Here is a 72,089-nt window from a genome sequence, read left to right on the forward strand (position 1 = left end):
AACTGGCGATAAATCATTCCACATGGCCTCTACTCGCCGCATCTCAAAAAAGATATAGTTGCGATGGAGAAGGTACAGAGAAGGGCAACCAAAATGATAAAGGGGATGGAACAGCTCCCCTATGAAGAAAGGCTGAAGAGGTTAGGGCTGTTTAGCTTGGAGAAGAGACGGCTGAGGGGGGATATGTTAGAGGTCTTTAAGATCATGAGAGGTCTTGAACAAGTAGATGTGAATCGGTTATTTACACTTACAAATAATAGAAGGACTAGGGGGCATTCCATAAAGTTAGCAAGTAGCACATTTAAGACTAATCGGAGAAAATTCTTTTTCACTCAACGCACAATAAAGCTCTGGAATTTGTTGCCAGAGGATGTGTTTAATGCAGTTAGTGTAGCTGGGTTCAAAAAAGGTTTGGATAAGTTCTTGGAGGAGAAGTCCATTAATGGCTATTAATCAATTTTACTTAGGGAATAGCCACTGCTATTAATTGCATCAGTAGCATGGGATCTTCTTATTGTTTGGGTAATTGCCAGGTTCTTGTGGCCTGGTGTGGCCTCTGTTGGAAACAGGATGCTGGGCTTGATGGACCCTTGGTCTGACCCAGCATGGCAATTTCTTATGTTCTTATGCTCTTACTCAGAGGGGTTTACCCCTTTGGCGCAGCTTGCAAATCTGTAAGACAGGGTGAGGGGTGCATGCACTGCACCGCAGGGCTGTGATATGGAGGATTCCTGCTCTTCAATCAATACTTGCTTGAGAGAGGTTGGGGAGAATTTTATGGATGAACTCCCCCCACCCCCCTCCGCCAATTACTTGTGTGATCCCCGGCACAGCGGAAAATATGATCGCTGTGCCAGGAGCCTGACCCCACCCTGCCCCCGGACTGCCCCTCCCATGCCCCGCCCCCATACTGCCCCTTTAGTAAAGCCCTGGGACTTACACTCGTCCTGGGGATTTACGCTCGTCGCCGGGCCTTTCGAAAATAGGCCCGGCGTGCATAAGGCTGGATTTACGCGTATATCCTTTTTACAATCCGGCCCTTTATCTGGTGCCCAAGGTTTGTCCTGGTCACCCAGTTTAACCCTGAAGTATGCATGATAAGCTTTTCATACAAAGTCAGATATATTTGTCCTTTGGGTGTTGTAAAACAACCACAAATGTAATAGAATATATCAGGATCATTCCGGCACTGTCCACAAACTATTTGAGTGTTGGATGACATATTCAACAAAAACATATTTAACAGAGTTAAATTTGCTGCGACTTCTAAGCCTCTTGAACAACTGAATGCTGCCGTTGGTTTTCACGCTGCTTATATAGCCATAAAATGCCGACGTCAGCAGTTTTAAACTGTTTAATAAGCAGTCTTCCTATTGGTTATACCCATTGCATATTCAGCATGTCTTTCTGTGCATTAATTATCTTTTTGAGTATTCAGCATATCGAAATAATAATGTTACGTTATTGTTATAAGAGTTTATGAGCAGACAGCGATTTGAGGAAAAACCGGACGTGACTGGAAGAAACTGATGTGATTTTTTGATTCAGCACACTAAAATACATAAAGATCACATGTTGTCTTGTAGTCAGCAAACTTGATGAAGACCAGTGTAATGATCAGAAAAATATTGAATCAATTCAAATAATTAACATAAACCTGTCACAATTTTCTTAAATCAGAAAATAATTATTTTCTCAAAATATTCCCACTTTTATTTCTTTCATGTTTCAGTTCTTTCTCAGAAATCTCCCAGGTAAGTATAAATTATTTCAGTCCTCAATAGGTGAGAACACAATATTCTCTCAGTCTCACCATGTGCATCAGTTTCTCTATGTCTGAGTATGTCTGTGTATATTTCTGTGTAGTGCTTCTATGTTTCTCGCCAGAAATGTACTGTCTCTTTCTCAGATTTGTAAAATATAGCTCACAATTATGCAGTCTTTGCTCGTGATATTGGAGTGTGTAGGCGTGCTTTCTTCTTCTTACATTCTTTTGCTCTCTGATCTTCATCCGGCCATCACATAGCACCTACCATCTTAAACTTAACAAAATCAAAAAGAAAAACTATCCACACTTTTATAAGTTATCTTCCACAAGAAAGTCTAATAAAAGTGTATGCTTTGTTTACTGGAGCCATTGTACTGAGTTGTGTACAGTTAATAAAACTAAGCAAGCAATAATAAACATGAATCCTTATCTAGATTTGTCAGCTACTCAAATTTACTATTCTTTCTCTGATATGCAAGTCTTACTGGTGCACAGCTCTAGTAGAGAATGATTTTAGTTACTGGACATCTTCCTTAATTTTCTTTATCTCCTCAAATATTAATTTATAGATTTAGTTTCAATCAAAAACTGTAGAGATACCAAAACCCCTTTATAACAGCAGTTCACTCTGACAGGGTACTTGTGCAGAGCCAGTACTCCATTCTAGTCAGTAATTACATCTTCTGGTATTAACATCAGTTTCTGAGTGAACTGATTCTTTGATCTAGCGTTGAAATTCACAATCAAACAGATTCAATTCAAACTTTTATTCATTCACACTTTTAACTACAGCAGAAGTCTATCTATCTCTGCTATTAATTTTAACTATTCTATCACACAAATTTCTCCTTTTGCATACTCTAAGGCTTTTTCTTCTAATACAGCTGTACAAACTGAGTTAGACTGTACCCCATATCTGCCAAGATTAAGGGTATTCCTCTATAAAACAGTACATCTGTTGGAGCTTGCATCGGCCTTGAGCTCGGGAAGCTCAAGGCTTGGCAATTCAGGTGCACTGACGATGGGACGGAGCGCACCTGGGAACTCTCCCGCGTGGAACAAGAAGAAAGTGTGCCCGTGTGGTGAGGACAGTCCAAGTCTGGGAGTCAGGAGTGTGGATCATAGATGTGGAGCTTGGAATGTAGATGTGAACATGGAACTTGGAATGTAGATGTAGATATGGAGCTTGGAACATAGACGTGGGACTTGGAACGTAGACGTGGGGCTTGGAATGAGGACGTGGAGCTTGGGACGAAGACAGGAAACAAGGAGGGATGAGCAAGACCCTCAGGCACCCTACACAGTACATGGGGCTGGTCGCGGGCCGCACTGTCCCCTTCACGCCCTACACAATCGGACAGCTGGTCGCGGACCACGAGGAAGAGCAGAGCAGGCTCAGGAAGTCTCTTAGCACAGGATGCAGTAATCCCTTGGAAACTCCGGAATTGGGACTTGGAACTTGGAAGATAAAACTTGGAACTTGGAAGTTCAGATAAAAGCAGGGAATCTCCGAAGGCATGGGTCCTACAGAACCTGGAGCATTAGGGCCAGGATACATTACGGAACTTGGGACATCAGGACATCATGCAACATCAGGAACATCGGGAACATTGTTATTATTTGTGATAATTGTGGGTGGATCCTTGGGCTGGTGGCAGATGACCACGCCCATGGGGGAAGATTCCGAGAGGGGTCACCGGTCAGGCTCAGAGTTGGGAGACAGACACACACTAGATCTTTTATTAAACTGTATAGTGAACCACCAGAGGTGGCAATAGTGAACTGGAAGAGCCAGGCTGGGCTGTGGTCCCTCAGGTACTGGAACAGCGATCCCAGGATGGCTGAGCTGTAGAGAAACTGAATATAGTGAGTAGGCAGAGTATGCAGAGTTCAGGAACAGAACCTTGATGGTAACACTCACACAATAATCTCTTGAAGCAACCCAGGGGCTGGAATGAAGTAGGCCCTCAAGGAGCAAGTACCTGATTCCAGGGAAAGCGCTGAGAGAGAGATGGTAACTCACTGGTGTTGGTTCCAGGGAAAGCTCTGAGAGAGAGATGGTAATTCACTGGTGTTGTAGGCAGCGGTGACTTCCTGGCAGAAGTTGTATTCGGTAGCAGGCCGGGAACGTGGGCCCTCGAGGAGCGAGTACCGGTTCCAGACTATGACCTGAAAAGCAAGAGAGAGAGAGAGAGACCCCTGAGGAGCGGGTGCCCCTGGTAAAGTCAGAGGAGGCAGAGTAGTAAGGTATGCAGAGAGCGAATCCCATCCGCAGTGATACCTGGAGGAAGCTAGATAAACGTATGAAACTTAACCTTAACCTAAACCTTTGCTAACTCGAATAGCTAGCAAAATGAAAGACCTTAAATATCCGGTGAGGATGACTTCATCTCAGGGGGACGCCCATGAGGTTAGCGCCACAGCTGGTACTTGAGTCGGGGCCGAGCCATGCGCGCGCCCTTAGGCCTCAGGAGAACATGGCGGAAGGCAGCGTCTAGCCGGTGAGGGGACGCCGGAGGAGAACGGCAAGATGATGCCGCAGCAGCCAAACGTCCATCAACCAAAGAGGGAGTCGCAAAAGAGGTAAGGTGGGTGGAGTGGGGACGTCGGGCAGCAGTGGTCGCAACACTACTCCCCTTCAAAGGGCAATCTCCTCTTCAGGTACCAGGCTTGGGTTTGGAAGGATGCACGATGTGGAACTGATGATGAACCCCTTGCCGTTAATCTCGGAGCTGTTTGACAGGCTGCAAGGGGCCAAGATATTTTCAAAGCTTGACCTGAAGGGGGCCTACAACCTCATTCGCATTCAGAGTGGCGATGAATGGAAAACAGCCTTCAATACATGAGACGGCCACTTTGAGTATCTTGTAATGCCGTTCGGGTTGTGCAATGCACCCGCCATTTTCCAAAATATGATGAACGACATCTTCCGGGATCTGCTGTACAAGAACATTGTGGTCTACCTGGACAATATACTCATCTTCACCCAGGATTTGGACACCCACATTGCAGACGTTAAGCAAGTACTCCACCGTCTCCGCAAACACCGGCTGTACGTCAAACTCTCTAAGTGTGAATTTCACAAAGACTCAGTGCCTTTTCTAGGCTACATAGTGTTAAAGGAAGGCTTCCAAATGGACCCTCACAAACTTGAAAGTATCAAGAATTGGTCTCAACCTACTAGCCTGAAGGCTTTAGATTCCTGGGGTTCACCAATTACTATTGAAGCTTTATAAAGAATTCTTCTTCTTTAACATACCCTTGACTGTGATGACTCGCAAGGGTGCCAACGCTTCAAAATGGTCAGCGGAGGCCATTTCCGCGTTCAAGAAATTAAAGACTACCTTCTCCACAGAACTGTGCTTGTAGCATCCAGACCTCAAAAAGCCCTTCATAGTAGAAGTTGATGCTTCAGATGTGGGGGTAGGGGCTGTGTTGAGCCAACCTGGAGACTCGAAAGCCTTATGTCCCTGTTCCTTCTTCTATTCCTACGTGGCATCCTGCACCAATTGTGCTAAGAACAAACCTGCTTCTGGACAACCGTGGGGTCATATGCAACCATTGCCAGTTCCGGATCGGCCCTGGCCGCACATAGCTACTGACTTTGTAGTCGATTTACCTACTTCCAGAGGAATGAATACCATCTGGGTGACTGTGGATCGATTTAGCAAGATGGAACACCTCGTGGTGCTCCCTGGCATACCTTCAGCATTGGAGCTTGCAAAGCTCTTCATAACGCACATATTCTGCCTCCATGGCCTACCTTTACACATTCTATCCGACCGTGGGTCCCACTTCATGGCACGGTTTTGGAAGGCCTTGTGCAAGTTATTCGACATTACTCTGGAATACACTTCAGCCTACCATCTGCAGTCGAATGGCCAGACGGAACGGATGAATCGTACGATGAAGCAGTTTATTCGAGCCTATGTCACATCCTGACACAATAACTGGGTCGAATTGCTTCCATGGGCTGAATTCGCCATCATCTCTCATCCAGCCACATCTCCTGGACTGTCATCATTTGAAGTGGTTTATGTACGTTTCCCAATACCGCCACTTCCACTGAAGCTCTCAGTGACATCCCCAGCAGCTCAATCCACTGCTGATGATATCCATAAACTGTGGGTTCAGACTAAGGACATGCTAATTAAATCGAGTGACCATGCTAAAAAGTACCGCGCTTGTAAAGCTGAAAGGAGAGGAGAAGGGGATATCCCGAATAAACATGTGGAGACTTGATGTTCAGGGCTAAAGACGCAGTGGAAGTTTGCAGTAATTAAATCTATGAAGGATAAAGCTGAGTAGCATTGAATGGATGGGTAATGATGGAATGTAACCATGCTTACAAAGCAGCAAGAGAAGCAGAAGCAGGTATTTGAAATAAACATTTGGAGACTTGATACCTGAGGCTACGGATGCAATGGAAGTCTGAAGCAATCAAATCTATGAAGGGCAAAAGCTGAGGATTATTGAGATTGAGTAGGTTGATGACTCTTTCAGCATGGCTGTGTTGAATCAAAGACAAGGAATACAAGTTACAGTCTGAGCGATGATTAATGGGAGAAGTTAAGACAGCGGTTCATAGATGTATATACAGATGCAAAAATTGGTTGTGCACTACAAGCAGTTGGAAATCTAAGGAAGATCATTGGTGTCTCTATTAGATTGGCAAGGATCCATGTGGTTGATGTGATAAACAGAAAATTCATGGTTCAATTATTTCAAATTCCCCTGATGAAGCCGTAAGGTAAAACGAGGGCCTGGTTGGGATTAATTAAAACTATGAGTTTAAAGAATGATTATACAAATGTTGGCATTTAAATAATCTAAAATGAACACTATGTGATTTCTGTTTGGCGAGATTAATGTAAACATGAAGGAATTTGTGTTCTAAAACGTGTTTTGTAGTGACTGTTTCATGTGAAAAAAATATGTATGGATTGTTGTGCACAAATAATTATCTATGATTGTGGTGATTTGGAAAGGAAAAAAATTGTGAATATGAATGGGTATGTTTGAGTGTCTATGTGTATGAATGAGTATTGATTTTAATGTAAGTGAGGTAATAGTGATGTGAATTGGTGAGACATAAATGTGAAGGTTTATTGTAAATTTTATGATTGTCTAAAGCATTGAGAACTGTTGTTTTTGATTTTTTCATAAACCTATTAAGAGTAATTTGGAATACAATAATTGTGCTTTTACTCCACTCCGCAGGGAGTGTTTTTTCTGTGTATATATATATATATCTATATAGATACACACATTTGCTCAAACATAGTAAGGGGGTAGGGAAGTAGAGAAAAGTGGGAGGTTTTTATTTATTTATTTTTTTTTTACTTTCTGGCCACTGCTGTGTATATTTTCAAAGTTTGTCTGGTTGCTGCAGCTCGCCGCTGGACCCAGGGAAAGCTAAAGCAATTCCCTTATTTTATTTTTTATTATTGTATTTGTCCCTATCAGCCCACACTATTGTAGCAATCAAGCTGTTCTTTTTTATTATTATTCTTGAGATCACGTGGGGTCAGGAAAGCTCGAGCAGCAGAGCAAAAACCCTAGTCAGCGTGGGCTGCAGGGGCAGCCACTGCTTAAAGGGATAGAAGCCCAGTCAATGCTCGGAAGAAGCCAGGACTGGTCTTGTCACTGTACCCTCACTACAATTCAGCAGATACCCTCTCTCATCCTCTACCCTCTCTAGTCAATCCATCTCCGCCAGAGGATGTCCTTCCCTTCAGCATACCTGCTCTCTCAACCTCTAGCTCTCTATCTTATACCCTTTAACATCCCCAAGCTCCTTTCACTTCCTCTTTCTTATCCCCTTCAGCACTTTTATCATCCCCAAGTGGATCCTTTCAACTCCAATCCCTTCTTCTATCCCCAACTCATCCTCAGTCATCCCCTCCATCTCACCCCTCACCTATTCCTTCGTCACTCTTGTCCCCTGTTTCTCACCTTCTCTCCCCTCCAACCCTTCTCTCACAATCCCTCCAGTTGCTCCTCTCACATCTCCAGTCATTCTTTCAAATCCCTTCTTTCACTCTCCACAGCCAATCCTGCTCCAATTTATCCTACTCTCAAATTCTTCTGGCATCTGACCCCTCTCTTCGAATAGCCCCTTCTCTAAACATCTCGAGTCAAAGATGGATAACAACTGGTGAGAAGAGATGCCCATATCCATACCCAACCCTCTTATACCTTCCGACTGACACACCTCTACTAAACTTAACGACCCCCCCCTCATCCCCGCCCCCTCCTACATCCCTGTTCCCTTCCTTCCACCCTCCCCTCTCGCCAGCCCCATCTTCCTTCTACCTTTCCATTACTGCCCATATACCCTGTTACTACCTTTACATTCCTTCTACCTCTCCATCACCGCCCATATACCCTATTATCTTGTGAATAGTTAATGAACCTATTCCCTTTTACTCTCCTCAAGAGTTTATCATGTAACCACCTGATAAACCACCTGTCTCAAGTTGAGTTAGTTGTCATAATGTTTATATATTTTAATTTATTGTAAAGCTAAATAATGTTTTATGTTTATCTATCCTAAATTATTGTAAAGCCTGTTGCTACGTTACGTTACATTGTGAACCGGGGTGATGTTTTTAACGTGCCCCGGTATATAAAAGACTGTTAAATAAATAAATAAAATAAATAATGCAAGCTGAGCATTAGAACTACATATTTTTTGGGGGGGGGAGGGGTAGGTAGGTTCAGTAGTGGGTGAGGAGACAGGAGTCATGTCAATCTGTCAGTCCATTCACACGCAGGCTTCTCCTCCCCTCATGGTTGGTCGTAAGCCTGATGGTGAACTGCAAGTGGCAGCAGCATTAGTAATTAAAATTAGCACCGGGACTATGAGCAATTGCAAGCTCACAGACTCTGCGGTGACCCCCAATCCCTACCAAAGCTGTGCTTCCTGTTCTAACAGAAAACCATGTAAGAGCAGTGCCACTACAGGGCCTGTGACCTTGTGCTACCTCACAGAGCTCATGCTGATTTCCACTACCAGTGCTGCTGCCTTAAAAGGGGAATTTTAAATTCCCAACACAAATCCCAGTAGATATGCACGTGGCCAGGTCGAGCGCGCCAAGCACATTTTCTAAACGGCTTGGCCACGTACGTATCTGTGCCATTTTGTTGTACTGTCCCCATGAAGCGTGTGCCAGCAGTTGGCCAGGGCGCAACTTACTTCAACTCATCAGAGGAAGTAAGTTATAAAACAAAAAACATTTAAAATATTTAGATGGGGTCGGGGCAAAGAGGGGAAAAGAGTGGCAGGATAGTTAGGAGGTTAGGGAACTGGGGATAGCCCGATTGTGTCGCCGCACACTTTTAAAGAAAATCTCCTTAACCCTTCAAATCCTGATTTTTTTATTTTAAAACTTACATGCCATCCATAGCAGAAGTAAAGTTACGTGGTAGGGGACCCTGGCGCGTGCTTGTGCATGTCAATACTTACATGCATAGCATACTTCAGGTTACAGACCTAAAACGCCCATGTCCCATTCATGCCCTGCCCAAACTCCACCCACACCCTGTCCCTTTTTTTTGACTTCCCAATTTGTGTGCATACCAGGAGATATGCGCGTACTCAGGCGGCGCACTCTGGCCCAAGATACTCATCTCCCAGATTTGGTGCATGTAAGGCTTTTAAAATCCGACTTCTAGAATGCTGGGGGTGATAATGGTGGCCTCGTAGCCATCAGCTCAAGATCAGCTGTGTTGTCCTCTTGAGCCTTGGCTAGTCACTCTACCACCTTGACTAGCCTCCTGAGGTTGAACCTGACTCCTCGCAAGTCCTCCCACATCCTCTGCACAATCAGGCCAATAGCTGCCAGATACCCTGACTCCTGACCTGGAGCAGGTGCTCCAGCCACTGAGGCAACTTCCAGCTCAGGGATGCTGTGGTGATTCAGATGGCTTATCACCTTCTGCAGCCAGAATGGCTGGCCTACCTCAGGACCTGCAACCTGAGATCCTGGGGCAGAAAGAGGAGGAAGTCCTACAGGGAAGGGGAGAGGTATTGGTGGGGCTATTGGCCTGGGTCCTCCCATGGGGGAGGGGGACATAGTGGCTGCATTGGCACCATTGGGTCCTCTACTGCTGGTAGTAGTTGTGGCAGTGGTAGCGGCTGTTGCTGCTGCCTAAAGGTGGCCACAGCTGCTTACTCTGCAGGAGAGGCCAATAGCTTACCTGCATCTTCCTTCTCTTCCTCCTTTGAGCTGATGTTTTCTGTGAAGAGAGCAAAAAGTGTGTTTGTGTATCTGCGTGTGTACATTTATCAACTTGTATGCTCCAGGGTGTGATATGCATTTTCCTACAAGCATTTAGGGAGCATTGCATTAGTGGGAGAGATAAAGGCCATAGTAAATGCTCCTAGTGGTAGGACACCCATGTCCTATAAGGGCTGGTAAGGACATTAATAGTTTCCCAGAGATACAGAAGCTTCAGTGATGCTATCTCTGAATGCATGATGACTAGGTAGTGTTTGGAGCTAGGAGGTAGGGTCATTATATGGGTGGTTTGTATAGGGGTGTAACTACATAATAAGACATCTAGGGCCAGGATGCTGCCACTAGTCTATGGGTGTTTGTTGAATCAGAGGCATTGAGATGGCTGGTAAGGGAAAAAAAGAGTAGCATCTAACTCCTTCTTGTGTTCAGTTCAAGGCCTGTGAGTGCATAACAAGTGCTGCTTCATGACAATGCTGCCCATGACCAGAAGAACAGGCAAAGATGAATGAAATATGCATGAGGGTTTCTTGACATAATTGGTAGAGACAGTATCTTGTATAGTGGTACATCAATAGTGGGACCTGTGATGTATGCTGGAAATCAACAAACCTTGTTCATACCTCCCTTTTTCATACAGCCATTTTCTAAGATCAGATATCCCTTGCAATTCTCCTCTAGTTGTGGTTCCTCACGTGTGATCTATATTGTAATGTGCCCCTATGACCTCCTATATGTGGGTTAAAGACTTTGCAGACTTAGCACATATCTATGAGCACTGTAGTAATATCCGGAGAGTCCATGAAAATGCGCCCCTGGTTTCACATTGATTGTCAGCTAAGGATGAAGTCTCAGATTTACATTTCTGTGTGATTGACAAGATTCTGCCACTTCGTAGAGGGGGTGATTTGAATAACCAGTTGTTACAGCAGGAACAATGCTGGATATTTGCTTTACATTCTTTCCAGCCACAAGTTCTAAACTGAAAAACTGAGTGGTCTGTTTTCTGAATATTTCCCCCTTTCCCTTTGTTCTTTGGTGTCTGCCTCTGCTCTTCTGATTGGTTTATTCTGTCATATGATCATTTTGCTCCTTCTTAACTCTTAGGTCTTTTAACTAACAGCTGATAGCATCCTTACACTTTAGATGCTAGTCTGGTAATGAGTTTAACTCAGCAATTGTTTGTTTCCTCAAAGTCCTCGAGGTACAGCTATTGTTTCTCTTTGAATACTTTTGCTGTAATGTATGAAAGTGCAGTTCTTTAGTTATTTATCCATTAACCTGTTTTTGCATTTCATATGAGTAACCTTATATAATTTTATATTTCTAGCTATGTCCCTCCCAGTGAAGCCACCTGATGAAACATGGCCATTTTCAGGAACATAGTTTATTTATTTAATTACTTATTTAATGTTTCTATATCGCTTAATCAAAAAAATGTTTCCTAAGCGGTTTACAGTAAAACATTAAGCAATAAATTTGACAAATGTAGACATCAAATAACAACATTTAAAACAATAAAAGATTAATAAAGTCAGATCAACAATTACATTAAGAGAGAATTATCTAAGGCACCAAATCACTAAGTACTTCCATAAGAACATAAGAAATTGCCATGCTGGGTCAGATCAGGGTCCATCAAGCCCAGCATCCTGTTTCCAACAGAGGCCAAACCAGGCCACAATAACCTGGCAAATACCCAAACACCAAGAAGATCCCATGCTATTGATGCAATTAATAGCAGTGGCTATTCCCTAAGTAAATTTGATTAATAGCAGTTAAAGGACTTCTCCTTCAAGAACTTATCCAAACCTTTTTTGAACCCAGCTACACTAACTGCACTAACCACATCCTCTGGCAACAAATTCCAGAGCTTTATTGTGCATTGAGTGAAAAATAATTTTCTCCAATTAGTCTTAAATGTGCTACTTGCTAACTTCCTGGAATGCCCCCTAGTCCTTCTATTATTTGAAAGTTTAAATAACTTATTCACATCTACTCGTTCAAGACCTCTCATGATCTTAAAGACATCTATCATATCCCACCTCAGCCATCTCTTCTCCAAGCTGAACAGCCCTATGCTCTTCAGCCATTCCTCATAGGGGTGCTGTTCCATCCCCTTTATTATTTTGGTTGCCCTTCTCTGTACCTTCTCCATCGCAACTATATCTTTTTTGAGATGCGGTGACCAGAATTGTGCGGCCTCACCATGGAACGATATAGAGGCATTATGACATTTTCTGTTGTATTAACCATTCCCTTCCTAATAATTCCTAATATTCTGTTTGCTTTTTTGACTGCTGCAGCACACTGAGCCGATTTTAAAGTATTATCCATTATGATGTCTAGATCTTTTTCTGGGTGGTTGCTCCTAATATGGAACCTAACATCGTGTAACTACAGCAAGGGTTATTTTTCCCTATATGCAACACCTTGCACTTGTCCACATTAAATTTCATCTGCCATTTGGATGCCCAATCTTCCAGTCTTGCAAGGTCCTCCTGTAATGTAGCACAAACCGCTTGTGATTTAACTACTCTGAATAATTTTGTATCATCCGCAAATTTGATAACCTCACTCATTGTATTCCTTTCCAGATCATTTATATATATATATATATATATATATATATATATATATATATTGAAAAGCACCGGTCCAAGTATACATCCCTGAGGCACTCCACTGTTTACCCTTCCACTGAGAAAATTGATCATTTAATCCTACTCTCTGTTTCCTGTCTTTTAGCCAGTTTGTAATCCATGAAAAGACATCGCCTCCTATCCCATGACTTTTTAGTTTTCTTAGAAGCCTCTCATGAGGGACTTTGTCAAACGCCTTCTGAAAATCCAAATACACTACATCTACCAGTTCACCTTTATCCACATGTTTATTAACCCCTTCAAAAAAATGAAGCAGATTTGTTAGGCAAGACTTCCCTTGGGTAAATCCATGTTGACTGTGTTCCATTAAACCATGTCTTTCTATATACTCTATGATTTTGATCTTGAGAATAGTTTCCACTATTTTTCCCGGCACTGAAGTCAGGCTCACTGGTCTATAGTTACCCAGATCACCCCTGGAGCCTTTTTAAAATATTGGCCACCCTCCAGCCTGCTGCAATCATACCGTACAGTTGCATAGGGTGGCACTCCCGGGGGGGGGGGGGGGGGGGGTGACGAGCCAGCGGTAGCAAGAGAGACCACAGAGCTGCTGGTGTAACCTAACCCGCCAGCAGCTTAAGAAGGCAAGAGACTGCTGGCTGCCAGTGGGGGCCAAAGAAAGAGAAATGCTCAATTCGCCGGCGGCTGAAAGTGAGAGGCCCGGGTCTTCTGTTGTATGTATCCGTGCACAGCTTCGGCCCCCCCACCGCAAAGCAGGAATGTCAGTAGGTCCAAAGACAACAGCAGGCCTGCGGGGCCATGGTGGAGTTCATCCTATTATGGCCCGAAGACAACAAGAGGCCGGGGGAGCCATGGTGGAGCTCATTCCACCACTGTCCGATGACAACAGGAGGCCATTTGTGTATGTGTGAGAGCTTGTATGTGTGTGAGTGAATGACAGCCAGTGTGTGTGTCTGAGAGCCTATGTTTGTGTATATGTGTGTATGCCTATGTGAGAGGCTATGTGTATGTGTGCCTGTGTGAGAGCCTGTGTGCTTGTGTTTGTGCTTGTGAGAGCCCATGTGTCACATATAGGCTCTCACAAGCATGCACACACACACACACATATAATGTATCTGTGAGGGAGAGGGAGCCTGTATATGTTAGAGAGAGGATGTGTATGAGAGAATGAATGTGTTATTGTGCGTGTGTGAGAAAGAGAAGATACATTTTGTGCAGCCCTACTTCCCCCAATCAACGACAATCTCAGGGTGACTGAAAATCAGAAGATCACAGGTATGGAGAGCAGGAGGTTTTTTTTAATCCTTATTACTTCTAATTATTGGGTGTAATTTGATGATTTTGCAGTTTTGAAATATTTATTGGTTGGTGTTCTAGGACCTGGTGTAATATGCGCAGTGTTGCCTTTATACAGATAAGATTGTTAGGGTTGTTTTTGTATGGGAGGGTTACTATATTGTAATGGTAATGTTTATTCATGGCTTTCTGAGGGCCAAGCTCTCACCCAATGCACAGTTTAACTATTAATTTTTATGGTATCTTTAATCTTAATTTTATATTTTTTGTATATTGCATATGAGTTTTATTATGAAATTTTGTATTGTATTTATCTTTGATATTTGTGAACCGGTATGACTGAGTACAGAATATCGGTATACAAAATAATATAAATAAATAAATTACAAAAAGTCTAATTCCAGTGGCTTTTTTTGCAGAGTTTTCTGGTTCACACCACAGGAGTACATGTAAATATAATATGTATATTATAAGTGATATTTTTGCCTCAGAAGACTGTAATTTTTTAATGTTCTTTTCCATGTAATATTTGTTATGAATGCATTATTTAATTGTGTGTCTGTAAAGGTTGTGGGTGTGTATGTGTGGGGAGGTGGCGTGTGTGTAAGGCTGTAAGGTTTCCTAGGGATGAGGTACCCTGGCTCATACCTTTCCCCATCCGTGGGTTGGGGTGTGTCAGTATTTAAAAATATAGATTGCAGGTCGGAGCTGGGCTTTATTTGATGGGCCCAGGACAGGCACAATGAATCGGGGGGGCACAGTAAATTTTCACACAGGGCAGCAAAAAAGCTATCACCGGCTCTTAGTAAGATGTATTAATTAATTAATATCTCTGTTTTCTTAAATATAAAGGACTCTGAAAATCGAGTTTTTCTTTATCGTGTGTCTAAGTTTTGCTGCATTTAGTTCTGGCTGGATGGGGAAGTAAATCAGGAAACTCAGGATGCCGTATTTTAGTAGACTGCACGGCTGCATTTCTGTGGCTTGATTAGCTGAGAGAATGTATGGCAGTTTGTTTCCATTTTGTGTGCTTTGTTGCTTTTTATTTGTAAAAAGAAAATCCACTATATGATAGGGATGTGAATCGTTTTTGAACGATTAAAATTATCGTCAGATAATTTTAAAATCATCCTAAATCGTCAGAGTGCACGATACAATACAAATGCCCCCGATTTATCGTCATAAATCATCCTAAATCGTTAAATAGGGCACAGGAATTATTTGGGGGAGGGCGGGAAAACCGCCACACCAAAACAACCCCTAAACCCACCCCAACCCTTTAAAACCAATTCCTTACCCTCCCCCACCCTCCCGAACCCCCCCAAAATGTTAAATTACCTGGTGGTCCAATGGGAGGGGTCCCGGCGCGATGTCCCGCTCTCGGGCTATCGGCGCCATTTTGGCTGCCACTAATTAAAATGGCACCGATGGCCCGATAAAAAAACAACCCACCCGACCCTTTAAATCGACCCCCCTTAGCCTCCCCCACCCTCCCCACCCTCCCCACCCCCCCAAAACCTTTTAACATTACCTGGTGGTCCAAGGGGGCCTTGGGGGACGATTTCCTGTTCCCAGGCATCAGCTGCGCTAAAAATAAATGGCGCCGATGCCCCTTTGCCCTTACCATGTGACAGGGTATCCGTGCCATTGGCCGGCCCCTGTCACATGGTAGGAGCACTGGATGGCCGGCGCCATCTTTAAAGCCCCTAAATAGGGGCTGATGAATAAAGATGGCCGGCGCCATCTTTAAAGATGGCGCCGGCCATCCAGTGCTCCTGGTCATTATCCATTATCCAGTGCTCCTGGTCATTATCCTTTCACCCCTGCAAGTCCAGTTTCAAAAGGAACTGTGTCATGTCTCCAGATTATTTCATTCTTAGCTTCTAGTGTTCCCATATTTTGTACCCACAGATTTAAAGTTCACCATGCATGCTATTTTTCAAATATATGATTCTCTTTTTGAGGGGGGTTGGAAGTATAGTGGGATTCTCTATTCTTTGCTTTATGTTTTGATAGTTTCTAAGCTGCTTTGATTCCTGAAAGTCTGCTTACAATCTCTGGTATTTCTGGAATTTGTTACACAGATTGTTAACCTCAAAGAAAAGCTATTGAATTCAGCCATCCAAATGTCTACTGATGTCTGATGTTAACTTTTTTTTTCTGGTAAGTTTGGAGGTAACTTTTTTCTTAAGTAGTTGTCAATGCAACCCTGCTAGAGATCTGTTGTGTGTTTTATTTAAGGATGTGCATTTGTTGTTTTTTTTTTGTTTTTGGTTTTCATTTCATTTCCATTAGTGTTCTCTAATTTTTTAGTGCACACAAAAAGTATTAGTGCAGACTAAATTGAAATTCTGCATATTAAAAGGAAACATAATGATAACAGAAAAATGTTTTGGGTTGCACATCACTTGTTTGCTTTCCCTTCGTGAAAGAAAAGACACATTAAAGAACTGCAGTGGTGGAGAAATTCAACAATACCCCAACTATAAGAAAATGAAAATCCAGAGAAACACAGAATTACCTACCTATAGTAAAATAGTCTTGGAGTACCATTAGATGGCGCCATTGTCCCATCTGAACTGAAGATGTTTTGTTTTTCTCTCCTGTAGCGTGTATTTGGATAGTAGTGGAGAATAGGTATGCTGTCATGATATACAGTGTCATTTATTGATAGCACAGTAGTGTATTTCTTCTGAAACACCTAAATCTGAAATGCAAATGAGATAGAAATTTAGATCTCTATGGTGTTTTTAATCTAAAGTGAAGCCTATTCTGACCTTGTGCTAGTTGATGAACAGGTGACAGCAGCAGAGAGGCTAGGGCTCCTAAAAAAAAATCTATAGGCTTCCCCATCCAGAAGAAGTTATCCTCAAAGCACAGCCCTTCTCTTGGAAATGTGACTATGTTAAGAAATATTCTCTCAATAGATACCAGCCAGAGCTGTAGCCAAGTAATTTGGCACCTCTTCCCAAATGAAAAAGTGTATACTCACCACATGCACAAAGCGTGACAGTTGGGAGACTCTGTAAAAAAAAATAAATTAAATTATTTAAAATGTAACATTATTATTTATAATCTATAAATAGACACAAGAGTGACCCTGCTCTCAGACAGCGACCCTTAGGTCTGCATGGACCTTAATCTTTAACCAACTGATTAGTCATCTCTACCTTGTGAAGCAGCAGAAGTTTAAAAATGTGTGTCTGATTTTTGGCCCTAGTATTCTACCCCTTCCCATAGGAAAGATTCCAGCACTTTTCCTTCCTCAGGAAGGACACTTGCCTCCTTGTCCCCCTCCACGGCACTCTTCTCCTTCTCAACAACTCTCCCCACCATACACACACACACGCACACATCTGATCCCCAGCAGCAGCATTGTTTTATTTCATATTCTCCTTCATGAGTGCATCAAGATGACTTTAGGGATAAATGTGCCCTTTGCAAATGCCAATAGTGCCCACCCCCTCCCCCACCCCAAAAATGAAGGGAGGGTGGCGAGAGAACCTTGTTGTAATTATTTCATGCCAAGTAATAAATAATAACTATGTGTAAACCATTACAGAGTGGTCTAGAGGCACCAGCAATGGGCTGAGAAACAGGGTTCAAATACTACTATCCCTACTGATATCACTTGTGATTTTTGGCAAATCACTTTATATCCTATTGCCTTAATTACCCACTAGATTATAAGTTTTTTGGGACAGCACTCATTGTGCATGACTTCTTTTAAAAAATGCTGTAAGCTACCTTGCACATTTTTTTAAATGGCGGGCTAAATATCCAAAAAATAAAGTTATATTAAATATAGTAAACAATAATAAGAAGAAAAAGATCAGCTTTTTTCACTCATGTTTAATGTGATGGATGGGCCTGCCTGTTTCTGATCTTCTAATATGGATCATGAAATTGAAGTGCTACATAGAAACATCAAAACCTGCTGGCAGAAAAATACCATACAGCCTATTCAGTCTGCCCATCCACACAATTACTTAGTTCGACATTCCCTAGCACTTTCTCAAAAATCCCCTGTGCATGTGCCATGCTTTCTTAAATTTAGATACTGTCCTTGTCTGCTCCAAACTCCACTGGGAGGATGTTAAAGGCATTCACCATCATTTCCGTAAAGAAATACTTCTCATTCTACTCCTTTTTATCCTGATCCCATAAGGGTTAAGCTCTCTGGATTCATGGGCTTGGAGGTCTTATTCAAGAGTCTCTATGCAAGTGACATATGTGTAGGACCAGGGCCAGGCTAGGGTCAATGGCAGGCAGCACGTGAGAGTGGTAAATGTCCAGGCAAGGGTCAGTGGTAGGCAGCAAGTGAGAATGGTCAACATCTAGGCAAGCGTCAGATCCAGAAGTCAGTCTGAGAGCAGGCTTGGGAGACGAGTAAAAGGACAGACGTGGCAGGGCAGGCAGGAAGGCAAAGGGCTGAAAAAGATGAGGCTGGACAAGCTGGAATGGCAAGGCAAAGCTGGGCTGAAGTAACAAGGCAGACTGGGCTGGTAAGAGGAGATGAAGCAAGGCTTGCCTAAGAGTCAACGCAAGAAGCAGAATCAGGAAGCAGCAATACATACTACATACCAGGATGCAGGAGACCTGTTGCTGAGGCACTGAAGTGCAGCCTGAGGGGCCCTTAAATAGTGAGGGCAGTATAACATTATCAAGGCATGCCATGGAGGTTTTCCCGCCATGGGCTCTTTAAGAGGAGGAGTTGTGTGCGCACACATGCATTAGGACATCTGGGGCAGGAGCAGGCTGACAGTGTGTGGAGCCATGTTCAGGAGCGCAGAGGAGACAGCGGTGTCCATTCCATGGATTGGTACAGACGGTAGGGGTGTGCATTCGGATTGACCGCATTAGTAAAACGCAACTCATATTTTTTTTTTACTTAAAAAATTGATTCGACATAAACGATCGGATTTCCCACATATCGAACATAGATATGTTCGATATGTGGGAAATCGCGATTGTTGAGCCAAAATAAAAATATAAACCCCCTCCCCCTCCTTAATCCCCCCCCCCCCCGACTTACCACAACTCCCTGGTGATGGAGCGAGGAGTGAGGACTCCATTTCTGCAATCCTTGGCGAGAAGCATGTGACGTCGGCGGCACGTCGAGTGACGCCGGCGTCACGTGATTCCCGGCTCGTTCGCGCCGGACGGCTCGTTCGAGCCGGGAATCACGTGACGCCGCGTCACTCGACGTGCCACCGACGTCACATGCTTCTCGCCAAGGATTGCAGAAATGACGTCCTCACTCCTCGCTCGATCACCAGGGAGTTGTGGTAAGTCTGGGGGGGGGATTAAGGAGGGTGAGGGGGTTTAAATTTTTTTTTGCACATATGTACATATACCCACTCATTGGATTTTTTTTATGTCCATATTGGCCGCAAGTGGGACCCCCTTTCGGACATAAAAAATATGAACATAAAATTTTGCTCTGCACATCTCTAACAGACGGTGTCCTTAGCCATGCTGGGTGGCATCGGGGTGAGTACTGTGTTGATGACAACTTGATGTCATACACATTAAATTAGTAAACAAACTCAGCCCACTCTGTTTCTTTGTTTAAGCCCAGAGGGGCAACAGATTGCATGCAAAAGATCCAGACTTGTTCTCTCCGTACCAAATTTAGCTTTTTTTGTCCACTTGTGTTTGCACTAGTGCAAGTTACCAAAATTGTGTCACAGTTCATTGGTGCACACCTATTTGTAATTTATTTCTGGGTCATAGATTTTGAGAGCGCTGCTTATGAACACTGGATAGAGAGCACTGACCCAGAAGTGATGTGAAGCTTTGGTGGCTTGTGATTGAGGATGGTGCAGACTGGACCTGGACTACCACTCTTGATCACAAAGTCTCAGGATACATTGGTTTACTTACTATGCTAACTCAAACCAAAAATAATAATAAAGGCTGACTTCCTTATACCGCCAATCTTCCGCAGTCTACAATGTTAATATTAGGGATATGCATTCATTCAGGATGGATTTGGCAATTTCAACAAAATTGCCTAATTTGTCCTGGTTAGGGGACACTGAAACCTGAATGAATTTTTCCCGAAATTTCGGGGGGGTTCGGGAGGGTGGGGGAAGGTAAGGGATTAGTTTTATAGGGTTGGGGTGGGTTTAGGGGTTGTTTGGTGTGCAGGTTTTCCCGCCCTCTCCCCAAATAACTCCCGTTAGTGGACAGTAACTCCCATTAGTGGACAGTAATGATTTTTCACGATAAATCGGGAAAATTTCTATTGTATCGCGCACTCTAACGATTTTTGACGATTTAAAAAATATTGGACGATTTTTTTAAATCGTCAAAAAACAATTCACATCCCTACAAATTATAGAATTTCTATATTCCAAATTATTTCAAAGATTTTTCCTATAAGGAAACAACACAGAAGTACCTTTATCTACATGTCCTGTGCTGAACACTGCAACACCTTTATCTACAGATGGAATGTCTACAGTTTAAAGTCTATGAGACTTTATGAAATAATTTTCTCTGAGGTAGTATGTACTTTAGCTAGATCAACTCAGAATCAGACCATCAATCATCTACTTTTCTCACATCCAACTATCAATGCTGACAAAAGACTACAGGTCAGCTATAGAGAATTAACCTTAATTTTAACTAATTCCTTACCTCAAATAGGATTAGAATTATAATAAAATAAACACCACTTTCACACACTGTCACACACAAAACTAATGTTTTTTAAGGTATATGGGTGCTCTTCCACGCAGTCTAGGCCTCTATAACAGGAACCTGTGACCTGATCTCTCAGCTTCAGTCTCCAGCTGAGCTCTGCTTTTCAATCTCACACTATTCGGCGCCATTTTGAATACTGGCAGCAGATCGCCTTTGCCCTTACTATGTCACAGGGGCCGGTACCTGTGACATAGTGAGGGCAAAGGCGATCGGCACCATTTTGAGTCCTGGCATCGGACGGCCGGCGTGCAGGAGGGTCAGAAGACAGATGCTCAATTATGCCGGCGTCCATTTTCCAAACCCATGGCTGTCAGCAGGCTCGAGAACCGATGCCGGAAAAATTGAGCTTTGGCTGTCATACCTGCTGACAGCCGCCGCTCCTGTCAAAAAGGAGGTACTAGGGACGCGCTAGTGTCCCTAGCGCTTCCTTTTACCATGGGGCCTCATTTAAATACTTGATTGCATGCCCAGGAGAGTGGCCTGGGCGCGCTTTGGGAGAGCAGGCGCTCGCCTCGGAGTGCCGTCTCTCCTGCGGGATTTATTGTAATGGCCCAATTGTGTGTTCTGAAAATTCTCAGTAGAGATCCTTACTCTTCTGATGTCATTGTTAGGAAATAGTACTTATCTGCTTCAGGAAACCTATTTATTCTCCTAGAAACCACTTTAAAACGTTTTGGCCAAGGAAAACAGCTTTAAAAAGAATTTTAAGGTGGAAAGAAAGATGGCTGCCTGAGCAGACAGCTCTCTTGCTGCTCCGCTTTCGTTTACCTATAATAACGCTCAGTATTACGGCTATGCCTCATAAAAGGAAGTTGAAAATTAGAATTTACCCGGCCAAATTCAATGTTCCATCAGATCAGTGATTTATATCAGAGCTTGCCGTCTCTTCCCCGAGCTTTAGGGCTTCAAGCCCCACTGGCACAACAGGGAGTGGAGCCCCATTGTCACCTGGGGAAATCTCCTTGAGCCCACCAGATCCACAGCAACCCCTTCTGGCTTCTCCTCCAGGCACTGTCGTAACTGCTAGGGCGCGGAATGATGACATCACCGAGCAGCCTCAGTCAGCTAGGATTGCCGACGTTTGCCTGGACAAGGAGCTGGCTTCCCTGCATGTCATGCAGACCAAGACTCCTGAGGAGAGGAGTGCAGTCAGTGGAATTAATCCCCCGTTGATACCGGAGGGGAGTAAATCAGTGCAGGAGATGGGAGAGAACAACATACAGACTTCAGAGATAAGAAAACCAGAGGTTGTCACTTCTATACCTAGGAAAAAAGAGCCAGCAATAATAATAATAAAGTCTCTTTTGAGTTTCGACCTCCATTTAATATTATTGAATATTGAAAAAACGCAAACAACACTAGAACGGCAACTCCTTAATATCAATATATCAAATACACTAAATGCAACACAGTCATGGTTCGCAACCGTAAATGAAATAGCGGATGAAACAAATCCAGTAAAAACTAAACACATCAGAAGCAATAAAAGATCTAATCCATGGTACAACAATAATATTAAAGAAACTAAACAAAAACTCAGATCGGAAGAACGAGCTTGGAGAAAGAACAAATGTACTTTAACTCTTACCAACTATCAAATTAATCTTGCCTTTTATAAGAATTTAATAAATAAAACAAAAAAAGAATATTATAGTAACAAAATCAAAAAATTTTCAGGAAACCCAAAAATTGTATTTGAATTAGTGAATAAATGAACCTCCAATTCGGCACAGAGCAATTTAGACAGTAATGAAAACCTTAGCCAAGATCTGGCATTGTTCTTTAAAAATAAAATTGACACGATAATCACGTATGGATAAAGCTCCTATGCAAGAAATTAATATGAAGATAAAAGATATTCCAATTTGGTCTGAATTTAATGAAACATCAATTGATGAAGTGACAAACCTAATTCAGAAACTTAATCCAGCCCAACATCTTCTTGATGCGATACCAGTAATAACCTTAAAACAGATGGCTCATGGGTGGAGCCAAGATGGCGCCCTGACCAGATGTGCTGAAAAACTGCTCTGCCATTTTTTCCTGGTTAAGCTGAATTTCTTCAAGAAAAATGCCTCCTAAACGTAAAGGAAATCTGAGAGCTTACCCTTCTGCCTCAGCGATCCTGCAGGGCAGAAAACGATCGACCAGTGCGTCTCCATATCAGAAGGGAAGGAGCTGAGAGATCCGGCTGTCGGGTCACAGAGGGGAGAATGTGATCCCACCTCGGAGGAAGTTTCCCTCAGCCCATTGGAAGACTGACTTCCACTGGCTGAGCATGCTACCTCAACACCGCGGCTCTCCAGGAGCCCCGAAGTGGAAGTCCCTGTGCAGCAGCCTGAAGGGGCGATGCCGCTGGAGGGCATACCGCAGACCTCCACAGAATATGGAGAGAACTCCCTCTGTGGGATTGATCGAGGAGTAGGAGAAGAGAGGTGAAGCCCAGGAGAGGAAACTCATGGGCCGGAGCCCCTTCTCCAAACCGATGGTGAGATAACTTTTAAAAAAACCTGAAGCAGTCACTTTGGACTGCCTATGGAAATTGTCATCGGCAATTTCAAAGTCGATAGCTGAATGCTCGATTAAGATTAATAATGTTTCCTGCCAATTGGATATGCTGAATAAGAACTAGGGATGTGAATCGTTTTAGGACGATTAAAATTATCGTCCGATAATTTTAATATCGTCTTAAACCGTTATGGAACACAATACAATACAGATTCTAACGATTTATCGTTATAAATCGTTAGAATCGTGAGCCGGCACACTAAAACCCCCTAAAACCCACCCCCGACCCTTTAAATTAAATCCCCCACCCTCCCGAACCCCCCCCCAATAACTTAAATAACCTGCGGGTCCAGCGGCGGTCCGGAACGGCAGCGGTCCGGAACGGGCTCCTGCTCCTGAATCTTGTCGTCTTCAGCCGGCGCCATTTTCCAAAATGGCGCCGAAAAATGGCAGCGGCCATAGACGAAAAAGATTGGACGGCAGGAGGTCCTTCCAGACCCCCGCTGGACTTTTGGCAAGTCTCGTGGGGGTCAGGAGGCCCCCCACAAGCTGGCCAAAAGTTCCTGGAGGTCCAGCGGGGGTCAGGGAGCGATTTCCCGCCGCGAATCGTTTTCGTACGGAAAATGGCGCCGGCAGGAGATCGACTGCAGGAGGTCGTTCAGCGAGGGTTCCGGCGCCTCGCTGAACGACCTCCTGCAGTCGATCTCCTGCCGGCGCCAATTTCCGTACGAAAACGATTCGCGGCGGGAAATCGCTCCCTGACCCCCGCTGGACCTCCAGGAACTTTTGGCCAGCTTGTGGGGGGCCTCCTGACCCCCACGAGACTTGCCAAAAGTCCAGCGGGGGTCCGGAAGGACCTCCTGCCGTCCAATCTTTTTCGTCTATGGCCGCCGCCATTTTTCGGCGCCATTTTGGAAAATGGCGCCGGCTGAAGACGACAAGATTCAGGAGCAGGAGCCCATTCCGGACCGCTGCCGTTCCGGACCGCCGCTGGACCCGCAGGTTATTTAAGTTATTTGGGGGGGGTTCGGGAGGGTGGGGGATTTAATTTAAAGGGTCGGGGGTGGGTTTTAGGGGGTTTTAATGTGCCGGTTTTTCGATTTTTCGATTTTTAACGACCTGCAGGTTATTTAAGTTATTTGGGGGGGTTCGGGAGGGTGGGGGATTTAATTTAAAGGGTCGGGGGTGGGTTTTAGGGGGTTTTAATGTGCCGGTTTTTCGATTTTTCGATTTTTCGATTTTTAACGATTTTTCACGATTTTTCACGATATTTTACCCCCCCAAACGGCAACAATACGATTCCCTCCCCCTCCCAGCCGAAATCGATCGTTAAGACGATCGAGGACACGATTCACATCCCTAATAAGAACTTTGAAGGTCATAAGATGGAAGTGACCGAGAAATTTATAAATATGGAAAATGATATAAAACAGGTCAAAGAATTTCAAGCAATATTGATTCAAGATTGTGGAGTAGCTAAAATAAAAATTGAAACTATAGAAAACATGCTGAGGCATCTAAATTTGAGAATCATAAATTTCCCAAGGATTGTTGGAGAATTCCCCAGAATGACCGTGAAGCGGTATTTTCAAGATATTTTGGAGATTTCCCCTGAAAAGACTCCACCCCTAGAAAAAGTATATTTCCTTCCAACAAGGAGAAATCAGCAAATACAACCAACTCCCAATGTAATAGAAAATCTAACGGACTTCCTTGAATCTTCATTGCCTGAAATTGCTGAGAAAGCTACGTTATTAATATCTTTTCATAATGAAAATGATATGGGAGAAGTAATGCATGCTTACTTTAAAAAAAATTAATGTCCCATTCATGGGATCTGTTATCAGAATCTTCCCTGATCTAGCAAAAGAGACACAGCAAAAAAGGAAAAACTTTTTAGCTTTAAAGCAGGAAGTGTTAGCAGTGGGTGCCTCCTTCATACTAAGGCTCCTGTGTAAATCTGTCCTTAAGTATGGGAGAGATAACTATATTTTTTTTCCATCCGGATCATCTAAAAAGCTTTGTTGAGGCCAAAAAAGTAGAAAAGCAAATGGGTGGCAGTTAATGAAGTCCTAATAGTAATATCCGATATACAGGGCACCTATTTCCAAATGTGTATTATAATTTTGATCTCCCCTTGTGTTGCAGTGCTCCACCCCCCCCCCCCCCTCCTTTCCCGGTTTGAGGTCTAGTGGGTGTAGATATTTCAAGTTGAGATATGCTGAGGACGATATTTCTAAGTTATTAACTGCTTTTGTTGTACTATACCATGTTTCTTTAACAAAATAACGCTTTGTATATTATTATAAAAGTTTAATAAAGAGAAAATAAAAAAACAAACAGATGGCTCAAACGATTGCCCCAATAATCACCATCATTATTAACTTGTCCCTAAATGAAGGCTTTATGCCAATGGAACTAAAACAAGCAATTATCAAACCAATTTTAAAAAAAGAAAAATCTGGATAATAAAGTATTAAGTAATAGCAGACCAATTTTGAATCTTTCATTTATTGCCAATTTAATTGAAAAACTTGTTTTAAAACAGCTAACCAAACATGTAGAAAACAATGACGTACTTTACCACACACAATATGGATTCAGAAAAAAACCTTACTTCAGAAACATTACTTCTCTCTCTACATGATTCCATCTTGAGAGGTTTCAACACTGGTAATAAATACTTACTATTGCTCCTAGATCTTTCCACAGCGTTTGATACTGTTGATCACAAAATTATGGTACGCAGGCTAAATGAAATTGGCGTAAGTGGTAAACCTTTAAAATGGCTAACTTCTTTCCTAAACAACCAGCTGGACCGGAGTGTAGCCTCTGACGTCGTCAGAGGGGGCGGACCCGAAAGCGGCTTTAAAATCAGCCCTGCTGCATTTACCCTTCAAGGGAGAGAGAGAGGAGGACCGGGAAAGCAGAGTTTTTTCCTACCATCATCCACTGGCCGTGAAGCAAGCCTGTTCACCGACCAGCTGGACCGGAGTGTAGCCTCTGACGTCGTCAGAGGGGGCGGACCCGGAAGCGGCTTTAAAATCAGCACTGCTGCGGCGTGCAACAGAGCCGGCGCGCGCTGAAGCCGCGCACGCTAAAGGGGTGTGCATACGGTATAAAAATGTTTTTAAATTAAATAAATAAATATAAATTCTTGTCTCCCCATTTTATAGTATTTGCTATAAAATTTGCTCTCTTGACTACTTTTCAAGCTTCTTTTGCATTTTCTAGATATTGTCAACTGTCTTCCTTTGTCTTACTCTGAGATCTCTTCTAGTTTATGGACACTAGCCTTTTATCCAGGGGTAGGCAAGTCCGGTCCTCGAGGGCTGCAAACCAGTCGGGTTTTCAGGATACCCCTAATGAATATGCATGAAATAGATTTGCATACAACTGAGGCAGTGTGTATGCAGGTCTCTCTCATGCATATTCATTAAGGATATCCTGAAAACCCGACTGGTTTGCAGCCCTCGAGGACTGGAATTGCCCACCCCTGCTTTTATCCCTTACCTTTTCAGCTACTTCTTTATAAAACCACAGAGGCCTTTTTCTGCTCTTATTTTTACTTACTATTCTAACAGAAATGGTTGTTGTCCTTACAATATCTCCTCTTAGTTTTGTCTACTCTTCTTCTTCTTCCCCTAGAGTTTCCCATCCAGTTAATGACTCCTTGATGTACTCCCCCATTTTAACAAAGTTAGTTTTCCTTGTCTAGGACTCTTGATTTAGAATGAACCTTCACCGCATGCATTTTAATCCTGAACCACATCATGCAGTACTCTCTCTATCCCAGATAAAGTTCAATATCATATCTGGTTTTCTATTACTTTCTTCATTATTCTCAAGTGGTCAAGTTTCCTTTATTCACTTTCTCATGCCCTCCTGTTTGCTCACTCTCTCACCCTTCCTTCATCTCCCGTTTCCCCTTGCTCACTCATCCTCCAGCCCTCTTGCTCTAAACCTTCCAGCCCTCTTGCTTCCTCTCTCCCATCCAGCTACCCTTGATCTTATAACCTTCCAGCACCTATTTATTTCCTATTTTACTTTATCCCTCCTTGCTCATTCTCTCTCACTGTTTCTCTTTCCTCATTCTTTTTTGCACCACAGCATCCCTTTGCTCACTCTCTCCTCCATTCATTTTTTTCTCCCCCCTCCTTACTCCCACCAGTAGCATAATTGATTTATTGGGAAAGCTGAAGTTAACATAGGCAGGAACAAATATTAGCTTGACTGAGCAGACCAGGTGGGGTGGCGGGAGCAGATGAACTTTTTTTCATGCACATACTCTCTCTCTCTCTCACACATATATATGTAGACACTCACCTTAGGCATATACACTCTTTCTCGCATACATATTTTCTCTTGCTTGCTCTCAGACACATACACACTCATGCCCTCTCTCAGACACACACATACACCCTTTCTCCAACAAACATGCTCTCTCACTTTCTCTCATTCTCTCAGACGCACACACACCACTGCTGCTCAAATGCGCACACACAGGTGAATATCCTAAGGAATTACATGCGTAAATGTATATAAGAACATAAGAACATAAGAAAATGCCATACTGGGTCAGGCCAAGGGTCCATCAAGCCCAGCATCCTGTTTCCAACAGTGGCCAATCCAGGCCATAAGAACCTGGCAAGTACCCAAAAACTAATTCTATTCCATGTTACCATTGCTAATGGCAGTGGCTATTCTCTAAGTGAACTTAATAGCAGGTAATGGACATCTCCTCCAAGAACTTATCCAATCCTTTTTTAAACACAGCTATACTAACTGCACTAACCACATCCTCTGGCAACAAATTCCAGAGTTTAATTTTGCGTTGAGTAAAAAAGAACTTTCTCCGATTAGTTTTAAATGTGCCCCATGCTAACTTCATGGAGTGCTGTAGCAATTTTCATGGATTGCTATAGCAATTTTTTCATGAAGTGCTATAGCAATTTTCAAAACCAGTTACTCGAGTAAAGTGCACTTACATGGGTAAATCCTATGGACAATTCAATGGCATATATTGTAACAATTTTTAAAAGCCCACTTACACGAGTAAAGTGCATTTACATGCGTAAAACCCAGTTTTACGCATGTAAATGCTTTTGAAAATCAGGCCCTCAATGAGTGTCCTCCTCCCCACCAATTGCTGACTAACAAATGGCACTATAGGAGTATCGTGAAAAGTGCTTCCCCCTAGAGATGTGCTTTGTTTAAACATTTCGGTTCGGGCTTCGTATCAAGTGCTCCGTGGGAAATTTCAGTTTCCCTCGATTCATTTTTTTTTTCCGGCAATTGTCAACGAAGTGCATTAGTGCACACTAATGGGCCTTACTGCACACAAACAACTAGTTAGTGCGCACTATCTCCGCATTAGTGTGCAGTACAATGAACGAGATAGTGTGCATTAAAGCCCATTAGTGCGCATTAATAGGTTAGTTCGTGCACACTAACAGGTTAGTTAGTGCGCCCTAATAGAACTTACAGTGCACTAAGTATGTAGTAGTAAACTGTAACAAATGTTAGTACACACTAAAAAATGCTATTTAAAAATTAAAAAGTATCAATTCATGAGGAGTTTGTTAGCTAGAGAAAAAGTGCACACTAATTGGTATTACTGCGCACTAAGAGATATTCAGTGTGCAGTAACTCCGTTAGTGCGCACTAACATGAAATACGAATTTTGCCGAAATTTCGGCAAAAATTGCTTCATATATTGGTGCTACCGAACCATGACGAATTAGACAATATCATTGGCATTGTCTAATTCATGAAAAATGAATGCACATCTCTACTTCCCCCTCCTCCTATCCAACACTCACTCTACTACTTTTCTCAGAGCTTGGCCAGCCAGTTCACATTGAGGCCTCACTAGCAAGGTAGATGCACTTGCCCCCTCCCTTCATGTGACTCTAGCTTGCCTTCCAGTTCTTCTCTCCTGAGCCTTGGCTGTACCCCTGACCTCCACTCTGCACTCAGTACAGCACTAACCAGCTAAATGATTTAGGCTGCCCTAGCCATGCTTCCAGCTCTGCCCTTCTTTATGTTTAGGTAACTTTGTTCTTGCGCAGACAAAGTTACCTGGACAGAAAGGGGAACATTTTTGAAAGGGAAGATTTATGAAATTAAAAGTTTATGTTACCCAAATAAATCTTTTGATTATGGACAGCTTAGTGAATCTGGCTTAAAAGGAAACATTTGTATACAAAAAGTGGAAAATTGAGAAATTCACCAATTCTGCATTTTATTGTCTTTATTTATTTTATTCACCAATTTCTGCATTTAAACAAATACCTAAATAACAGAAAGAGGATAAAAATGCATAAAAAATTACAAATGTTACAGTTTTTTTCATTTTTGTCAAACATTTTTCCTTTGATGCCGTTTTCAATGAATTTCTCTACAAAGAGTCAGATTTTCCTGCTTTTGCTGAAGGTAGTTTTGCACATGTCTAGTTGTGACTCACATTGGCAGGGAGGTACCATGTGAAATGAGATCAGCTAAGAATACAAATAAATAGGCTACATATCTCAGCATTTTTTCGCAGTGAAAGAATGTGACACTTAGAGTTTCACTGAAAGGGAATAAGCAGCAGCAGAATTGCTAAATGTACTGTAACAATATGAGAATGAACACTTGTGTTCCACTGTAATAAGAGCAAGAGCAATTGATAGATTTATTGCTGGGATAGCATAACTTAATTAACTTAACCATTAAATTTCTTGCCTTATGATTTCTCTACTTCCTGAGGGCTCACATTTTTGTCATTATCATCATGTCTATTCCTCTTCATCTGCCCACTACCTCATCTTCTCCCCCAGTCTCATTTTACATTTGTGCAATAATGGTCCCACAAAAAATTCTTTTAATTTTGACCAGTGAATCTTCTTTATTTTGGTTCAGTTGTCAGAGATGAGAAGTCTGATCAATTGAAACCTAACCATGCATTCTTTTTCAGCCAGTTCTTCTATGTCCAGTCTGGGACAAAATATTCCCTTGCAATGGGACTCAAAGTTTCCTGCAGCTTTCATAACAGAGATAAGTCAATCACAGAGCAGATTTGAGTTAATATTTCTTTTATGTTCTTTATTTATTTATTGTATGTCCAGATTTTATCTACCGTATACACAGCAAATGCTAACCAGAACAACCACATTTTAAAACATACAAATAAAATAAGAAAAGTTAAACAAGATACTATTTTAAATTAAATAGTAAAATAAGATTAGCGTATCTAAAAACCTTTTCATAGCAAGGAGAGAAAAACCGAACACTTCCTCTATTGCTGAGCTTAGCAACCCCCTGATGGAAATAACCAGTGCTTCATCCTCTTTCTAACGGGCAAATAATTGGTCTCAAGCCTAATATCCAATGGGATAGAATTCCATAATTTTGGATCCATAACTGAAATTTCTGTTTTTCTACAACTCACAGTATGCACCTCTCTAACTGATGGAATTGAAAAAAAGAGCTCTCTGTGCATAGGGCTAATGGACTTTTTTAGATGAGAAAAAAGTCCATTTTAAATAAGACTGTAGTAAAGAAGGAAGATCTAAGGCTGGATTTTGAGGTGACAGGAAGCCATGTGCAGGAGGCACCTTCGCTTGTAGTGCAGCCCACTCCCCGTTCAGTGAATAACTGAATCCCACAAAGTGTCTCAGGATCTTCCCTAGGAGATCCCCGTACCTCTGGCTGAGATGAAATGTCTTTAATCATGGTGGACTATTCTACTTCCCTCTACCCAGTTTAGGCTCATTGGTTGTATCTCAGTCCCTGCCCTTCTCCAGGCTCTCATGGGAGGACAGTGTACCATTCACTCATAGATGAGGAAGGAGGAGGAAGGATGAGTGGTGGGTCATGGCCAGGAATCACCTCTGCAATTGCATAGAGCAATTAGGTGCTAGATGAAATTCAAGTCTTCCTGCTGTTCCCCTACTGGCTCCATAATGAGTGGCAACAGGAAAATAGGGAAATGACTGGACTTTTCCTTCACCCTCTAGCACAAATTTCAGTGCCTCACTGCACTCACAGCACAGAGGTTTGTATTCCCATCTCTCCAAACCTTTGGGCCGATGCAGTACAGTGCGTTCAGGCCGTGCACCGTTAGCCCCCGGCTGGATGCGTGTTTTCGAGGAAAACGCGTGTCCAACCCTCCAAAAACTGACAGCAGTCAGAGAACAATGGTGGAGTAGTTTATAGTTTATTTGGTTTTATATACCGTCACATCGGTTATTCAACCATCACAACGGTGTACATAAAATACAGTTGAATACAATAATATGGTAATCTAATCAAAGACAAGTTAATAGTCAAATCATAACATTAAATATTAAATTAAGTTAAAACAATAAAACCATAAAACTTTAACTCTGAAACTTTAAACATTAATGCATCTTACAATAACTAAATTAAAATAATTTTAACTAAATTACGCTTCTGTGTATGCGCATGTAAAAAGCCACGTCTTCAAACCTGTTTTAAATTTCTTGATGTCTGTTTGCAATCTTAAGTCTGTTGGCAGTGTATTCCATAACTTGGGGCCTGTGATAGAGATTGATCTGTCACGAACCTCGCTGAGCCTTGCTGACTTAATAGTTGGTACCGATAGGAGACCTTTAATGCTAGATCGAAGGTCTCTCTGTGGAACATGTGGATGTATCAAATAATTTAACCATTCTATGTTATTTCCATATAATATCTTGTGTAAGATGCAAGCTACCTTGTATTGCGCACGATATTTTATAGGTAACCAGTGTAAAGATATTAGTACAGGAGTGATGTGTTCACATTTTCTTGTTCCAGTTAATACGCATGCTGCAGGGTTCTGTAGAACCTGTAGCGGCCTAATGGTACAATTAGGTAGTCCAAGCAATAATGCATTACAGTAATCTATATTTGACAATATCAAAGATTGTAAAATTGTTCTGAACTCTGTTGGTGCTAACATAGGTTTCATCTTACGAAGGGTAAGTAGTTTATAACCTTCTCTAACTTTTAACGCAATATGCTTTTTCATCCCAAGTTTTGTATCAATTGTAACACCAAGGTCTCTAACAAAAGTGCATGGGTGTATCTCTACATTATTTGTAAGCGAGATGGGCAGAAGAACCCTTGTTGTGGATTTGCGTTCTAAGAATAGTATCTCAGTTTTATTGGTACTCAAAATTAATTTCAGGGGTACAAGTAGCTGATTAATCATATCTAAATACATTGAAACAGCCTTTACTGCCTGATCTAAAGAATCTTTAATAGATTCAAGAAACTGAATGTCGTCAGCATATATATGAAAGTTAAGACCTAACCCTGATAAAAAGTGGCAAACAGGTAAAAGATAAGTATTAAACAAAGTCGCAGAAAGAGTAGAACCTTGTGGGATGCCAATTACCAGTGGAAAGGTATTAGAGAGGTATTTTTTATTTTTACTTGGAAACTGCGATTGCTTAGAAAGGATGTGAACCAATCTAGAATTCTGTATTCATATTTCTTTCAGTCGTGTTATAAGAATATGGTGATCAACCGTATCAAAGGCAGCTGACAAATCTAATAAAACTAAAAGGTAATTTTGACCCGAGTCAAAACCCCTTAAGATTGTATCGGATAGAGAGATTAAAAGCAATTCGGTGTTAACATTTTTTCTAAATTCAAATTGGTTTGGAAATAAAATATTATGTGATTCCAAATAATCATCTAGTTGTCATTGTACAACTTTCTCAATCAGTTTTGATATAAATGATAAATTAGATATAGGTCTGTAATTGGCGATATGTGTAGCGTCAAGCTTAGTGTTTTTCAAAATAGATTTAATGATTGCATTTTTTAATACATCTGGATAAATGCCTTCTGTTAAAGATAGATTGACTACTGTTGCAATGGGTTTTGCATTAGTATAGGCAATTGTTTTTAAAGAGGTTATCGGTATTTGATCCAGAGGATGTTTAGCAATATTTAACTTCAAAATTAAGGATTCAACTTCTGAAGTGGAAGTTGTTTCAAAAGAAGACCAATTAAGGTCTGCTTTTGTAGTCATCATAACTTGTTGGTTAGAGTTTGAAGGAGTTGAATTGATTAGAAGTTCAATTTTATTTTTTAAGAAATGGGCTACCTCGTTTGTTCTACTTTCTGCCAATCCTATGGTATTTTGCGTGATATCTTTAGTTAGGCTTTTAACTATAGAAAATAAAATTTTCAGGTTGTGATAATGTTGTTCCATTCTGCTTTTATAGTAATCTTTTTTTGCTTTATCTATACTTTTTTTTATAGTGATTGAGGGCGGCTCTAAAGTTGCCTAATGTTTGAGAGTTCTTATTGCGTCTCCAAATTATTTCTAATTTTTTTAGGGTTTTCTTTTCAGATTTTAAATTATTTGTATACCAGGGGTTCTTTTGATTAAGGGAGTTTAACTTTTTTGTTTTTTTGGGACATAACTTATCAGCTATTGTTGAAGTTCTATTTAACCAGGAATTTATTGCTTCTATACAATTATGATTTTTTATTTCCTCGGGTAAAGTTACAAATTCCTCCTTTAAATCTTCCGGATTAGGTTGGATTTGATAAATAATATCTATTGGTTCTATAGCTTTTTGCATCTCAGAATTCATGTATCAAGTTTTAAATTGTATTAAGGCATGGTCTGACCATGGAACTTGGGATATTATCATAGATTCTTTTTCATAAAGGTTGGAATTTGTAAAAATGAAGTCCAATGTATGGCCAGCTTTGTGGGTGGGTTTGTTCGACTTTAATTGGTATCTAGTGACTCAATTAGGATAGCACTGGGGTTATCTAGAGGGGTAACATCTATATGCAGATTAAAGTCTCCTAAAACTATTGATGGTTTATTGGGATTTAATGATATAGTGAATAGTTCAATGAGAGGTGAGATATTATGAGCAAGTAATTTGGGTGGACAATAAACTAAACAAATTTGTAAAGAATCAGACTCCAGTATCATTACTTCATATGGTGAGCAAATAGAGATGGGTATGGGTCTAAGATTGTATTGTTTTTTGGAAATTAACAACAATCCACCTCCTCTGCACTGTGCTCGAGGAGATGAGAAGATATCATAATTTGCATTAGCCAGCTGGTTGAGTAAAACATTGTCCGTTGATTTTAACCAAGTCTCAGTTATTGCAAAGAGATCTGGTTTTTTGTCCTGGATTAGGTCGGTAATCAGAATGGCTTTTTTGGAAATGGCTTGGATATTAACCAGGAAGAAGGACAGAAACAAACAGTTGGAAACAGATGGCTTATAATTGGTTGTAATATTGATTAAGGTTCTGTATAATAGAGCACTGCTTCTTTTTTTTGTATGGCCATATTCATTTGGTGGGTAGTTTTTCTTGTTCTTTCCATTGAATCGAAAGTCTGGAATAGCATTTGATGTGAGTTCTCTTTGGAATGCCATTATTTTATATGATGTTGGTTAATTTGCTTAATTCAGTCTAGCAAAAAGGTTTTTCTGAGGATAATCTCGCCCAGAGATCGATGAGGCAATTGAAGGGGCGATCAAAGGGGCGCGACGCCGGGCCCGAGACCAACGCGTTATACCCCCCCCCCCCCCCCCCGCACTTGCAGGTGACGAACCCAGTGGGCGGAGCTGACCTGAGGGGGAGGATAGGCGTGGCACCAAGAGGGCTCCAACGGAGCAGGGGGGTGATGGCAAAGTCCCCTTCACTCTCTGGATGGCCTCTGATCTGGAGGTTCTAGGGCAGGTGATACGGGAGTAGACAGATGGGAGAACAGATACTGGGAGGGCACAGGTAGCTGCTTCCATTCAGCCCATCTACAGCTTCCACATGTGCTGGTACAGGACTATTATTTTTTCAGCTCTATCTAGCTATGTTTTGCCAGGCAACCCTGGTTGCATAAATGACAGGTCTAAATCTAGCCGATTAAATTTTGATTGGCTAGATTTAGAGAAAGTTTCTATAAAAAACAAATTTAACTTAGCTGATTAAGTTTGAATGAAAAATTTCCTAAAGATAACTGGTTGAAATTAATCAGTTATCTTTGCTTCCCTCAAGAGTTTATAGTGTATCCAGCTATTAAGTTGATTTTCAGACCTATGTTTTTGTTTTTTTTTTAAATGTGCAGAGAGCCTAAAGGATCTGTAGCTAAGATAAAAAATAAACAAATAAATAAATAAGTTAACCTGGGCTTCGGGGAGGAGAGGAGGCCTTGTGGTATTTAAAGAGACCACGACGGGAAATCTCCTGCAGCCCCTAAAGATGATGCCTGTCATTGAGGCTTATGAAAAGCCTCTTCTGACTCTGCTCCAGTGCTGTGACAACAGGTCCACATGCTTCATAGGAGTGTGAGTTGCCAGCATCTTTTCTTCGGTTTCTGTGCCTTCAGTGTTCCAGTTCATCTTCAGTGTTCCACTTCCTTTTCTTTATCTTCAGTTTCAGTTCTGTGTCTTGTCCATCTTTCTCCATGGTCATCTCTTCAGGTCTTTGTGTGTCTTGCCTCCTGTGCTATCCCTTGCCTTCCTGCCTGCCTTTCCATCCTGCCTTTCTTACGGATGAATATCCAGTATTGACCACTGCTTGACTCCTGGACTTCCCTTAAATACTGCCTGCCATTGACCACTACTTGACTCCTGGACTTCCCTTAAATACTTCCTGCCATTGACCACTACTTGACTCCTGGACTTCCTTTGAACACCATCTGCCAGTGATCCCAGCCTATCTCAAGATACACCTTGTCTGTCTGCTCTGACCCTGCTACATCAAAGAAACTCCTTCATACAAAGATTCTTCTAAGACCTACTGGCCCCAGCACCTGAAGACTCAACGCAAGGGGAACAAGGGCTGGTAGAGGCGAAGCTCCAGTTGGGCTTCTGCCTTGTCTGACCTGCAGGGCTTCTCCCTGCAGGTTGTGCCAACTCCCCCTCAACCCAAAGGTCCACGCCCACAACACATTGAAGCAGCATATTGGTATGCCCTTTTGTTTATTTTTCCTAGGGAAGAACCTTAGGATCTCTGGGTTTGAGATTTGGGTAATGAAAGGTATATTCACCTGTTTTTACCATGCTTTTGGAAACATTTGAGTTAAGAGGAAGATGTTTTCCACCCTTCCATTCTCTGGTTTTTTTTTCCCTTTTTGACTAAGAGTTTGATTTTTTTTGTGCCATCTAACTGAGTGAACTGGGACCCAGAGACTCTATTCTTAATCATCAAAGGAAGTGGTGTTTCTCACAGAGAGAAAACCTTAGGGGCGAATTTTAAAACCCCTGCGCACGTAAATCCTTCCGGATTTACGCGCGCAGGGCCCTTATGCGCCGGCGCGCCTATTTTGCATAGGCCGCCGGCGCGCGCAGAGCCCCGGGACGCGCGTAAGACCCGGGGCTTCCTGTCGGGGGCGTGGCGGGGGGTGTGGCGGGATGACATGGCGTTTAGGGGGCGGGGCGCGGCGTTTCGGTGGCGGCGACGTGGGCGTGGTTTCGGCCCGGGGGCGTTCCGGGGGCATGGCCGTGGCTTCCGGAACAACCCCCGGGACCAGACCATGGAGCGGGGCAGCCGGCCGATGCGTGCAAAGTTAAGGGGGGGTTTAGATAGGGCCGGGGGGGTGGGTTAGGTAGGGGAAGGGAGGGGAAGGTGGGGGGAGTGCGAAGGAAAGTTCCCTCCGAGGCCGCTCCGAAATCGGAGCGGCCTCGGAGGGAACAGGCAGCGTGCGCTGGGCTTGGCGCGCGCAGGTTGCACAAATGTACACCCCCTTGCGCGCGCCGACCCCGGATTTTATAAGATACGCGCGTATGCGCGTATCTTATAAAATCCAGCGTACATTTGTTCACGCAGCAGGCGCGAACAAAAGTACGCGCTCACGCAATTATTTAAAATCTGCCCCTTAGGGCCACCAGTGTCCTTATGGAGGAATGACTCCACAGTTATTCTTGGAAGAAGGAGTAAAGAAGGTGAGGATAAGACATGTGGCACCATTCAGGTGTATAAGAAGGCAGTATGTGTCGTGGAACAATTCAAACAATCTGTTCAAGATCATGCAGTGAGTTGATAGAAGACCAAATGGCTTTCTCTCATCATAATCAACATAAACAAGATAGTTTATTGCAGCAAATTTGCACAACACTGGTTAAACATGTATCTCTGTCACCTGACATGAGACCGTGTTTTGCCAAGGCTGCATCGGGAGGGATGGGTTTAACCAGAGAGAATTCAAATCTACAAGTTAAACAGATAAGTAAGTTGCCAAACAAACCCCGGAATTCATCATTCTGCTATAAATAAATGAATTGCTTTGAATTGTTCTTGTATGCATGTGTAGGTTGCGTAATGAATGTGATTTTTTTTAATGTGTGTATTTTTTGTGGATTATTGTTTTTTATTAGAATGTATGTGTTTGGAAATTTTAATTCCTATTATGTTCTATATGACATTGTTATATAACCATATACTTTATTGTTTTTAAATGTATTCAAATTTATCTCTAAAATTATTGTAATAAAATAGTGAAATTTATTTTTTTTTCTCTTCTATTTTTTGTAGTAACTTTTGTATGATTCATTTCATGCCAATGACTGGTAAGGCGGTATTCCATTTTCAAATTATGGAGACAAGACCAATGTTCAAATATTCGTGTCTTTAATATAAGGAGTTTTGCCAATGTACATTAGGGAGCATAGACAATTGATAATGTAAATACCCTCATGAGGTATGATTGAACTGATAATGTTTGCCTGTCTGGGGATGTGAGAAATGGGATACTGTACAAGACATAGGACAAGCTATGCAATGTCCACAGAACTTTAGGAGGGCTAAGAAAAGAGGTCACAAACATATCACAAAGGTGGTTCAGAAAAAACAGAGTATGCAGAATGTATTGACCAGTGGGTTTTTTTTTTATGATAGAACAAATTTCCTCAATGCAGCTAGCAAAGTTAAAACACAGGTCATTCTACTGCAAGGGGAAGGTGTAGCTGGAAAAAAAACCTAATCACAGTTAACATGGACAGCCCATTTGTAAACTTTTTTAATAATATGTAAAAGATAGCCTCTAAATACAAACTGAAAAATCATGATTTGAGCTTGCCTAATGAAGTCAGACTTAAAAGAGCAAAGTCTTCTTAACCGAAGGAATTGTCCGATTGGTATGTAGTTCCGCAAGGTGCATGGGTGGTTGCTAATAAATTTCAGCAGGGTATTTCTATAGTAGATGGAAATGGATAGCTGTTCATCATGAAAGGCAACCATGATATCAAAAAATGAGATTAGATGACGTGATATGGAATGGGAAAAAGGTAAATTCTCATCAAGGGTATTAAGCCAGTCTAAGAAATTTGCAAAGTAAATTCCAAAGTAAATACATGTCTTCTATGAATCTTAACTAGATAGGTATGAACTTCTGAAATAAGGAGTGAATACAGTATCCCTACTTCTTGTTTCCTTTCGGATATGTTTATTTTGTAAACTTTGTTTGGCAACTTACTTATCTGTTTAACTTGTAGATTTGAATTCTCGCTGGTTAAACCCATCCCTGTTATGCGTGCCATTCGCATCAGACCTGTGGCACGGCCCCCTCACTTTTCTACATTGACGCCAGCTCCTGGTTCCTCCTCATTGGTGGCGATGGGCTGTCAGCTCCGTCCTCGGACATCCCCCGGTGCCTCTGGCCCAGCCACAGATCCTGGCATTCCTAGCCCAGCCACCACTTCTCGATGGGTCTCTCCACGTGGCCCGTGGAGAGATGCTGCTACTGTTGCATGCTCCTCCCTAGGCACTCACGTGTGCACCACTGATGTTTAAGTAGGGACCGCGGCGGGAAACTAGAAGCAGCCCCAGATGATGATGTCAACTCAGCTACAGTATTTAAGTGCAGGCTCTACTTCCTAGTGTTGCCTTTGCAACAGATCTCCACGCTGGTCAAGTACTCATTGCCTCCTAGAGATTCGTCTTGTCTCTGCCTTCCTGTTTCTCATTGTTCCTGGTTCCTTTTTCTTTGTTCCTACCTTGCTTCATCCCTCAGATTGATTACATGGACGACTCTGCTTTGCCTGACCACACCTTTGACCCTCTCCAAGCCCGGACATCTGCTTCGTTTGACCATGCCATTGATTCTCTCCAAACCCGGACCTCTGCTTCGCCTGACCATGCCATTGACTCTCCAAGCCCGGACCTCTGCTTCGCCTGACTACGCTATTGCCATCTCCAGATCCAGACCATTGCTTTGCCTGACTATGCTATCGCCTATCTCCAGACCCAGACCGCTGCTTCGCCTGACTACGCTATTGCCTATCTCCAGACCCAGACTTCCGCTTCGCTTGAGTACACTTGACTATCTCCGTGATCAGACCTCAGCTTTGCTTGTCATTGCCTTCGGATTGCCGCCAGCCCTGACTCAAGCCTGCTCTTCAAAACCTCTCCAGCTTAGTCCCTGGACGTGGTTTGCTCAGGCTTCGGCCTGCTCTTGCTCGAGCGCCCTCTGTCTGCCTCTGTTCCATTGGTGCCCGTGTTTCCAGGACACTACCTTGTCCAGAGTAAGACTGGACCATATCTCAACTGCTGTCTGTGGTCTGAACCAACTCATACCTCGACTATACACAGAGGCCCACCTAAGTCCTGCCGGCCCCGGCACCTAAAGGCTCAACCTGCGGGGAACGAGGGCTGGTATAGGTGAAGTTCCAACAGCCTCTGTCTATCAGCCCACTCCGCCTGCCAATGGTGGGGACCTGTAGGTACTTACCTACGGGTTGTGTCAACCCCACCTCGGCCCAAGGGTCCACCTCTGACGTAACAGGTTGCAAAGGCCATGGACTCGGTGGAGCCGCATGCCCTCCAGGCCATTCCAGGCCTAGCGTCCAAGGTACAAGAACAGCAACAGTTTCTTGAGGCACTGGCCTCCTCCATGGATCGTCTTCATCCCTGGCTTAATGCCCTCACCAGAAATCCGGTTCCTACACCGGCTCCTCCTCATCCACAACCATCATCATCGATGCCTCGAGCCCTGCTGGCCCTACCAGCCCCCCCATGTTTCAACAGGCTCTGCAAAGGGTTTATCAATCAATGCTATATGCAATTCGCTCTGCAACCATTCTTCTTCCAGGATGAACTAACTAAAGTCACCTTCTCCTGTCTCGTCTGGAAGGGAAGGCGCTGACTTGGGCTTCTCCCTTATGGGAATGATCGGACTCACTCCTAAGGGAGTTATCTTACTTCGTGGCTGTGTTTCGACAGACCTTTGATGATCCTGGGTGGCCTGCTGTAGCAAGAACCAGCTTGTTACATCTTCGTCAAGGCCAAAGAAGTCTCTTCGATTATACCATTGAGTTTCGGACTTTGGCTTCTGAGCTCGCCTGGCAGGAAGACTGCCTATGAGCTATCTACCTGGATGGACTTTCCTCGCAGCTGAAGGATGAGCTGGCTGCACAGGAGCTCCCGTCCTCTCTCGAGGTCCTTATAGACTTGACAGGCTGAATTGATCATCATCTCCAAGAGCGTCACCGGGAGAGTCGGATGCCCAAGAAGCCCTCTCGGTTTTGATCCCGTTCACCACTGACCACCAGCCCTGCTCCGAGTAGGGTCTTCGTTGTGGCCAAGATGGAAGAGCCCATGCAGTTGGGCCATGGGTGGCTGACACCGGAAGAGTGCCTCTGGCGGAGACAAACTGATCTATGTCTGTACTGCGGAGCACCTGGTCACCTGTCCTGTCCTGTCCATCCGGAAAACTTCCCGGCTTAAGTTCAGTAGGGGTCCTGAACTTGGATGCAACTTTTCTAGCCCCTCAATTGTCAGTACCGGTTACCCTGATCTGGAATTCCGAGTCCTTCCCAGTTCTCGCTCTGGTGGATTCCGGAGCAGGAGGAAATTTCATTCTCAAGGATCTCGTTCAGCTCCTAGGTATAAAAACCAGTCCTCTAGAGATCTCCTTGTGTATAGCTTCTATTTATGGAGAACCATTATCCAGTCGAATATTCCTCACCACTGAGCCAGTTCAATTGCGCATTGGTGCCCTTCATACAGAAGAACTTGAGCTGTTGGTACTGGAGAAATCCATCCATCCAGTAGTCCTGGGATTCCTCTGGCTCCAACGGCACTCTCCCCAATTTTATTGGGGTTCATTGCAACTGGTGGATGGGGCCCTGCCTGCCACCAGTCCTGTCTACTGAAAGTGGTACCACCAACCATGGTTGCCCTGGCTGCCACTTCTTCTGGTATACCCGCTCTCTATGCTAATTTTGAAGATGTATTTTCCAAGCAAAAAACAGACCTTCTCCCGCCTCTTCGTGGGTTCGATTGTCCCATAGACCTCCTTCCTGGGACCACGCCTCCCCGAGGACGACCCTATCCTCTGTCTCGCCCAGAGTCAAGGGCTATGATGGAGTACATTCAAGAAAACCTTGTGAAGGGATTTATCTGTCCCTTTGCCTCTCCTGCTGGGGCAGTATTCTTTCTTGTGACCAAGAAGGATGGGTCGCTCAGGCTGTGTATTGACTATCACAGCCTGAACACCAACACTCGTAAAGACAAATACCCTCTGCCACTGATCTCGCAATTATTCGATCGCTTACATGGAGCATCTATATTCACGAAGTTGGATCTACACGGTATGTATAACTTGGTACGGATCCGTCCCGACGATATTTGGAAGACCGCCTTTAACACCCAGGACGGGCATTATGAATACTTGGTGATGCCCTTCGGTCTCTGTAACACGCCCGCAGTTTTCCAACAAATGATGAACACAATTTTCAGAGATTTGAGGCATACATGGATGATATCCTTGTCTTTTCTAAGGATCTGGACACACACCGCACTGATGTCCATACTGTCCTCCAGTGCCTTCATGAGAATCACTTATTTGCAAAATTGAATAAGTGCTTATTCGAGAAGTCCAGTCTGCCTTTCCTTGGATATATTATCTCCCAACGATGATTTTCCATGGACTCTGCCAAATTGAAAGGAACCCAGCATTGGCCACAACCCGTGGGTCACAAGGCCCTCCAGCGCTTCCTGGGATTTCTAAATTACTATTGCCATTTCATTCCACATTATTCCACCTTGGCTGTTCCTCTCACAGCATTGACTAGTAAGGGCCAAGATACTCGAAATTGGACACCTGAAGCCATCACAACCTTCCACTGCCTTAAAGAAGCCTTCCTGGTGAAGTCGTGCCTACATCACCCAGACCCGTACCGTCCTTTTCAGGTGGAAGTGGACACCTCCATGATTGGGTCTGGGGTGGTCCTGAGCCAATGCACTGCTTCTGGTTCTACAGTCCCATGTTCGTTCTTCTCCCGCAAGTTCTCATCTGTGGAACAGAACAATAGTATTGGAGATCACGAGTTACTTGCCATAAAATTAGCCCTTGAAGAATGGTGACCATGTTTAGAGGGCATGCAACACAAGTTCATTGTGTTCACTGACCACAAGAACCTGGAACATTTGAGCCATGCCCAGTGCCTTAACGCCCATCAGACTCGATGGGCCCTGTTCTTTTCCATGTTCAATTTTGTGCTTCATTACTGTCCAGTTGGAAAAAACCTCCAGGCAGATGCCCTATCATGCTCCTTTGAGCCTGAGGACACCCTAGAAGAACCCAGTCACATAATAGACCCAGCTTGTATCTGTATATCCGCTACTTACCCAGTCCTTGCTGGGAAGACTGTCATGCCCCGACGACTCCGAGAAAGAGTCCTCCACTGGGTACATGATTCTAAGTTTTCCGGTCACCCAGGGCGAGCACGAACCTTGGCGCTGCTCCAGCGGTTCTTCTGGTGGCCTACTATGGTCTTTGACACTAAAGCATACGTCGAATCCTGTAACACTTGTGCGCAACAAAAGCCCCCGGTCGTTGACCTTGGGGTTTACTACAACAACTTCCAGCTCCCAAGGAACCGTGGACCCACCTGTCTACGGATTTCAATGTGGATTTGCCTCCAAGGGTCATACCGTGATATGGGTAACCATAGACCGATTTTCAAAAATGGCCCATTTCGTCCCTCTACCGGGCCTACCGTCTGCTCCAGAACTGGCGTACCTATTCTTCCATCACATCTTCAGATTATATGGCCTATCCAAGGACATTGTCTCTGTTAGAGTTCCACAATTTGTTGCTAGAAATTGGCATGCTCTTTGCCAAAAATTTGGGATCAACATCAGTCTAACAACTGCTTACCACCCCCAAGCCAACAGACAAGCCGAGCAAATGAATTGCTCTTTAAAGGCCTTCCTGCGCACTTAAATCAATGACTGCCAAGACAATTGGTCTGAACTTCTCCCTTGGGTGGAGTTTTCTCACAACTCCCACATCGCCACAGCTACAGGCATGTCACCATTCTCCATCGTCTATGGAAAGCAGCCATGACCACCACTGCCCATACCTTTGTCTGTACCATTCCCTGCAGTGCAGGCGACTGTGGATGCCCTTAAGGCTTTATGGGAACAGACGAATCTTCGTTTACATCAAGCCACTTCCCGGGCCAAGAGAACTGCTGGCAGTCACCGACACTCGGCTCCTGAATTCCTTTCCGGCCAGAAATTCTGGTTAAGTACTCAGTATATCCGACTCAGAATACCTTCTCAAAAGTTCACTCCAAGATACATTGGACCTTTTATGGTCACCCGACGCATCGGACCAGTTACATACCAGCTTCAGCTGCCTTCTACACTGGGAATACATAATAGGGACGTGAATCGTTTTTGAACGATTAAAATTATCGTCAGATAATTTTAGAATCATTCTAAATCGTTAGAGTGCACGATACAATACAAATGCCCCTGATTTATCGTCAGGGGCATTTGTATTGTATCGTTAAATAGGGCACGGGAATTATTTGGGGGAGGGCGGAAAAACCGGCACACCAAAACAACCCCTAAACCCACCCCGACCCTTTAAAACCAATTCCTTACCCTCCCCCACCCTTCCGAACCCCCCCAAAATGTTAAGTTACCTGATGGTCCAGTGGGGGGGTCCCGGCACGATCTCCCACTCTCGGGCCATCGGCGCCATTTTGGCTACCACTGATAAAAATGGTGCCGATGGCCCGATAAAAAAAAACCCACCCCGACCCTTTACAAATTACCCCTTTGCTTCTCCCACCCTCCCGACCCCCAAAAAAACCTTTTACATGTACCTGGTGGTCTAGCGGGAGGTCCGGGAGCCATCCCTTCAATCATACCCTCGGTGCCGGTGCCGGTGCTGGAGGTTTCAAAATGGCGCCGATCGCCTTTGTCCTCACTATGTCACAGGGAGCGACGGTCGCTCCCTATGACAAAGTGAGGGCAAAGGCGATCGACTGCCAGTATGGCGCCGATCGCCTTTGCCCTTACTATGTCACAGGGAGCGACGGTCGCTCCCTGTGACATAGTGAGGACAAAGGTGATCGGCGCCATTTTGAAACCTCCAGCACCAAAGCTCAACACACAGGGACTGAGGGCTGGAATAGGTGAAGCTCCAGTGGCCTCTGTCTATCAGCCCACTCCTGCTGACGGTGGGGACCCGTAGGTCCTTACCTACAGGTTGCATCAACCCCACCTCGGCTCAAGGGTCCACCTCCGACGCAACAATCCCTGCCAAGGCAGCCTTGGCAAAACACGGTCCCGTGTTGAGGAACAGAGATACATGCTTAACCAGGGTTGTGCAACTTGGCTACAATAAAATATATTGCTTATTTTCCTGCAATAAATCTATCTTGCATATGATGAAAGAAAGCATTTTGGTCTTCTATCAACTCATCAAGTGATCTTGAATTGAACAGATTGTTTAAATTATTCTGCAACACGTTGCCCTCCTATATTGATACTTGGTGTGTCTTGTGCATCCTTCCACTTTCTTTGTGAGATCACTCTGGTATATTCCATGACCATCTCAAGGAGATCATCAAGGGAGAAGAGGACCCTAAATTTATTGCTCAGGTTCAAACTGAAGGAAGAAGGAGAATGAGGAGTAAATAAAGGAGAGGTATTAACAATTGAGACTTTTCATTAGTACATGCAAATTGGGTAAAATCCTATCCAAAGGAACTTTAAAACCTACCTCAACAACTATATTGGACACCGAGCTTAATTATCATTTTGATTGGACTTTAAATATTGGATAAATTATTGGAAGTTTATAGTCTCAAGTTTATAGTCTCAAATTTAAAGTGTAAATATTGGAATTGTACACATCAAAAGTTGTAACGAACTTTTGCCATTTATTTCCTTTACTTATCAGTAAAAGATTGAGATGGAAACCATCACCACTTCAGCATGATAATAAGTTCCTTGTACCACTGACTCTAATGATTGATTGGGAACTAAGCAACACAAAGAGTCCCACTAATGGATGTCTGGACATTCAGATTGAAGAATCAACTGTAGAGTTTGAGACTTGGTTTCCAAGGCCCTATTAAGACGGTAAACCTAGGGGTTCCAAATGTATTTATTTTTTTTTATTTTTATCACTGGTAGCCCAAGGCAAGTTACATTCAGCTAGTGTAGGCATTCCCCTGTCCATAGCTGTCTTACAATCTAAGGGCCCTATTTACTAGTATCCAAAAGGCAGAATTTATAAGAAATAAAATTTAAAAAAAATAGAATAAAACTGCTAAGCATTTTCCCCAAAGACAGAAATTGGGAGAAAACCTTTAGTAAATAGGGCCCTAAGTTTGTACTTGAGGCAAAAGAGGGTGAAGTGACTTGCCGAAGGTCATAAGGAGCATCAATAGGATTTCAACTCTGGCTTTCCTAATTCTCTAACTAGTAGGTTACTCCTCCGCTCTATGAGCAACCTTTTGGATACATGCAAATCCTATTATTCCTGAGGAATGTCCTAAGGAAAACTTAATAAAGGAGAGGTATTTTACATCTTCCATTAAACTGAGGGCTCAAAAATGCAAACCTAGACAAAAAAAATTGAAGCTGAATTAAGAACATAAGAACTTAAGAAGTTACCATACTGGGTCAAACCAAGAGTCCATCAAACCCAGCATCTTGGCCAATCCAGGTTACAAGTACCTGGCAAGTACCCAAAACATTAAGTAGATCCTATGCTACTAATACCAGTAATAGCAGTGGCTAATCCCTAACTCAAGCTTGATTAATAGCAGTTAATGGACTTCTCCAAGAAATTATCCAAACCTTTTGTAAACACTAATTGCACTAATCACTTCCACTGGCAACAAATTCCAGAGCTTAATTGTGCATCTAGTGACAAAGAATTTTCTCTGATTAGTTTTAAATGTGCTACTTGCTAATTTCATGGAGTGCCCCCTAATCCTTGTATTATCCAAAAGAGTAAATAACCAATTCACATTTACCCATTCTAGACTTCTCATGATTTTATAAACCTTATCATATCCCCCCTCAGCCGTCTCTTCTCCAAGCTGAATAGCCCTAACCTCTTTAGTTTTTCCTCATAAGGGAGCTATTCCATCTCCTTTATTATTTTAGATGCCCTTCTCTGTACCTTCTCCAGAGCAACAATATATTTTTTGAGATGCACCAACCAGAATTGTACACAGTACTCAAGGTGTGGTCTCACCATGAAGCGATACTGAGACATTAAGACATATTTTGTTTTATTCACCATTCCCTTCCTAATAATTCCTAGCATTCTGTTTGCTTTTTTGAATGCTGCAGCACACTGAGCCAATTATTTCAATATTTGATCCACTATGACACCTAGACCTTTTTCCTGGGTTGTAGCTCGTAATATGGAGCGTAACATCGTGTAACTACAGCATGCATACAGTTATTTTTCCCTATATGCATCATCTTGTACTTGTCCACATTAAAGTTCATCTGCCATTTGGATGCCCAATCTTCCAGTCTAGCAAGGTCTTCTTGCAATATATCTCAATCTGCTTGTAATTTAACTACTCTGAATAATTTGGTATCATCTGAAAATGTGATTACCTTACTTGCTGTATTCCTTTCCAGATAATTTATAAATATATTGAAAAGCACTGGTCCAAGTACAGATTCCTGAGGAACTCCTCTGTTTATCTTTTTCCACTGAGAAAATTGACCTTTTAATCCTACTCTGTTTCCTGTCTTTTAACCAATTTGTAATCCACAAAAGGACATCACCTCCTATCCCATGACTTTTTAATTTTCTTAGAAGCCTCTCATGAAGGACTGTCAAATGCCTTCTGAAAATCCAAATATACTACATCTACCGGTTCACCTTTATCTACATGTTTATTAACCCCTTCAAAAAATGAAGCACATTTGTAAGGCAAGAATTCCTTTGGATAAATCCATGCTGACTCTGTTCCATTAAACCATGTCATTCTATATGCTCTGTTAATTTGATCTTTAGAATAGTTTCCACTATTTTTCCTGGCACTGAAGTCAGGCTCACTGGTCTATGGTTTTTTGGATAACCCCTGGAGCCCTTTTCAAATATTGGGGTTACATTGGGCCACCCTCCAATCTTCAGTTACAATAGATGATTATACTGGTAGGTTACACATTTTAACTAATAGATCTAAAATTTCATTTTTGTGCTCCTTCAGAACTCTGCGTTGCATACCATATAGACCAGGTGATTTCAACATGGCCTACTACATCTGCCAGATTTGCTATGATTTCGTTGAGTTCATCTGACTCATCACCCTTGGAAACCATCTCTGGAACCAGTATCTCCACAACATCCTCATTAGTAAACCCAGAAGCAAAGAATTAATTTAGTATTTCTGCAATGGCCTTATCATCCCTAAACAGCCTCTTTAACCTCTGAGGTCATCTAATAGTCCAACCAACTCCCTTGCAGGTTTCCTGCTTCAGATATATTTAAAAAAGATTTTATTATGTGTTTTTGCCTCCATGGCCAACTTCATTTCAAATTCTCTCTTTGCCTGTCTTATTAATGTTTTACACTTACTTAATGTAACATTCTTTTTCCATTTTCTTCACAAATCCTGTGTTCCACTAAGAATTTGATCTAAAATAGCTTCCTCTCTCATCATTTCCTGAACCAATTGCTTCATGAAGCAGTTGTTTATTCCATCCAGGTATGCCTTGGAGCTGAGAAGTCATGGGTGAGTGGTGCTCTGATTGGGCCCACTTTTTTTACCCTTGCCCAATCTCTTTCTAACATTCCAGATGACCAGATTATGCCATAATTGCATAATCTACTATCATTGGTATGTTGAATAAAGGATAGAGAAATCTGAAAGTGAAAAGTAAGACCCTACAACCCAAGATGGTGGTTGTATCAGAGAAATAATTCACTGACATCTAGGTAGATCTTTCAAAAGAGATTTTGTGGAATGTTTCAGCAGTGATAGATGATTGCCTATCTAAATTACAGTCCTTTCTTGATGAAATTAGAGAGGGGCTCAAATAGCATTTGAGTTGGATTGGAGATCTTGATAGATTATCTTTTCAAGAGGTTACAGCAGAGTAGGGATGTGCAGAGCAAAAGTTTATGTTCATAAGTCCATAAGTCGAAAGGGGGTCCCATTTGCGGTCAATATGGACATATGGAGAATTCCATAAGTTGAGTCTATGTCCATACGTGCAAATACAAATTTAAACCCCTCACCCTCCTTAATCCCCCCCCCCCCAAGACTTACCACAACTCCCTGGTGATCCAGCGGGGAGTCAGGACGCCATTTCTGAACTCCTTTGCGAGGAGCAGGTGACGTCGGCGCCACGTCGGAGTGACGCGGCGTCACGTGATTCCCCGCGGGTTCGCTCCAGGACCCTCGTTGGGCCCAAAAGGAACTTTTGGCCAGCTTGGGGGGGCCCCCCCAAGCTGGCCAAAAGTTCCTTTTGGCCAGCTATGTTGGCCAGCTATGTTCCTTTTGGCCAGCTATGTTCCTTTTGGCCAGCTATGTTGAATAAGTTGGAAATCCGATCATTTTCGCCTCATCACTTTTTTAAGTTAAAAAAAAAAAAAGTTGCGTTTTACATTTAAGTTCAAAACGAATGCACACCCCTACAGCAGAGCAGTTTGCTTCTCAGTTGACAATGTTTATGAAAGAAAATAACTGTTCTCCCCTGGATCAAACTGAAGGCCAGGAGATGAGAGAATGCCAGAATAACATCCAAATTATTGATTTGTCTGAAAAGGTGAAGGAGGGTGAGCCACTGCATCTGGTGCAAATAGAGCTCCCTTAAAGGGGCACCATGGGGTGTCCCTTGAAACTAAACCAAAGGTTCTAGACAGAGAATATCGAGTGGGACCCCAGAAGGAAGGAGCCATCAGACCCATAAGGTAATTGCAAAGATTTTAAATTTCACTGATAATGTGAAACTAATGAGAGCTTATAAAAACCAAATACTTCGGAATAACAAGGTAACAAGCTTCTTGTTTTCAATGATTACTCTGTAAAGGTTTTTGAGGCATGCAGAAGTTTGGCCAGTATTCCGAATTATATTAGAAGTTTTCATTACAGTTTCCTGCATAGATTTGTCTTGTGTCTAATGGTAAAGTAGTGCAACTTCAATCTAAGGACCAAGCACAACATGTTTTGGATGGCTTGAACAATTGATTGCTGCTCATGTTTCCTTTATCATTTTCTTTTTATTGCTCCCTTACTGTACTGGTTATTTGTCATGGCTGGGTGCTTGCTGCACAGCACAGTATAGTAAATATGGTGGCCTGTTAGCATATGGCAGGACTAGAGCCATGTGAGCTTTCTCTTTTTTCACATTGCTGTATTTGAATACTCTGCATGAGACAGTTTCAGTAACTTGTGGAAATATATAGACTATTTCTGCAATCGCATTGGCTTTATTTAAGTTATTACTATTGATTCACTTATTGCTGTGCTCTGGTCATGTGTTGCATTTGGCAGTCTACGGGCTAATCCTATGAATCCCCACTCTCACCTCTCAGCTGGGCCCCTGCTGGCTTTGGATGCTGCTGACGTCTCCTTCCAATGTGGTGGAATGCCTCCGGCCTGACCAGCCATGCTTTCACAAAAGCCATCTATATATGCAACTGGATGCCGCCAGCCTTGAGCACCATGCCTCTCCCTAGGCATGTGTGCGCATGCCTCTTCTGCCTATTTAAAGGTACCATGGCAGGAAAACCCCCGCAGTCCCTGTTCTTCTATAGTAGTGCGAGTTGCCTAAGTGTCTTGTCTTCAGTTCTTGGGTCTTCAGAATCTTGGCTTCAGTTCCTAGGACTTTGAAAGCTGATATTTTTAGCTGACTTCTTTGGCTTTTGCAAATATGGTCATTATGGCATATTTTTTTCAGCCTTTTTTTTTTGTTGTTATACTGGGCCCACAAGTTGTATTTTATTTATTTATTTTTAAAAACATGTATATGCTGTGAGCTCACAAGATCACAGGGGTTTATAGGAACCTTACATGCACAATTAAAAGAAGGTTATACTTAAAAACAAACCAAACCAATTTTTTACATTACTACAATGCGGCCCAATTAAGAGCAGTATTTGAATGGTCCTCACGATCCTACCAGAAACAGTGAAGAAACATTGAGCAAATAGAAGCTCAAGAAGTGCCCCTATACACTAGACTGTGGAGCCTCCCATCAGGCTTTAGCCCAGTTTATAACCCCTTTACTATATTGACCCTGAAAATCTGGAAAAGATGGAGACTAACTCTGACAGGGCATGAAGCTATATCCCCGCTACTACCCTTAGGTATATATAAAGGGGGGTATCTGGTGACCAACCTGGGAAATACATTCCAAAAATGGGCTCAAAATGGCATATGGTGTTGTGGGCAATTGGTAGATACTTTAAAGTTGATGTCTTTCTCAGACCTACAATTGCAATATAATCTTCCAGACACTGAATATTTCCATTGCCTCCAGGTACAACATTGTCTTAATGATAGATCTCTAAGGCTCCAGGTGGTTAGAGGAATGACGGAATTTGAAGAAATGTGTTTTAATCACAAAATGACTAAAGGGCTTATTTCTAAAATTTATATTTGGTTGGGTCCAAGATCTAGCTCACCCAGTCCACATCAGAAGAAATGGGAGAGATATTGGGGGCATACTTGGACTGAGCAACACTGGACCCGCTGTTATATGAATGTAGCTAAAAGCTCCATTTCAGCCAACATTATTGAAACCAATTATAAGCTGGTATATCACTGGTACCTTTCACCAACTAAATTAAGTAGGATGTGCCCGCTTTGTGATAAAAAATGCTGGAGACAGTGCAATCTGGAGGGTACGTTTTATCATGTATGGTGGTCACGCCCTACGATAATATCTTTTTGGAGATGAATTAAATGAGTGCTCACACAGGTGACTAATTTAAATATCCCCTTTATTTCTGAAATATATCTGCTCTCAGCCTACCCACAAACGTGGTCACCGACTGGGAGGGTGTTAATCAATCATATATTATGGGGTAGATTTTCAAACCTGCACGCGGGCGTACATGTGCGCGCGCTACCCATCGCGCCCACATGTACGCCTGATTTTATAACATGCGCGCGCAGGCACGTGCATGTTATAAAATCGGGGGTTGGGGCACGCAAGGGGGACCTTGCGCGTGCCGAGCCCGCGCAGAGCCGCACTGCCTTCACCCGTTCCCTCCCACCCCACCTTCCCTTCCCTTCCCTCCCCGCTCTTCCCCCCTACCTTTTTCTTCAGTTTTCCTTTGTTTTAAAACTTACTTCAGCCCTGGCCAACTGCCAGCGTGCAATCCCCAGCACAGTGGCAAATGGCCGCTGTGCCGGGAGCCTCTGACCCTGCCCTGCCCCACCTCTGGACCGCCCTGCCCCCTCCCTGCCCCTTTTTGCAAGCCCCGGGACTTACACGCGTCCCGGGGCTTTACGCTCATCACTGGGCCTTTTGAAAATAGGCCCGGTGCTCGTAACCTTTTGAAAATCTGCCCCTATGTGTGGCCAGACAGGAGCTGGCAGCTCACTGGCTTAAATAAATACCACCTGCTGAAGATGCATTCCTGGAAAGGATTTGGTTAGTGCATTACTGGTAGTACTTATCAGCTATACAGAATGATGCTGTTGCTTATCATATTCAAATTTGGGAACTTTTCTACGATAGTATAAGAAATTATGAAGACTCTAGGTAATGTAAAAGATGTGTCACTTGAGCTCTAATGTGGAAGCTACATGGTACCCTTGGCTGTGGGGATAATTGGGTGCTGCTTTATGTACTATCATGGTTATGAGGGTGTAACTGACTGCCAGATCTAGAGAATTATGGAAGGGATCATATACAGCCAGTGTGGGAGGGAGTGAAGGTAGGATGGGTTATATGGGGGTAAAAGGTTTCTCTGATTGGCATGTTGATCGAGAACTGTAGATTGATAACGTTTGTTGTACAATGATGTTATGTTATATCATGTTTCTTATGTACCTGTTATTTCCAATAAAAAAAAAACAAAACCCAAAATGACAGACACTAACCTCATTAGTGCGCACTAAACCCAAAAAGGAATTTTTCCCAAAACTTATTTGGGTTTCGGGCTTCCTGAACCAGGACGAATTAGGCAAATTCATTGAAAATGCCTAATTCGTCCTAAACGAATGCAATCCCTACTAAGTAACACATTTAAAGCAAATCAGAGAAAATATTTTTTCATCAACACACAATAAAATCTAGAATTTATTGCCAGGAGATGCCGTAAAAGCAGTTAGCATAGCAGGCTTTAAAAAAGTTTTAGACAATTTCTTGGAGGAAAAAGTCAATAATCCATTATTAACCAGATAGACTCAGGTTGGAAAGCCACTTTTTACCCTTGAACATTAGCAGCATGGGATCTATCTCTACTGCTTGGGATTCTGTCAGGACTGGCCACTGTTGGAAACAAGATACTGAGCTTGATGGGCCCTTGATCTGGTCCAGTATGGCATGTTCTTACCTTTTGTTGATTTGTGTCTATAAATTCTGTTGTAAATCACTGCAATCCTGACAGTAACTGTGATTAAGAAATGTACACAAAGAAATAAATCAGAAAGAAAAAGAAGAAGAAAGCCCACCACCACGCACGCTAGCACAATAGTATATAATCATGGCCCTTTCTTATCCCCCCACCCTTCCTGGAGGTAGTAACTTTTTCCAGCCCTAGGGTCATAGTAATCTAAATGGAGCAGTAATAATCCTTAGTTGTTCCTGCCCTGCTAAGTTCTAGTTTCAAAATGCCACCAGCCAGCTCTGAGGCCAGTGCCTTTCTGTTGCACAGCAGCATGCTATATGGACCATAAAATGTATGGATACAGCCTCAGGACCGACCCTCAGCATTATGCAACTGGGACCCAACAGGGCAGGAGAGAATGAAGATTGCTTCTCTCTATTGGTCTGCCATGACCCCCCCCCCCCCCCCCCCCCCCCACCCCCGGATGGGATAAGCTACTGCCTGAAAGGAGAGGGGGAGGCTGGGGAAGTAAATTTAGAAATATTATGGCAACTCTTAAGCCTTTCTTTTTTTTTTTTTTGCAGACTTTCCAAAATGAAAGTTAACAAAAAAAGTCATTTAGTAGTAATTTTTTTTTTATATTTCATTTTCAAATGAAACAAGTTTTTCATCACATTTTTCAGTTTGTTTGGAAATAAATGCACACGCCTAGTGGAAAGGATGACAGGAGCATGACTACTGAAGAGGCGGGGTAGATGATATAGTGATGGAGCCCCACCTGTGACAGACGAATCTCCGGTGGCTCATGCCCCTAGGTGTGCTGCTCTGTGTGGAAGAGTCTTGTGTGACTGTAAGATCATGACATCACTGAGGAGGTTGAGAATTCCATATTGTGCATGTAAGAAAAGGGTGTGGCTTGTGAATGATACACCTTCATGGGGAGGACAGCTGTGAAGATAGGGTGCATAATATGTTTTAGATTGGGTAATGTGTTTTTTATTCTCATTTGGGCATATGCTGGCCTGGCAAGGCAGAAGTTCGTCATGCCTTGCAGCTTGCTATTTTGTTAGTTTGTTCTTATTCATTAAGCTATTTTTTTGTGCATGTGTGAGAGTGTTGGGCTTTTCCCCATCGACTCCTAGAAAGCTAAGGTGAATAAACAACAGAGCTATTCTACAGACTGAATTATTGTTAGGCATGTTTGGATCATGCTGCCATCCTGGCCCCACATGCTCAGTGCAGTTTCCCTGAAATGTTCTATAGGGCACCGATGTCACCTGAGCATCTTTTTAATGCTAAAAGGGATAATAACTTTAGCACATGGGAAAATATGGCAGCTAAAGCAGTGGTGGCTCCTAAAGACCCCTAGTGCAGCGCCCATTGCCAATGCTTCTTTTGGCTTCTTCTTTTTATTTTTGTCTTTTTTGACAGCTTCTAACTTGCAATCTTTTTTTTCTTTTTTCTTTGTGCCAGTTAACTCTTAATCATCAGTGGTCCATGCAGGCCAATGACAAAAGGTATGCATGTCAGTTGGTGTGGACTGAAATGAAGGTGGTGTCAGTGGGCCCATGCCAGCTGAAGTAAAGCAGCCAATTGGAGCAAGAGAGAAGGTATCAGTGATGCCATCTTGCCCCATCAAGGAGACACCGTCTCTGACGGCATGGGCCAAGGGAAGTAGTATCACCAGAGGAGGGGGGAGCAAGGATCCATCCTAAAGTAAGATAGCATGCTGCTGTGGAGTGCAGTGATAGAGACACTACTATGGGAGGATGGAGGGGGAGATGGGTGGGGGAGAGAAGCTGCTGCTGCAAGGTGGTGGGGAAAACCCCCTTCTGTGGGGTGGGGTGGTGAGAGGCTACTGCTGTGGGGATGGAGGAAGAGCAGCTGTTTTGGGGGAGGTGTTGCACCGGAGGTGGACCCTTGGGCCAAGGTGGAGTTGATGCAACCCATAGCTTGCATCAACTAGGTTGGACCAAGGTGGAGTTGATGCAACCCATAGGTTGCATCCCCATCGTCAGCAGGCGGAGTGGGCTGATGAACAGAGGCCGGCTGGCGCTTCCCCAATAACAGCCCTCGTTCCCTGTGGGTTGAGCCTTTGGGTGCCGGGGCCGGCTGGATTTAGGTGGGCCCCCGTATGACGTAGTTGATGAAGAGGTTGAGGTCAGCCCAGAGACAGCAGGAGAGAGATGGTACAGTCTGGTACTAGACGAGGTAGTGTCCTGGAGACCTGGGCGCCAAAGGAACCAAGGCAGGCAGGGGGCGCCCGAGCAAAAGCAGGCCGAAGCTTGAATAGGCCAAGTCCAGGATGTAGGCTGAAGAGGCGTCATGGAACAAGCTTGAGTCAGGGCTAGCAGCAATCTAGAAGCAATGGCAAACAAGGCTGAGGTCTGATCATGGAGATAATCAAACGTAGTCAGGCAGGCAGAGGTCCGGGCTGGAGAGAGGCAACAGAGTACTCAGGCAACACAGAAGCCCGGGTCTGGAGAGAGGCAATGACGTAGTCAGGCAACGCAGAGGCCCAGGTCTGGAGACGGCAACGACGTAGTCAGGCAACGCAGAGGTCCGGTTCTGGAGAGAGGCAACGACGTAGTCAGGCAACGCAGAGGCCCGGGTCTGGAGACGGCAATGACGTAGTCAGGCAACGCAGAGGTCCGGGTCTGGAGAGAGGCAACGATGTAGTCAGGCAACGCAATGGTCTGGGTCTGGAGAGAGGCAACGACGTATTCAGGCAACGCAGAGTCAAAGTCTGTGTAGTCAATCTGAGGAAAGGTGAAGAGCAGGAACATAGCAGCAAAGGAATCAGGAACCATGATCAGCGAGGAACAGGAACACGGAAGTGAGACAAATCTCTCAGGAGGCAACGAGTACTCGACCAGCGAGGAGACCTGTTGCAAAGGCAAAGCCAGAGAGCAGAGCCTGGGCATAAGTACCGGTGCTCCGCTGACATCATCATCCGGGGCTGTGGCTTGGTTCCCACTGCGGGAACCAAGCCACAGCCCCGGATGCGCGTGCGTGCACTTAGGGAGGGGTCCGGCCCTGAGTAGCAGCGTCTCAGTCTCCACGGGCCATGCAGAGAGGCCCGACGTGGAGCAGTGGAAGTGGTAGCTGGACTGGGAACATCAGGTTCCGTATTTGAGCCGGAGGCACCAGGGGTGGCCCGAGGATGGAGCTGGCGGCCCACCGCTGCCAGGGATGAGGAACCAGGCACTGGAGTTACTGCAGAGAGGTGAGGGGATCCTGCCACTGGTCTGCCGCGGACAGCAGGCATAACAGGAGGAAGCAGCTGTTGTTGTGGGGTGGGGTGTGGACTGAGGAAGACACCCCACCCCACAAGAGGAAAAGAGCGAGCAATGGCACAGTGTAGAAGGATTGAGAAAGAGGAATAATGATAGCAAAAGATAGAGGAATTGAGAAAAAAAAGAGAGAAATGTGACTTAAGGTAGGGGGTGACAGAAAGGAAGAGTGGTTGCCAAGGTACAAAATTAGATTATAAGCCCTGTGGGGATATAAGCCCTGTGGGGATAGGGTTTATAATACCTATAGTACCTGAATGTAATCTGCTTTGATATATGCTTCGAAGTGCCAAAAAGCGGAATCTAAAAATCTAAGAGAGGGAATGGTTGCACAAAGTAGGAGGTTTGGGGAAAAAAAGAAACAAGCGTGAGACAGATTGGTGGCACAAGGTAGAGGGACTGGGACATGATGTTATTGGCACATGCTGATGGGTAGTGCTGGTGGCTTGTGGCCCTCTTGCCACCCCTTTGGATCCAAAGTGGCCCCCGCTAAAAAACTAGTGAAGACCACTGAGCTAAGGCATTCTGCATCTTTGAGCAGGATAGGCCCAACATGCTTAATTATAGATTCATTAGCTCCTATTCAGCCTACCACACAGCTTCTACCTCAGCTTTGACTACCAAAATGTATTGCTTGTAGAACTATTTATTTTGGTCTCATTCTCAGCTCAAACTGGGTGAACTAATCCCTAAATAATTCTTGTGCTATGAATTTTAATGACATGCAAAAGAAATCGGAGCTGTATGTAAACCCACAATACATATATTGCATACGGTCAACAGTGTCTTCCTTGTTAGTGACTATTACTAGTATTACTAGGAATGTAGTATGCATTATGGGTTAAGTAGTCAGAAATATATTTGAAGGAATTATATTGAATTCTTTACTATTAATTTCATATAGATTCTTCCCTGAAACCTGAACCTGTAACTTAACAAATCAATAAAATGCATAAGTCAACATTTCTCTAACACTGTTACTGCCTACAAATTTACAAATATCACAACTGATGCAAAGTGTTAGGGAAACATTGGTGTGGAATACCATTGCACAAACACACAGAAATATGTGTTCCTTATACTTAACCCAGAGCTGACATACTTTAACATCTCTTTAAATTTAAGTCATTGAAATGGAAATATTTTTGGAAACGATTTTCTTTATATCGTGGTGTTTAGAAAGAGAAAAAAAAATTCTGTTTCCAACAAAGTTCAGCTGAGCTTCTTTTGCAGTTGAAGTAAATAAGAATAGATATATAGCGATTCGTAGCTGTTCTCTACAAATTTTGCTAGCAGGCAAACTTTTCAAATGCACCATTACAATACACGCACGGATTTTTTTTTTTTTCTCCAGCGCTAGTACCGCTGCTGGAGCTCTGCACTAGGGAAAGGGCCGTCAGATTATTTCCTCCTACGACTTTACATTTTGGGTTACTGGTTCCCTAATTAACCACTTCCTTAACAATCTTCTGCAAAGTGCATCTCTGCGCCAGTTTACTCTCTGACTTCTGGCGATGTCTTCCTACCTATCTTCAATGCTGGTTAACGATCATCAATTAATATCAAAGGAACCGAATTAAAAAAACTTCGGTTTGGGCTTTTTTTTTTTTTTAACCCGTAAAAGGAAAAGCGTCCTGTGCGTAATATGTAAGGTGGAACCCGCAAAATGAAGCTCCAGAGGCTCCATCACAGCATCAGATGGCAACAACAAAAACCTTGCAGTCTTTCAAAGCCTGCAGATTATTTTAAGGATCAGAAGTTAGGTTCACACTGCCCGTTTTAACGGCGTTTATACATATATATTTTTTTTTTTTGGGGGGGGGGATATTTTTTTTCCCTGTTAGAAGTGGCTTTGTGGAACAATGAAATGCAACAATATGTCTCTGCTTCCTTAAGCTAAACGTGCGCTGCTTAGTGTAAAAAAAAGTTAAAACTGTGTCTTGCAAACGAGTGTAGGACCATCCCGGGCAGAGGGTTTTAAGTACCCCGTTTGCTGTGCTTGGTGACCTCTATTCTGGGCAGCAAGAAAGGCAAAGATGTCTGCTTTCCCAGGCCCAGGATCCAATACCGTTTCTGAAATCCAACCTTCCCCAGCAAGAAGGGAAAGAGTAAAAGCATCACAGCTCACCAGGGATTTCCTCCTGGGAACGCGCTGCTGGTTGGTCTGCTCTAAAACAAAATCACAAACAAATACTAAGAATCCTTTATTGCATGTCAGCAAATACAGTTCATGTATAAAAAGACATAAAAAATATATTATAAATCTATTTCTGTATCTCAACTACTCTATAATACTGATTTGCCTCGGAGTAGGAAAAGAAAAACACAAAACCCGCTGGCCTGCCCGGTTTGCAGCGCAAACCTGGCTTCTGGGTTTTGGTCCAGGCTGCATTGTATTCCTTTAGCATCTTCCTTGCTTTTAACAGTTTACTTTTCTCTTTTGCCGAAACGGCAGGTCCTCGGGGAATGACGATTGGGCCGAAAGAACGACAAAAAGCACTTCGGACTCCAGGGCCCGAGGTCCCACTTGAGAGGATCCTGCTCCCAAACTGTCGAGGAGCGGAGCAGCCGTGGCCCGGCAGAAGGGGGCGGCAGGTTCAGGTTGGCAGGATGCGCCCCTCCTAAGCGGTGCTGCCACATAATCTGCTGGCTGCGGGCACGTCTTTCGTTTCCGAGTCTGGTCTTCCTGACACCACGAATGGCCAGGTCTGCAAGCAATACAAAAGAGATAGATACATATCTAAGATTTCCGATTAAGCAGCTGCTGTACAGAAATGCATTCCTAAGCGTTTAATAATGCCATCCTTGGCTCACTGATCTTTGAAACTAGTGCTCCTAAACACCATCCGGAGCCAGCCACCTGTCTGAAGCATTACTTCTTGCCTGCCTTACTTACAGATTTCCCTAAAATGACAACTGATCCCACCACCACTGGCCTCCTTCACGCTATGGCTTGCGGAGCATTAAAGCATTTTATATACGTCTCCAGGTGCCCGTCAGTACTTTTCTGTCTCCATTTTTAAAAATCTGCATAAAGCCTTTTAACGAGCACAACTTTCAATGTATCCCCCACACTATCCCAATTTGCGACTGTGAGCCATTCGTTTTTGTTTTTTTTATTTTGTCTTTGCAAACAGTTAATAGAAATCCAGTTACAACCTACCCGTTAACCATTCGATCACTTTAAATCAATAATATCTGGACATTTTTTTTATACAGAAAAACTTAAGCGATTTTAATGGGCTCCCCTGCAATGGCGAAAGAGTAAATCGTAATGTAGTTAAATACTATCCGGTTACTTTACTAGCGACGTTCCGAAGGCGTCAACGCTGTTTATTTATTAGTTCAAAAGGAGCAGTAGGGAAATTATCAAGGACAAGTTCCGAAAGTGCTCCCCAGAAGTCTGCTTACAAGCTGAAAGGCGGGCCACCTAAGCTCTTGCAAAACGAGCTCCGGCTCAATCCTTGGCGACGCCTTTCCCCTGCCCGGGTTAGACGGTGGAGTAGCCGCCGCCGCCCTCCTAGTACTTACCAGGCTGACCGGGTGCGCGTAGCCGCCCTCGTACCTGTCCTCCTGCAGCAGCTGCCGCAGGTGGGCGATGTAGCTGGAGGCCAGGCGCAGGGTGTCCAGCTTGGAGAGCTTGGTGTCGGGCGGCACCCAGGGCAGGCTGGTTTTCAGCCGCGAGAAGGCTTTGCTCAGCACCCGCATGCGGGCTCGCTCCCTGGCGTTGGCCGCGTTCCTCTGCGACTGCTTGCACTCCTTGGGCGCCGGTGCCTTCTTGCCCCCCGGTGCGTGGCCCCTGCTGCCCCGTTTCCGCTTGCCGCCCCCCTCCTCCTCCTCCTCGTCCTCCTCCTCCTCCTCCTCGGAGATGGCCGGGGAGCGGCCGAGCAGCAGCAGTTGGGCGTCCCCGGGCTGACGCCGCTTGCGGCGCGGGTACTGCAGCTCCAGCACCCGCAGCTCCAGCTCCTGCAGCTCCTCCGGGTCGCTCAAGGAGCCCGTGGACATGACTCTGCCTCCCCGAGGTCAGCAGCAGCCGCGATCGACAGTCCTTCCCCTATAAACCCCACCAGAAAGTCGCTCAGCCCCCCTCTCGCCTCTCCCAGGAGGACCCCTTGCCGGAGTTCCTGGGCTGTGGGGCTCTTTTTTTTTGTTGACAGGAGTATTTATCTGGTGTCACCGGATCAAACCATCTGAAGGGGAGGGGGAGATGGAGGGAAGGGTAGGACGAAGGAGCTGGGACAACATCAAGGAGCATTCCACTTTTCCTTTCCTAGCAAACTGCTTTCCGGCTGTGTCAGGACCCTGGACTAAAAGATTCACAATATATATCCTCTGTATCCCTACTTTTCAACTTATTATTATTATACTGAATGGCAGAAGGTTTAAATCGAAGTAGTGGGCTGTGCCAAACCTGGATTTTCTTGCAGAAATTCCTTCTGCTGTACTCAAGTGTCCTTAATAATAATATTATTGCTAGATGCTAGTATTAGGAGAGATGACTTCTAGCACCCCCGAGCAGGGGGGAACAAGTCACAGATCTGCTGAAGTGGAAAAGACAGGGTGCTTAAGATGATCATATTTGTATTCCCTTCTGTGGGCTATATTTTCAAAGACTTAGTGACTGGCTCTGTGAGTAAAAATAGAGTAAAAATAGATTTAACCTGCATAAGTCAGCAAATACCTGGATTTCGGGCCACCTAAAATGATGGCATTGCTTTTATAACATAACATATACAGACTTGGCTGAATAAAAAGCCATTCCGGAGATGTAAACTATGATGCTAACAATTCCTCACCTTACACCCCCCCCCAGTCTGCTTTGAACACATACATTTCCCCATATGACCGACAACTCAGTTTTCAAATTCTGTGGACATGGGTACCTTGTGTTTGCAAATCCTCGTGTTTTGTGTTGGCTCTCAAGTGCTCTCAGACCTTTGCAGGTAGATGCCTTACTGAAAATGTACTTCCCTATCTGTTATGAGAAGCTTGCTGAATACTGTCTGTTCCGCTGAAGTTTCAATGAGTATGAAACACATGCAAAAACTAAAATGAGATTTTTTTCACAGGTTTTCAAGCACTGAATATTGTATGTAGTGCATTTTTTGTTGGCAATATTTACTGTTATACAGATTAAAGTTTGTCAGTATTAAATTAGAGTTTACTCATAAATGAGTGTGTATTACATGCAAAATATATAAATAACTTAAATTACATTTTATTCTGGCACAAATAGCAGAAAAGACTAAAACTGTGGAAATTCTGGAAGAACAGTACAATTGTAGTGTCTTAGTCATGCCTAATGTAGTTTGACACAATATAGACAACATTACTGTGGGTACCTATGTGCTATCTGTTTAAAAAACTTAATCTGCCACCCATGGCTTGAGTTTTAAATTGCAAATGATTTTTTTTTTTTTTAGTGAATCCAAATAATATGCACTAAAACATTCTTCATAATTGAGGCCTGATTGGAGCTGCCAACAGCATTCAATTAATTTAATACACCAGCTTAAAACAGCAGGGAACTAGTTCTGTTTTTCTCATCACCACTAAATTCTGTCCATCCTACAATAATAAAAAAAAAAACATTTTTAGCACATCAAAATATGTGGATTTTATCTGATGACTGCAGAACCTGCAAAGTTAGTATTTCCATTGAAGTGATCCCTATGCCAGAACCTTCAAGTTCTCTCTTCAGTAGTTTTCAGGGTTTTATATGGAACAAGTTCGAGCTCTTGTCTGCTTTCCTCAGTTATTGGAACCAGTTTGCATAAAAATATCATTCAGCAAGTTGCTTCCCCACTTTAGACAACGTGGCCTGCAGAAGAGAGACACTGTGCATGCTATTTGCCTACGGTTCCTATCGTTTTACCGCAGATTTGGATAAACATCACCGTTTTAAAAAGCACCTTCTCCAATTAAAGCCTGACAGAGACACTTGCTGACGTGTTGAAATATACAATTGATGTGTGCCTGCAACTTTATCTATTGAACTTGAGCTGACACTGGGCTGCACTTTACACCTCCAGCACAGTCTCTTGCAAGTATATTCTGTTCCGAGGATGGCAAGAGATTCTTTCTCCTTTGTGCTGAGTGCTTTACTTCTTATAATTGAATAGGGAATGAATGCATTATATAAATCTGTATGTCTGTTTCCAGCTACACCTCTATTGATAATTTGGGGTGGTGGTGGTTGGTGGGAGAGGGGAGGGGGGGGACCAGCTGGATTGTTTATACAGGTGCACCCTGACGTTTCCCCTCATGTAAGATTAATGAAAAATATGTGCTGGATTTCTCTAAACAGTCATGAAAGTGGTTCCCATCTTTAAAACTTGGGCAAATCAAGGTTCTGCATATACGTGGTGTGATTTTCTTTCAGGATTAAACTCAACAAATGATGGATGATTCATTTCATCTGCTTCAATAACAGAAAACATTTTTTCACACTTTGATCACTTCTATATTGTTTATTATGTGGTTTAAATGTGAGAGGCAATAAATATTTTTCATATATATATATATATATATATATATATATATATATATATATATATATATATTCCGCTTTTTAGCACTTCAGAGTGGATTATATTCAGGTACTGTAGGTGTTTCCCTATCCCTAGAGGGCTTACAAATTATAAATACCCCCACTGTTGCCTCAGGTACAAACTTTAGAGGCAACAGTGGAGGTACATATAATTTGTTATAAAATTACACCATTGATATTAGGTGCCATCATTAAAGAATTTTTTATTTATATTTTTAGCCATTTTTCCCTCCAAACTGTCTATAATGTAACCATTTTCCAAATGGTAAAATCCTGTCTAAGGAAGTACGTTTCTGGAAACCTGAGCTTTTACAGTGTATTTGAAGCAATTGCTTCTGCTTGCTTGCACTTGTGTGAAGACACATTTCTTAAACATGCCTCTTGCATATTCTATACCATCCATTGTTGTGAAAAGAATGTTTGGAGCAGAATAGTTAATACTTATAAAATAATTCGGAAACCATGACAGTGTTGGAAAAGAATGAAAACAAGATATTCCAAGCAGAAAAAGGGATTCTACTTTCCAGAACGTGCACGTAGGCATACACTATGTAAGTGGATCAGAACAAACATCCCAGTCAGCATAGCTTTGGACTCCCATGAAGAGTGCAGAAAATCTGCCATGGATCAGACACGCATGCACAATCTCATAAGCCTTCTTCCCTTCGAAATGCAGTCTAAAACTGAGAAACTCTACCATACATAAGGTAAAATACTGTATGCCCTTTAATGTACTTCTGATGTGATATAATTTGAAAGGAATGCTTGGGGTTGCTAGCTATGCAATTAATGCATTTATTGGACTACCTCTATTAAAATATGGGAATTACAAAACCTAGGTTAGGCAGCAAATCAGCACTGAACCCGTGCAAGCTCTAATATCAAGTGCACTGTTTTTGTTTTGGCCATAGACATAGAATGGGAGAAAGCTTTTGGTAAATACAACGGAGCTGATTTATTAAAGGTTTTGCCCTGGTGCAGTTTTGCACCAGTGTTTTCCATATGCAAAACAATGGGACTTTTTTGTTGCATCTGGTACAAATTTTTAATAAATCAGCCCCAGAGTTTTATCTTCTTTTCGGACAGAGTTGTTTTGGTATACATCAAGCCATTGCTTCTGGACTTTGCTGGAGGGAGTGTGCACAATGTGCTATTTGGTATCACTGTGAATAATTCTGATTTATTATGTCTTTTTATTTGCTATCACATTGGTAGCATAAGAACCAATCCTTCAGCTTACACCTTTGCCTTTGATACATTCTGCTGCAAAGTTGTCATTGCAAGTAAATACAAGATGCTAGAATCATCTGCTTCAGTTTGTCTTATGGAGTCCCTGGAAATGTAGATAAGTGAGTGAAAACCAATTGTTTTCCGATTGCTGGAATTTTGTACAAAGCCGGAAATGATGACATGGTGAGAGTAGTTAATGTATAGAAAGCAGTGAGGTAGGGGAAGGAGAAGTATTGAGAAAAAATGTGAGGCTTCATTTTTGTTTTTCTATGAGGGACAAGTGGCAAATCATCAAACAGAGAGGTTGATGTACTAAGCTGCACAGTTTTTCACGTACAAGGTGCAATTTTACTTATGTAACTTTTCTAAAAGAATTTATATGCAAATGAGCCTAGGAAAAAAGTTACCTGCGCAACTTTCTCGCAGGTTACTTTGCAACACCAATTACTATACCTCAATGAGATGGAATCATCTTGTTGCAAAAACCGACCTCTAAAGCTGTTTTTGTGTATGCAGATTTTCACGGAATTCATCATTCATCTTTGCACGATTTTGAATCTCAACAGCTCACTAGAATAAAGTTACATGTGTAGCAGTCTATGCTCATATTTTTTCTATTTGTGAAGCCAAAAAAAAGTTGCAAAATCCACTTTTTGTGTAAAAAGGGAAAGTTATGCACATAAATGCAATTTATGCACAAAACTTGCCCTCTTTACACATGAAATAGACTTTGCAAAACTTTGCACAAATTTGTGCATTGACCTCATAATCAGGTCTATCCTGTAAAGTGCGTCCGCGGTTTCCCCGTCCCTAACCGGCTCTCTACTCACTTTCCGGCCGCGTTAGCCCTTCCTGCGATCCCGAATCCCCTTTAACCTACTCCTACCGCGTCCTAAATTCCCCGGGCAACCCCTTCCGCACGCGGCATGCATATTGCATGCAAAATAGCGAATTAGCTATTCCCTAGCATCCCGTAACCCGCGCCCCGACTATCGCTAGTTTTCCCTGCCGTTTTGTCGCACGTTTAACCTGCAAACTTACCGCCTACCCTGACCCTGCGGTAGAGGCAGGGGTAAGGGTAGGTGGCAAGCTTTCCCCCAGCCCCCGCTCACCTGCCCCGGCCGCGATCATGGGTGCCGGTCTCTGTGGCAGCCCCAGTCCTCTTCCCTCCTCCCGAAGCCAAAAAAAAAAAAAGCGATCCCAAAAGTAAGTCGCTTTTGGACGCCTGCACAACTTACTTTTTTGCAGCACTCAGCAGGAACACGATCGTAGCTCCCGTAGCTCCTCCCGAGGAAGATGGCCGCCTGCACGGGGGAAAGCGTACAATTGGCCGCTCAAGACGTGGCGTCACATCCCGTGACGCCAAACGTCGTGACGTCACGTCTTCAGCGGCCAATTGCACGCTTTCCCCCGTGCAGGCGGCCATCTTCCTCGGGAGGAGCTACGGGAGCTACGATCGTGTTCCTGCTGATTGCTGCAAAAAAGTAAGTTGTGCAGGCGTCCAAAAGCGACTTACTTTTGGGATCTTGACAGATCCCAAAAGTAAATCGCTTTTGGAAAAAAACCAAAATTGTCGCTTTTGGAAAAAAAAAACCAAAATTGCTTTTGGGTTTTTTTTGCTTCGCCGCTGTCAGTGTCTCTCCTCCTCCCGGAGCAAGGCTGCTTTTCGCGCCCTGCTCCGGGAGGAGGGGAGACACTGACAGCAGCGAAGCAAAAAAAAAAAAGCGAAAAAAACCAAAAGCAAGAAGTAAGTCGCTTCGCAGCTTCCCTCCTCCCGGAGCAAGGCTGCTTTTCGCGCCCTGCTCCGGGAGGAGGGAAGAGTGAAGCGGCGAAGCGACTTACTTTTTGCTTTTGTTTTTTTTGCTTTTTTTTTTGCTTCGCCGCTGTCATCTCTTCTCTCCTCCTCCCGGAGCAAGGCTGCTTTTCTCGCCCTGCTTAGGGAGGAAGGGAGGGGGGACTGGCAGTCCCGACTTCCTGGTATCTGTCATTTCAAATGACATTTGAAATGACAGATTCCAACGTGGCGTGAAGCCTTAGGCCCGCACACCCAGGATACTGTATAGGCGCTCTATCCAGTAAAATGGGTTGCGCGGGCCTAAGGCTTCACGGACGCGGTTTACATTTAAATAAAATTAGTGTTCAGGATCGAGCGGTAGGTGAGCTGCACTGTGCGTGCGGCAACCGCGGGTGCCGCAGGCACTAACGCAGCTCTTCCTACCGCTCGGTACTGGATAGACCTGAATGTGGGGCTTGGTGGCTGGCGATTTTACATGCTTTAGGAAGAAATTTGTGTTAGGACACAAAGGAAATATGTAACTACAGAAAGTGGCAAAATATCTACAGCATGAGTTGAACTAGTTTAAGAAGAGAAGATTGCAGATGTATTTATGAGACTAAAGTGGATAATATTATATTCCAATTTTTATAACACTTCAAAGCAAATTACATTCAGGTACTTCCCTATCCCCAGAGGGTTTATAATCTAAGTTTGTACCTGAGGCAATGGAAGGTAAAGTGACTTAGCCAAGGTCACAAGGAGTGATAGTGGGACTTGAAACTTGGTCTCCTGGTTTGTAGCCCACTGTTCTAAGCTACTAGGCTACTCCTCCACTCAAACCTCTTCAGATGTTGCAGAATGCCGCTGCTCGTTTAATTACTAATACTCGACGGCATGAACATATTACTCCAGCACTCATGTTCCTACATTGGCTACCCGTATCCTTCAGAATTACTTTTAAAGTTCTCTCACTCATCCACAAATCAATTCACAACCAAGAGATGCAATGGTTCTCTGATCAGCTCATTTTTCGCACCTCCAACAGACCAATTAGAAATATTCACCAAGCGAAATTAGCTGTCCATCCACTAAAACACATCAAACACGTTTCCACCATAGACCGATCATTCTCCATAGCGGGTATCAAAATCTGGAACAACATGCCGTTGGACCTGCGTCTTGAATCCTGTCACAAAACCTTCAAACAAAACCTTAAAACATGGTTGTTTGAACAAGCATTCACTCTATGAATCTCATCTAACCTAAAAATTCAGCTATCCCTTATTATTCCTCACTGGCTCCAAGTTCTTTTCCTCGCAGTCTGCTATTCCATACCCCCCCACTGTTACTCAATTTAGGCTATTGTATTCAATGTGACATTGGTCTCGCTGCTGACAGTTAATTTGCTCCTGCGAATACATGGTTATTTATATTTTATTGTTTGATATTTAATGATGTATGCATATTATCTTTAAAACCCTTGTTTCTGTAAAGCCTGTTGCTGTTAAATGTTTTACTGTTTTTTAAACTGTTACATGTAAAGCCTGTTGCTAATTTATTGTTTCACTGTAAACCGAGGTGATTTATGTCTATACGTACCGCGGTATAAAAGAATCTATAAATAAATAAATAAATAAATAAATAAATACTATAAAATGTGATTAAAAAGCAGAGGAAATCTATTCACTGAGAACACAATACAATACAGTTTTGAAGGTTTGTGAAAAATGATGCTTAGGGATATTTGGGAGGCCTAGCAAATCAAAATATTCAAATTCTGAGTTCAAAATTAGAGACTTGAGAACACTGCATATTTGAGGATTTGTTTTCTTTTGTTTGTTTGTTTGTTAACTTGAATTGACAGATTTGTAAGCTCTGCCTTTGTTCTTGGCCAGGGAAAACTGTGCCTGCCTTATTTAAATGTCTCCTCCCTTCATTCTCTCTCTTTCAGATATGCATCCCCACCTTTGATATCACGCACATCTGGAAAAGGAATGAGGAAGCACTACTGAGCATGCCCCAACTGCTGATGCCATCATGAAGGAATGGATGAAGACAGTAACATTTGACTACACTTTAAATTAGAAAGGCAGCATTTAATTTTCTGACAGTAGTCCAGTCATATAAGTTACCACAGAAAGCACTGGCAAAATGTATCATCTTATACAGAGCTTTGTGGGTGATTAAAATTGAAGACATCTCTAACCAAACTTTTATTTTAGTTTCATTCAAAGATATAGAGCCATAACTGCACATCTAGTATAAAAATGTAATATATATGGCATATATATGCCATTACCTGCCAACAATGTATCTCTGCTGTCTACATAGGACAAACAGGTCAATCCCTAAGGAAAATAGTAAATGATAGGGATGTCAGGATCAGGGCAGGCAGCGAAAGTCCAATCCAAAGATCCGGGGCAAGCAGCAGACAAGCAAGAACGAAGTACCAGGCCAAGGGTCGAGACGGGCAGCAGATGAGCAGAGACAAGAAGACAAGCCGAGGTCAAACCAGGAGGTCAAGTCGAGGAAGGGATCAAAGGAACTGGAGGACGAGGAGGAGACCAGAGGCAGGAATGAAGGCACGGGCAGGAAGGCAGGAACTGGAATGCCAAGACAGGACTCAGGAACACATGGACTGGAACAGAACCAGGATCAGGATCAAGGCAGGAACAGGAACAAGAGACATCAGGAACAGCAACTAGCCCTCCGAGGAGACGACCTGTTGCAAAGGCAAAGAGCTGGAGACTGCTGTGGGGTTTAAATACCCCTCCGGAGTGACATCATCCTTCGGGGCCAGGCTGAGGTTTCCCGTCGCGGCCCCTTTAAAGGGCAGAGTCTCCCATGTGCGCGCCTAGGGAGAGCCCCACCAGACAGAGGAGGATGGTGTTGCCGCCACGTGTGAGGCCACGGTTGGTCTGCTGCTGAGCGAGGCGCGCCGTGCCGAACTGTGGCAGGAAAGGTAGGGGGGACCAGCCGAGGCCTGCCGTGGCCGGGAGCCGTAACAAAAAGACAGTGAAATATTATTCTAGGCCTTACCTTTGTGACTTGATATCTCATAAATGGTTACTGGATGTACTTGTTATGCTTTACACTTTTGATATGTGCAAAATGCAATATTTTAAAACAAATAAATAAAGTTGTATTTTACAATGTCAACAGTATATGCATATTTTCTATTTTGTGCCTACATTTTACTGGAAGAAAAAAATGGGGCAGGCTAGAAGCAATCTAGAGCAGGGTTCAGATGTATGCACGTTGCTATTTTGTAAGAAATACATCGTGGGGCGGATTTTAAAAGGGTTATGCGGTTTTGGCCGGCGCATGCAACCTACGCCTGCCCGGAGGCAGGCACAACTTATAAAATAAAGGTGGGGGGGATTTAGGTAGGGCTGGGGGGCGGGTTAGATAGGGGAAGGGAGGGGAAGGTTGGGGGGGGGGGCGAAGGAAAGTTCCCTCCGAGGCCGCTCCAATTTCAGAGCAGCCTTGAAGGGAACAGGGAAAGCCATCGGGGCTCCCCTAGGGCTCGGCGCGTGCAAGGTGCACAAGTGTGCACCCCCTTGTGCGTGCTGACCCCGGATTTTATAACATGCGTGCGGCTGCGCGTGCATGTTATAAAATTGGGCATAGATTTGTGCGTGCCGGGTTGCGTGCACAAATCTACGCCCATGAGTACATCTTAAAATCTGGCCCCATATGTGTATGCAATGTGAATCGTTTTAGGACGATTAAAATTATCGTCCGATAATTTTAATATCGTCTTAAATCGTTATGGAACACAATACAATACAGATTCTAACGATTTATCGTTATAAATCGTTAGAATCGTGAGCCGGCACACTAAAACCCCCTAAAACCCACCCCCGACCCTTTAAATTAAATCCCCCACCCTCCCGAACCCCCCCCCCCAATAACTTAAATAACCTGCGGGTCCAGCAGCGGTCCGGAACGGCAGCGGTCCGGAACGGGCTCCTGCTCCTGAATCTTGTCGTCTTCAGCCGGCGCCATTTTCCAAAATGGCGCCGAAAAATGGCGGCGGCCATAGACGAAAAAGATTGGACGGCAGGAGGTCCTTCCGGACCCCCGCTGGACTTTTGGCAAGTCTCGTGGGGGTCAGGAGGCCCCCCACAAGCTGGCCAAAAGTTCCTGGAGGTCCAGCGGGGGTCAGGGAGCGATTTCCCGCCGCGAATCGTTTTCGTACGGAAAATGGCGCCGGCAGGAGATCGACTGCAGGAGGTCGTTCAGCGAGGGTTCCGGCGCCTCGCTGAACGACCTCCTGCAGTCGATCTCCTGCCGGCGCCATTTTCCGTACGGAAAATGGCGCCGGCCATACGCGTATGGCCGGCGCCATTTTCCGTACGAAAACGATTCGCGGCGGGAAATCGCTCCCTGACCCCCGCTGGACCTCCAGGAACTTTTGGCCAGCTTGTGGGGGGCCTCCTGACCCCCACGAGACTTGCCAAAAGTCCAGTGGGGGTCCGGAAGGACCTCCTGCCGTCCAATCTTTTTCGTCTATGGCCGCCGCCATTTTTCGGCGCCATTTTGGAAAATGGCACCGGCTGAAGACGACAAGATTCAGGAGCAGGAGCCCGTTCCGGACCGCTGCCGTTCCGGACCACCGCTGGACCCGCAGGTTATTTAAGTTATTTGGGGGGGGGTTCGGGAGGGTGGGGGATTTAATTTAAAGGGTCGGGGGTGGGTTTTAGGGGGTTTTAATGTGCCGGTTTTTCGATTTTTCGATTTTTAACGATTTTTAACGATTTTTCACGATATTTTACCCCCCCAAACGGCAACAATACGATTCCCTCCCCCTCCCAGCCGAAATCGATCGTTAAGACGATCGAGGACACGATTCACATCCCTAGTATGCATTACCAAACTTATTTACAGCTGCTAATTTACTTGTACAAGTGAAATCAAACTTGTCTGTAATTTTTGGGTGGGAAGTCTAGGTGAATTGATGGAGGTCCAAGGTGAATTGCTAGAGGGTCTAAGTGAACTGGAGATGCCCTGGATGAATTGGGTGAATTGGTGAACTGGTGATTTCAAGTATATGCACAAATATTTTTAAAACATTATACACACATACTTATAAAATATCCGCATCCATGTATAAATCAGGGTTATTTTACACTTAAAATTCATGCGCATAAGTTTTTAAAATAGATAAAGTAAGAGTTTTTTTGTATTGGAAATATTTGTGCATACTGAAACATCTGGACATAGTTTCAGAGCAGAACTACCTGGCATAAAATTTGCAGCTCCCACCACACAGTTTATAAAATACTAAGATAAATCTCTGTGCATCTACATACATGCCCAAATTCTGTACCATGAATAGGTTAGAAAGTAGCACTTTTAAAACAAATTATGTATCATGAAGTTTGCAAGTAGCACTTTTAAAACAAATCATAAAAAAATCTTTTTCACTCAATGCACAATTAAGCTTTGGAATTCATTGCTGGAGGATGTGGTTAGGGCAGTTAGTGAGGCTAGGTTTAAAAAAGATTTGGATAAGTTATTAGAGGAGAAGTCCATAAACTGCTATTAATCAATAGGGAATAACTACTGCCTGTTGCCAGCCTTAGTAGCATGGGATCTATTTAATGTTTGGGTACTTTCCAGGCACTTGTGACTTGGATTGACCACTGGTGGAAACAGGTTATTGGGCTTGATGAACCCTTGGTCTGACCCAGTATGGCTTATCTTATATTCTTATGTTATATTCTTAGGTTCCCTATATAATGGGTTATGTGGAGGCCTACATGTTTTACTGACGGGAAGCACATAGGGATACCTTGTACCTGGTATGGAGAAACTTGCCTCAATATGGAGTAATTGATTCCTTGGTACCCAAGTTTGCTGTGAATATTTTTATTGTTATGCATTTCTTCAGTAAAGAGACTGTTTTCTTTTGTGAGCCACAGTAATGCTGTATGCTATGTATTAAGACATCTGAAATATTTGGCATGCTGTGTCCCACTTCTAGGGAAAATGTGACTCTTTCCCCCAAGAACAAAGCACAGTATTATCATTTTTTTTTGTCTGTGATCAATGAGCTGGATGTTTACAAGTGTATTTCTTATGGTACCAAGGAAAACTGGAAATGTTATATTGAGAATTGTTAAAATAAATTTACAAAACAGGACATGTGAAAATCCGCCACAGGTCATAAAGATACAAAATAAAAGTGATGAAAGAATAAAATACAGGGCAAAAATTAAATGAAATGTCAGAGTATTCAGAACCAATCATACATTAAAGCAATCAATGCTAGTGCATAAAACATGCATCGGGAGGGCAATTTTAACCCCCCTCCCCCCACCCCCGGTACTTTGAAC

General features: G+C 43.4%; 1 protein-coding gene and 1 long non-coding RNA gene across 2 annotated transcripts; both read right to left on the reverse strand.

The window, feature by feature from the left end:
- Positions 1-16,461: 16,461 nt before the first annotated feature.
- Positions 16,462-53,729, reverse strand: LOC115086255. Its single transcript, XR_003855188.1, has 4 exons — positions 53,677-53,729; positions 52,905-52,961; positions 16,921-16,951; positions 16,462-16,635 (listed from the first exon to the last, which is right to left on the reverse strand). It is a non-coding gene; the product is annotated as an uncharacterized LOC115086255 (long non-coding RNA).
- A 4,569-nt stretch (positions 53,730-58,298) lies between these two features.
- Positions 58,299-60,314, reverse strand: MSC (musculin). The gene is made up of 2 exons (XM_029592706.1): positions 59,723-60,314; positions 58,299-58,899 (listed from the first exon to the last, which is right to left on the reverse strand). Exons 1-2 carry the CDS (start codon positions 60,194-60,196, stop codon positions 58,813-58,815), a joined length of 561 nt encoding a protein of 186 aa, XP_029448566.1. The 5' UTR covers positions 60,197-60,314; the 3' UTR covers positions 58,299-58,812.
- Between the last annotated feature and the right edge of the window lie 11,775 nt (positions 60,315-72,089).

This window comes from Rhinatrema bivittatum, chromosome 2, assembly GCF_901001135.1.
Source record: "Rhinatrema bivittatum chromosome 2, aRhiBiv1.1, whole genome shotgun sequence".
NCBI lineage: Eukaryota > Metazoa > Chordata > Amphibia > Gymnophiona > Rhinatrematidae > Rhinatrema > Rhinatrema bivittatum.

Coding starts and splice junctions, on each gene's coding strand:
- MSC (XM_029592706.1), bottom strand. CDS start 60,196: ATGTCCACGGGCTCCTTGAGCGACCCGGAGGAGCTGCAGGAGCTGGAG. Junction 58,900..59,722: donor ACGCGCACCCGGTCAGCCTG/GTAAGTACTAGG, acceptor TATTGCTTGCAG/ACCTGGCCATTCGTGGTGTC.